Here is a 69890-nt window from a genome sequence, read left to right as displayed (position 1 = left end):
ACCCTAATCCACACCCTTAACCTAACCCACACCCTCCCCCACCACCCTACTCACACCCTCAACCCTAGACTTAACCTGCTTCATCTTCAATTTCAGCACTTCTCATGCATCACAAAAGACAAGGGAGTCATATTTCAAATGTGAATCCAAGACCCATTAACCGCATTACAGGAATATAAACACTGTGAACACATCATTTAAATCACTTGCACCACCAAATACCTCTCCACCACATATCCTATCAATAACAGTGGAACTCATGTATGTCATACATATTGTAACATAGCAATCTAATACCCAACAGTAATCTGGATAATTATATACACAAGATATATTTAAACCAAAAATGTTTAAACAAATTCCAGTTTTTACGATGGTTTCAATCCTCACAAAAGTAGGATTAACAGCATGTTTTTCCACTAGGATTCAAAGCATTGAGCAAAATTGCCGAGGTCCAGCCCCAGCAGGACCAGGAATACCCAAGGGATGAGTGGCGTCAGCGAGGAAGAAGACAGACACACACACACACAGACATTGTGTAGAAGAGATAGCTTTTTTTTTTTTTTATTTTTAGGATAACTCAGTTTTTATAGAATGAATGTTACCTCCACCTTAAGTCACCACATATTACATCAGATATTGGTTTGTGCTTCCATCAATATTTTTTTTTTCCACATGTTTTTCCCCTAAGCATTCATCTAGAACGTTTCTGATTACAGGGTTTATACTTAAATGTCCCGTACATAGTCTTCTTGCCTCAATGGCCTAACATTTTCACTCTAACAAAAACAATGTTTTACAAATCTCAGGTATAGTGTAAATTCTTTAGACAATAAAACAATACATGGGAAGGGTTACAGTAACATGTTTGACATTTCTGAAAATAGTACCATGAGAAAAACCTGATATTTTTCTTTACCTGAAACCACAAAATCTCAATTTACAACGATTAATTATTAAACAGCAAAAACACCTCTAAAGCAGCAAAACACCTCTATTAATAGTAAGATAATGGCAGTAAAGCTGGTTAATATAAATCTTCTATTAAAATCCTATATACCCCATTTTCTAATTTTACAAAAATACCCATAATATCCCATGTTGTTTAAAGAAAGGGAAGCAACGAACAAATAACAGCAAGGAAATAGCAATAGTGAAAACCCTTTCAACCAAGGAGCAAGTAAACTAAAGCAGTATATCTACTTCTAAATCTAAATACCTCTACTCTTTTCTATTCTAGAACGTTATAATCTTTTAGGCAAGCAGCCAAACTATACCCGTGGCCTTTTCTTTTATGACTTGATGTTTATGGTCGTGTCCTGAGCCAGAGCAATCTTAAACATTTCCAAAAAGGCTTGGACTTTTCCAGCGAGGCCTTATTACTATATATTATCATTTCCAAAAATTAATAGAAAGCCCAGCAACAGTAAGACAGAAGGAAGACGGAGACATGCTGGGCCCCTGGGAAAACCTCGAGGGGAAGAGCTGCCTTGCAGGTTCCTTTCTCGTCCCAGTGGCTCCAGAGGGGACATATTGGGCCCCCGGGGCAGCCCCATGTAAGGAAGAGCTGCCTTGCAGGTTCCTCTCTCGTCCCATGACCTTGTCATGGACTGGGTGCATCCCAGCGGCTCCCAACACAAAATGACAGTACAAATGTCATACTCACCATTGACAATGAAAATCTTAATTATGACCATCAGAAAAAAGGTCAATATGGTTGCTCTAACAGATTTTTCAGTGTTCCAATACAAGCTCTACCCAAATCCATAAAGAAAGACATACGCATAGGAAACTACAAATTGAAAGCAAGTCTATTCAGATAAATATTGGACATCATCTGTATTAATGTTTAAGGCATAAACAACTTCAGACATTTTTCAAATTCACAGAATGACAATAAGAAAGTATGGCTACACACAATCCATTCAGTTTTATAAACTACCAATGAATAACCTCACAAGGAATTTAAAAACAGATGAAAAATAAAGACCATTTCAAGTGTCATTTTCAATATTTAATAGCTTTGATCTATGAACAAGACTGTAAGACAGAAAATTAAACAAGTATGACCAAAATAAATGAAGTAAATCCTCAATAGGTATGAAAACATCCCATGGTACTTTTACTTTTAAAATGATCCTGCACGATAATCAAACAAAACACTGGATTAACACCTAAACAGTGTTTGAGTTCTGTACTAAATAATTTTAAAGCTAGTAGATGGAGTGAGCTGATGAGGAAGACTACGAACGAGCCATGTTCTTCAACTTGGTCAAACTGCTGATGGTCATACAAATTAATGAAAAATTAAGCCTGTTGTCATTAAATCAGTTTAAAAGAAATAGAATAATAAAATGAATTAGTAAATCTTGTTTTCTTAATAAACATTATATTATTTCTGTACAGCTTTTTTACTGGTATTAATAGAATACCTTAAATAATAACGTCACAGTGAAAAAGATTCACATTCTATATCTATTCACATCTATAATTGATGCCATAGCTGTTTGATACTATTGCTTGAATGAATACAACTTATGTGACTTCACAAACTACAAACACTAATAACATAATAGGTATTAAAATACCTTGAGTGACATGAGCATTAAGAATTAGTAGAGTTGCTCTCATGAATAATGATAGCATTATTCACTCTAGCCATGGTACTGGAATCTGTACATTAACACCCCTGCAAAAGAAACTGAAAGGATAGAATAATACTAAAGGAACTTCATATCTATAAATTTAATCCTACTGTAATCATTCAACATTGTATATTTTCTTTTAAACTAACTTTCATATTTGGTCTACTCTAACCTCTTCTGTGTTCACATTATGCTATACTTAGTGCTAACAGTAAAACTACCACTGCAGCTCTAATTAATTTTTTTTTACTTGCAATGCTTGTGATAGAACCAAAGGCCGATATCTACATCAAACAGGAGAAACATAATGGAAACTAAACAATTTAATAACATTGCCATGCTCCTATACAGTCAAATGAACATTCAAAAGGACATGATTTTTCTGAGTGTTTATTTCAGAAAGTTAGAGTTGGATGACTGCAAATAAAACTAATAATATATTAATACATAATGTTAAAAATATACAGTTGGTCATTCTTTTTCCTATTCTACCACAGCTAACTGATTGGAAGTCAGTCTTAGTAACTACTACTAACATAAGACCCTCATTAATAAGTGAAGATATATAGGAAAATCCATAATATATCTAAAAAACATCAAAGATAAAATGATGATTAATAAAAATACAGTGACATCTTAGTTCGTATAAGAAACAGGATGACTATGAAAGCAAAGCCCACGATCATGTACAGGCCATGGAAGCCTGTGGCTGTCACGAGTGTTGACTTCTCCTTCATCTGAGGTTGTAAAAAGTGCTTTGTATAATCCTGAGGTTTGCAGCTATTGTAACCTCCTGAAGAGACTGCAATAAAAACACTTTCTAGAATATCCTGACGATTTCCATCTACCAGGCTATGGTGAGCTCAAGCAATACATACTTCAGAGGACAGAAGACAGGCATGTTGGGAAGTGGGAATGACTTCTACTGCACTTAGGGAGAAAGGGCATGTTGCTACTCAGCCTAGTACAAGTGTAGAAGCAACACCTCAGTGATTAAACCTTAAAGACTCTATAAAAATGATAACAACTGGTAGGAATAAACCTTCAGAAGTGCCTTCTCAGACCTCCCATCATAAGCACAAGCATAATAAAAACACTGAGCTTTCACGGTCTCACACAAAATTATGACAATGGCCGGAGAGGCTCCTAAAAGACATCAGGGCTGGGATTTACTGTAGGATGCACATCGGTTGAGTGCATCGCTATGTGTTATGAAATATGTGTTATTGACAGGGTGAAGGCATATTCTTGAATAACACAGCCAATAACACTACAAATTCAAGGAACAAGGCTACAATGACAATACCTAATTTCATGATGGTTACTACTTGGTAGGGCTAGGATTGCTTCTCCCATTAAGTACTTAAATGGCCAGCTGTGATATTAGCCATTAGTTTCTCACTGTAATTCTCACTTAGAAACCGAACCTAATACTTTCCATGTTCACTAGCACAAGAATAGTGAAGATCCTTGTAGAGGACAGTCAGACAGTCATGCTTCTGTTTTATCACAGAAGCTGCTTATGACCAGTCCTGCTCACAGACAGATTGCTAATTCCAAATTTATAGACAGTTATGCAGATATTCTTTACCAACTGAACCACCAGGGAAGCCCTAATAGCTCAGTTGGTAAAGAACCTGCCTGCAATGCAGGAGACCCTGGTTTGATTCCTGGGTCAGGAAGATCCCCTGGGGAAGGGATAGGCTACTCACTCCAGTATTCTGGCCTAGAGAATTCCATGGACTGTATAGTCCATGGGGTCACAAAGAGTCAGGCATGACTGAGCTACTTGCACTGTCACATGCAGATATTATTTTTTTAAAAATGTGGTAACAGATCTAGTACCTTTGTCAAGCTAATGAATGAGTAATATAAATATGAATAATCAACTTCGTCCTTCATAGTTATTACCATCCGATATTTGCTTTGAGAGGAGCTGAACTACTCATTGTTAAAGAGAAATGATCCTTTCCTCTCTGAAACATTGGTGAATCATTCAGTTGGGTGTGGTGAATAAAATACTTAAGGATCTAATACATAAAAATGCAATAGGCAAAGCGATAGATTTTTCGCTCCCGTTCTCAAAGGATGGAATATTTTGTATTTGCCCTGATTTTATGTCTTGACTTCATGTACAATTGTATATTGATATTTTTAGTTGAAATACAATGCTGCTAAGTTGCTTCAGTCGTGTTCGACTCTGTGTGACCCCATAGAAGACAGCCCACTAGGCTCTTCTGTCCCTGGGATTCTCCACGCAAGAACACTGGAGTGGGTTGCCATTTCCTTCTCCAATGCATGAAAGTGAAAAGCAAAAGTGAAGTAACTCAGTCGTGCCCGACTCTTAGCGACCCCATGGACTGCAGCCTACCAGGCTCCTCTGTCCATGGGATTTTCCAGGCAAGAATATTGGAGTGGGGTTCCATTGCCTTCTCCATGAAATAGGACTAAAAATATTGATATAATACTAATAAATCATGTTGGTATGTGTGGTTGTCACACATGATTCACAGGAGATTTAAATTCACAGTTGTCAATGTAAAGGAGTAATGCTATTTAGCTTCTTCATGAATCTATACCATGAATGAAGAGCTTTCTCAACGTATTTCACTGAGGAAACTACAAGGATGATAGGCATAATACTATGCTTCAACTCATGGATTTCTAAGCATTGCTCACAACGCAGATCTGATTTTCAACATTAGGGTTCTTTCAGTGTCCTTGAACAGCATTTGTTTTTCTGTTCAGTTCAGTTCAGTTGCTCAGTCGTGTCCAACTCTTTGCGACCCCATGAACCGCAGCATGCCAGGCCTCCCTGTCCATCACCAACTCCCAGAGTTTACCCAAACTCGTGTCCATTGAGTTGGTGATGCCATCCAACCATCTCATCCTCTGTCGTCCCCTTCTCCTCCTGCATTCAATCTTTCCCAATATCAGGGTCTTTTCAAATGAGTCAGCTCTTCACATTAGGTGGCCAAAATATTGGAGTTTCAGCTTCAACATCAGTCCTTCCAATGAACACCCAGAACTGATTTCCTTTAGGATAGACTGGTTGGATTTCCTTGCAGTCCAAGGGACTCTCAAGAGTCTTCTCCAACACCACAGTTCAAAAGCATCCATTCTTCTGCGCTCAGCTTTCTTTATGGTCCAACTATATATTCTGTATACAGAAGAAAAAAACTCATGAGTATAAAACTTAATCACATAAAACGAGTATATGAATTGTTATCTTCCCGACCCAGGGATCAAACCCACATCACTTCCATCTCCTGCACTGGTAGGCAGATTATTTACCGACTGTGCCACCTAGGAATCAATATACATTTCAAGAACCACTGCCATCCGCTTCTCCTGTTCATGACCAAAGTAGGAGAAAGAACATTGGAAGAAGTACTCGTAAGCGTATTGTTTAGTCAAGGAACTGTTATGTTGGGTACTCCAGTTATTACTGGGACAAATCAGTTCCTCCAATGATGATGGGTATAACTGAAAAATTATTACAAATTCATGGGATGTGATGTCTACATGATAAATGTATTCCTCTTATGCTATTGCTTCAGGTATGCCTACTTCAACATGAAGGACTGCACTTAAAGGGATGCCTACTATTCCAGCTCAAGCAACAGATAGTGAAGTGTAGATCATTGTCCTTTGTTGAAAATAATCAGCAGTTTGTTAACATATGTAACATGCCAGAGCAAGCCTTGGGATGGAACTCTAAAAACAGGTTAGGCCCTCTTTTTGCCAAGCCCTGCAATAAAATACAAATCAAAAAAAGAAAAATAGCAATGCTTTTGTCAGGACTTCCTCACCTTTTCTTTCTGGATGGCAGGAAGCAGACATTGAGGCCAGGTGACTGCAGGATTTAATTGTGAGCTAACATTGGGTGGGGTGGAAGCTCATCACTCTAGTAAGAATGTGGCTCAATTAAACCATTGGACTTTCATTCACTTCATGTACATAGAGTTCTATAATCCTTCATTAAGGAATTAAATAAGTTATACTTCCTTATACCTTCACAATCTCTTGGTTTACACGAATGTAAATTCCTAGTCCAGCACTTATACAATGAGTATTACAGGTAGTAATAGTGCATAAGTGATGATGATCAATGACGGGAAGTTTATTTATTCTCTGTTTGAATTCTCTATTTTTACATAATCAAGCAGTGAAATATACTTACAGATGTGAATATTTTAGTGGCATGTATAAATACATGTTGACTAGTGTTATGATAACTCATAGTGTTGGCACAATAATTATCATGGTATTATGTCTTTTTCATATATTCCTTTTGAGATTCTGTTCCATTATATGTTATCATAAGATATTCAATACAGTTTTCTAAACTATACAGTAGGTCCTTGTGGTTTCTTTCATATATAGTACTATGTATTTGTTAATAATTCAAATACAAACTGATACGCAAATATTCATAACGACATTATTCACAATAGCCCAAAGGTAGAACCCATTCAAGTGTCCATCGGTGGGTGAATGAATATGCAACACAAGGTATATTCAAAAGCTTGAACAGTATTCTACCATACTGAAATGGTATGAAATGGTCTTAAATGGTTCTGCCACTGTGTAAGACATTACAGAAATTACTCCAAAACTAACACATGGAATGAACATATATTTCAATTCTAAATCATGCTATGTACCCAAAAGGTTTGAAAAAAGGGGCTGAAAAACTGCATATTTCTGCAGTCATATTCATAATAGCATGAGTCACACTGGCCAACAAACAGAAGCAATCTAAGTGTCCACGGACAGCCAATTCCATAAACAAACTGTGGTATACACACAATGGAATATGATTCAGCCCTTCAAAGATGGTAATTCTGACAATGCTACAATCTGGATTAACCTTAGGGTCATTATATTAAGTGAAATACACCAGACCAAAAAAGGACAAACGTTCTGTGATTCCGCTAGTATGAGATATCCAAACAAGTCAAATCCAAAGCCAGAAAAAGCAGAAAGTGATTCCCAGGGAACAAAGACAGTTCATGTTTCATGGAACACACCCAGTTTCCTTTAGGGAAACTGACTTCCCATGATATCTCCAAAACCAACTATACAAATAATTGGAAGCCATATCTAATCAAATGAATGTAGACATAATTTTACAATTTACACCAACCTCACTCAAACTTCTCAATGGACAAAAGGCAAAACTGTATCTATGGTACCTCAGCTTTGCTTAAAACTGTATCTACAGTACCTCAGTTTTGCTTATGAAATTTAACCAAAAAAAAAACCAAAACACTAAAGTCTATCCAAAAAAAGATATAAAATTTATGACATGAACTTTAAAAAATTATGAATTTAAACTGTGAAAAACCTTATTCACAAAACTTACACACAAGCCACAGAAAAATACATTTACAAAATACATATTTGATAAAGGATTGTACTCCAACTATACCAAAAAATCTGGAACAAACAACCTCATTAAAAATGTATAAATCTGAATGCCTGGCCAAAGAAAATATACAGATAGTAAATAAGCATATCAAAAATACTCAAAATCATATATCATTAGGAAATTACAAACTAAAACAACAGTGAAGTAGCACTGCACACCTATTAGATCCAGTAAACTGAAAAAAAGCGGAGGGGGCGGGGCTTCTCTGGTGGCTCGGTGGTAAAGACTCTGCCTGACAATGCAAGACACTCAAGTTCGATACCTTACTCAGGAAGATCCCACATGCCAGAGAAACTTAGCTGGATTTTTCCACAGCTAAACAAGGCTCACCAGTGACCTGAACACTACATGTTTAGCACTTAGTAAACAGCTTTGAAAAAGTATCCAGACAAAAACTATCACACAACAGCAGCTCTACTTGTAACAGCTAAATATCAGGATGTCTTTGGTAGATGACTGTGTAAGCAAATTGGGATACATCCAAAGTGAAGGGAAGAAAATGCTACTGCAAAATATACCTCTTAAGCGTGAGAATTAGTTGGACCTAATTAACTTTTTTTTTTTAAAGAGGACACATGATCATCTCTGAAACCCAAGTTCAAGACGGCTCTTCTGTGAGTCACATTTACAAGAGAAATCTCATTTCAAAGGAATCCTTGGTATATACCAGATAGAAGGATGACAGTCTTGTGAAACTCCTTTTTTTTTTTAATCAGTAGGGAAAGCTAAGATGTAAATCTGTACAACAACCATACCCTTCCTTTCCTTTGGTTTTATTTTTTTTTTATTTGGCTGCGCCAGGTCGACCTTCATTGAGGCAAGCCAGATATTTAGCTACAGCATGCAAACTCTTCATTGCGGCATGGGAAATCTAGCTCTTGGATCAGGGATTGAACTTGGGCCTCCTTCTTTGGGAGTGTCCAGTCTTAGCCACTGGACCACCAGGAAGCCCGGGTTCTGTTTTTAGATGAAGATGCTATCTAAGGTGCTATCTTGGGCCATTTCAGTCACTGACTCAGTTTCCTGAGTTTCTCCAAAGCATGCACAAGGTACACATTATTAAACTGGTTTGCAAAAGAAGTAAAGGTAGTTCATACTACAACACTCTATGCTTACAAATATCTAAATGGTAAATGGCATGTTATTTATTTTTAATTACTATGGGGAAAAAAAGAATGCAGGAGTCATGCATATTACAACATGAATAAACATTAAAACCCTCTTTAGAGAAAAAAATCCATATAAAAAAGCCCACCCAGATCCCATATTCACCGGGTCTGCTTTAAATCCATCAAGTTGGTCCAAATAACTGAAAATCTCAATAACACTCTAAAGCCCTTTCCTCTCGAAGTAGGCCCCAGGTCCCCTTGGGGAGGGGGTTGGGCCCTCTTCCCTCCACACTGCCAAAGGGTGGAGCAAAGCTAGCTCTTTCAGAGGTACAAAAAGAGCAATTGGATGGATTTTCAAGCTCTTGTTGGGCTGCAACAATTCAGGGCCCACTCGAGTGAAACAGGCACCCTGTGGCCCCTAGGTAGGATATGCAGGTTCACACCCAGGATGTGTTCCCATCAAAGCCAAGAATTTTCTGACAGACCTAGGCTTACTAGAGCTGTCCTACAGAGCAAAGGGGACGGAAGAGATGTGTGGAGGTGGGTCTGCCTTTCCCTGTGAATGTGGGGCTACTACTCCCCATGGTCCCAAGTTCAGGGATAACTGCCCTAAGAAAGGAACTACAAGAAGCACTTTGCCAGGAGGCTGGCACTAGAGCTTTATTATTGCTTAATAATTGCTTTAGATTTCTTGTTGGTTAGTCATGATCTGTGCCATTCCTAACACCATACTTGTGTCATTGAAACAGGGAAGCTGAGACGGACAATACATGCCTTCTGGCAAAGCTACTTCACTCTGTAATAAATTTGATTCTCATGGTCTATATGGGTGCCGGGCCAGCCGGAAGATTTCAGCGAGCAACACGACGCGTTCCTTTAGGCTAAGAAATAAGGAGACAGAACAGATGGGGTCGAGAGGATCGCTGCAGTCAACGATGATTCTTTATTTCTCAGGGTTACATATATACTAAACCAAGAAGAGAGGCATCCCAAAGAAAATTCTTCCCCATGTACATCATCTTTAAGATAACAATCACCAGAGCTCTCTCCTGGCGCCAAAGGCATCCTACTTATCTTTAGGGCAGTCGTGCAAAGCCATCTATCTGCACCTTGTGTGCATTCAAGGCTCACTAATGGTCTGTTAGGAGTTAACTTGGATAGTAAATTTCAGAGGGGTGGCGGGACAGAGAGCTATGTCTGCGAACAGACCCTCGACAATCAATCAAGGCAGCTCCCAGAGTCAGCTCTTTCAAGCCGCTCCCCGCATATGGGATTTGTGCTTGGCTTGGGTTGGAATTCTTGGTTCAATAAACCTTAGAGGGTTTATTAACTGTTCATGTTTTTGTCCTAGTGGTCATGATGCTGGTTCTTTGCATCTATCTGGGACCCAAATGCTTCTGAACAGCCACTTTCTTGTCAGGTGATCAACATGATGATACAACAGGAAGGTAAGGGAAAATCAAGTCCAAACAACCATGGCATATTACCTCACATTTGTTAGAATGACTCTTATTAAAAAAAAAGACAATCAACAGGAACTTCCCTGGTGGTCCAGTGGTTAAGACTCCATGCTTCCAGAATGCAAGGGATATGAGATTGGTCACTGGTCTGGGAATTAAGATTCCACATACTCCCTCAGCATGACCAAATAAATAAACACTGAAAGTAAATAAATATAATCCACCCATTAAAAAAAATACCTCACAATATAGTTAGCCATGGAGATGACTGAACAATCAGCCTCTAAGCGGTGAAGGCCGGAATTTCTAAAGTTCCTTGTATTCATCAACTTTCAAGCAAAAAAATGAACAAAAGAGAGGAACTGAGAGACTGAATATGCAAACAGACAACGGCCAGCCCATGAATAACCAAAGAACTGGAGTTCCCGTAACCTCTGCAGTCACCAGCCCAAAATGGTTAGGATTTTGTCAATGACTGCCAGCTTCCCTGTTTTATTTTGCCCCAATTTCCAACTTGAAACTGCCCAAAGAAAGCCAAATATATTCTCCAAGTGAATCACCCAAGATGCTGTTTCTAGTTACTTTAGTGCCTTCAGCCTCCTCATGCCAATAGCCTCCACAGTATACCTGAAGCCTCCCCCACTATTTTTTTTCCTGTAAAGCTTTCTACCTCCTCTGCCTGCTTGAGTCTCTGCCATAAGCAAGAAGATGGTGGCCTCTTCCTTTGCAATAGCAAGTGCAGAATAAATAAACCCTGCATGTTCTCTTTTGGGTGGTCTTATTTCTACAAAGCTATATGGATGATTCAGCTCTCTTAAAAAGTACAATTTTCCATGGTGGTCCAGTGTTTATGACTCCATGCTTCTATTGCAGGGGGCATGGGTTCAATCCCTGGTTGGGGAACTAAGATCCTGCAAACAGCGCAGACAAAAAAAAATTCTATTTTTTGCCATAACACTTCTTTTAATTTCTTTCAATGACTGTCCTTTGAGAAACTGCAATCTTTCCCTCTTCTGTGTCATTCCTGACATTAAAAATTGTTTCCTATGGGCACTTTCCTGTTGGTCCAGTGGCTAAGACTCCACACTAAATAAACCCATACATACACACACACACACACACACACACACACACACACACATATATATATATATATATATATATATTTGTTTCCTGTAATCTTCTTTATTAATATGTTCATGAAGTCCTCCAACTGCTTTACCCTGGAGTTCTGAAAAATCCAAGAACTTTGGCTTCTCACGTCCTGTGGCCAGAGAGTCTCAAGGAAAAATTTCAATTTTTAAAATTGAAGTTTTAAAAATTTTTTAGTTTAAAAATTTTAAAAAAGTTTTAAAAATTTCAAGTTTAAAAAATTTTTTTAAAACTCCCAGAAAAAAAAGGTACAAGACATGGAGCAAGTCACTTGCTTTTTTTGAGAGGAGCTCCTAAGGGCAGAGTCTGTGACAAGGCATATATGGGCTCCCTGAAGTCCTTCAAAGTCCCTTGCCTCCGGTAGCAAGAGGCAGCCTTATGTTCTTTTCTTCTGGGCTATGTGTGTGCAGTTGCTCAGTCGTGTCCAACTCTCTGCACCCCCATGGAGCCCGCCAGGCTCCTCTGTCCATGGGATTTCCCAGGCAAGAACACTGGAGACCCAACCCAGGGATCGAACCCATCTCTTGCACCTTCTGCATTGGCAGGCGGATTCTTTTCCACTGTGCCACCTGGGGCTAGATCCTTCCCAACCCACAAGAATGACCTTCCTCTATGGGAAAATGAAAAGTGCAGAAAAGGACTGGACCACAGGTGAAAACCAAGTGCAGCCTGAAAGAGTACCATTGACAAAACTGACATCAATAAAAATAGGGATATAAAAAATGAACTTTGCATTTTTATTCAAAAAACTGATGGTCTGCATGATAAATACAGTCTGTGTCTGAAGCATCAAAAATTTTTTTTCTTGAAAAATGATTTTTTCCCTCTTAGTTTTAGAATGCACTTACCTCGACTCCCCACACCAATTTTGAACTTGAACTGCGCAGTGTCATCTGAAAGGATGCAGGATCATGGTCTCTCCTGGGGTGATACATAAGTGCTGTGGTCACACTGATTGGTGGTCTCTGGTCACGGCTCCCTCCATGTGCCTGGCCCAGTTCCTGTGACACTGATGTCCCTGAAGCTGACACAGTGAGACAACCTCCCAGTCACGGCCCCCCTGAGAGATTACCATTCACCAGGTCCTGTGACTTAGCACATTCCAGAAACTTCTGAAAAAATATCTTGTCACTTGATACAGCAATTGAAATCTGAGTTGCACAGATTAACAGATTTCTTTCAAGCATTCACATACATCCCTCTTTAATTCTGGGAGTGAAGCTTATCCTCCCAGCTGTTAGTTAACACAGCCACCCAGCCAGCCTCTTCTGCAGGCACAGCACCATACTCCACAGTGAAAAACTCTCTACATACAGGTTCTGGTTTCTCCTGATCTCAGCCAAGAATTATTCATGTGAATCCCAACTCCCTAAAGATGTGGGAAACTCTACAAAGTTCTTTTAATTATTAAAAAAAAAAAAACTTTGGCTGTGCTGGGTGGCATGTGGGGGATCTTAGTTCCCTGACCAGGGATCGAACTAATGACCCCTGCTGTGGAAGCACAGAGTCTTAACTACCAGACTGCCAGGGAAGTTCCTATAAAGTTCTAGTGAGCCTGCCAAGGTTGTTTCCGTGGAGAAGGGATGGAGTGGGGCAGGCAACCTGAGTGGATGGTGCTTTCTGGATGTATAGGCCCACCCAGAGGGTAAGCACCACGTGCAAATTCACGTGGAAGGGAGGGTGTGCCCCACTGTGGCACATGCCCTTCAGAGCATGTCTTTCCAGGGACACAGAGATAAGGATTTCTTCTGCACTTTCTAGAATCACCCTAAATACCACCATCCAAATACCCCACATATAAACATGCTCAAAGGAGAAGAAGGAAATATCCACTCCTCTGCCTGGGAAAATGCTCTGTTTCTAGTGGGGGAAACTCTGCTTTCCCTTTTATGTTAAGCGTTTGTCCGAGACATGTTCTCAGATATTATATTCAAATACCTGCTCAGTTGCTCAGTCGTGTGTCTGACTTTTGTGATGCCATGGACTGTAGCCCACCAGGCTCCTCTGTCCATGGAATTTTCCAGGCAAGAATACTGGAACAGGTAACCATTCCCTCCTCCAATATTCAACTACATTTCTAGCCAAATAAGCTGACCTTGTGGCTAAGCAATCCTGTGTGGAGCTTGGTGGAGAATGTGCCTTTTCAGAAAAATAAACCACACATACACACACACACTACTAATGGAAGGTTTCTCCTCTTGAAAAAGGAGTTTTTCATATTTTAGTATTAGCTTTTTTCAACACGGGTTTCTAAACATTCAGAGGCAAACAACTGAGTCTAGAAATTACATTCATTTCCCATCCCTGAGGTCTAGATTGAAGGAGGCACTAAGGGCTAGGAGCTGGAGCACTATGGGCCTGGGGCAGCCCCTGGGTGACTTACGCACCTGACTATGTGTACACGTGTGCACCCAAGGCCCTCAGTATCCAGTGCACAATGTAACCACAAATCAGACTTACGTTGCTAATAACTTGTGTTTCCCTACTGACCCACCATCTGCTCCTTGCCAGATTTCTGAGGAGCTCATAGCATCCCTGCATAACCCAACAGGAAGTCATAAACAGAAGCATTTAGTATTTTAGATTTCATAGTGGTTCAGAGCAAAGTTTTTCCTCCAATGGACCTTCAGTCATGACAATGCATTTTACAGTCTCTCTCACAACTGTCCAACTCCAGCTTCAAGAAACAAACAGCAAATTACTAGACAAGAGCAAATACCTGCTCTGTTTTAGGGAAGGAATCCTTTGAGTGGCAGAACGAGCTTAGTTTTCACAATTACTATAAATGTGGCTGTTCATGTACATATTATACAAGACAAGTCAATAACATCACCAAGAGCCCCCACGGTCCTTCGATCAGTCTTACTTCCCCAGTGGTCACCACAATAGATCCCCTTGTGATGTCTTACTCTTTATATGGAAACTTTAAAATCAGAAACCTAATGTTTCCAACCAGAAGGTTAAAAAGAGAAAAGAAGTTTACACATTGTATGATACATGATTTTATTTACATAACTGAAATGATTTTCTTAGTCACCTTGACTACAAAAGCAAATTGACACAGTATGATTTAATAACCTTTCATAAACAGATTTAACAAATTTTAAAACAGTAATACTCAGTAATACTTAAATACTTAGTAACTTCTGTGTATATGCATATGAAAATTGTCTGATAGACTAACAAGTATGAGTACCTGGATAACTCAGGAACAGACAATTAGGTTATGAGTCAAGGGTTAACTCCCTAGCACTGGGTCAGCCAGTTAGACTTGGAGTTCTCCCCCTGCTGAGGACAAATCTGCTACAGCCTCTCACACTGAGTAGGCATTTTTAATAACTTGAGAAAGTTTCTCCCTACTTCTGCATTTAACAAGACTATCATCAAGTACATCTGAAACCCACAAGTTTACTACCATGACCAGATATCTGTAAAAGAACTTATCACAGTGTGTCTGAACAATGGCCCAAACTAAAGCCATGTTACATCTGCACTTAAGTGTTTCTCCAGTGCTCTCCCTGGGTGTGTACACACACACATGTGTGCACACACAGATGCGCATGCACACACACACACACACACACACACACACACACACACACAGCTCTTCCACAAAACTCATCCAATTCTTCTTGGCCACAAAAATGCCATAATTTTTACCACTTTACCACTTTGGTGAAATGGCTATAAAAGCCAGCATTCTCATGAGACATCGTTAGGTTCTTTCACAGTGCTTTAAGTATGAAGACCAGGCAGTATTTTGGTAACTGACCTTCTCCTGCAAAGTGACAGCATTGGGACAGAAAGAAGAGCCACCAGGACTTCCCGAAAGCCACCCTCACAGGATGGGAGGAGTGCTGAGTGTCTGTGACCACAAACAAGCAGTGAAGAATGACAAGAAGCTTATGAGTCATGGTCAGAACCTAAGAACAAAAATGTCTGGCCATAGCAGCATTACGTTACAGACACAGCAAGAGTGGACACATGTACCTTTTCACACAAGCTCTGTAAGAGCCAAAACCCTGTCATTTCCCCATCAGAACTGTCATCAGAGGTGTCACAGTCCTTGGTCATTTGTCGACACTACTTCTAACCTAACTAGCTGAGACTGAGCACAAGTCCAAACCATGAATGTGTGAGATGAGCCCCTGCCACTTTGGGGCACTGGATGGGTGGGTACTGAAGGCTGTGGTGGGGTAGGCTGGGGAGTTCACGGCAGCCAAGTCTCTGTGGTCAGCAATACTTGGATATGAGTCCACTCCACTCCAAGGCCCCCTCCTCCATACACTTCTCATCACAGGGGTGTGATCTCTCAGCCAGGTGGACAGATGTATCCTAGAAGCCCCCTCCCCTCACACCACCTACCTACATACCAAATGTGGCATCACGTCTCTCCATTGTGCTAAACCTAAGGATCATTTTAATCATAATAAGAATCAAATGCTTCCTAAGAAGAGGTTACATGATTTAAAAAGAAACAAAACAGGATATTGAAGGTTGCAGCGAGGCCTGTCCAGAAGTCCCCTCTTCCCCTCCAGCCTTGGTCGGGCTTTGACATCCCTATGCAGCCTGGCCGGGCTCTTGTTTTGAACAAGGACATGTTTAAATCATGTGACCTTGTTTGGAGGCAACCAGAAAAAAGTCAAACAGTTCAGGTAGTGAGTGAGGGACCGATACGTGTGAGCGCGGAGTGCGTGGTGCTCACGGATGCACCGGTTGGGTGCTGCGGAGGGCTGAAGAAGGAACACCTACACCGTCCAGTGTGCTACATCTGCTGGGTGGCAAGACCGCCAGCCAGTGTGAAATGTGCAAATAGGGGCCGGCAGATCTGTTCTCAGCATGTTTCTTCCCCTCCAAAGTCCATTACTTTTCACAAAGAAATGTTAACTATCAAACGCGTCCATTAATTGTGCCGCTGAGGGTGAAACCATCCAGTTAGCATATACACTATCATTTGCATATCTCGGACACCCAGTGTTGGTGCCAGCGGCTCTTGTGGGTGGTACAGGACTCTCTTCAGGCCAGTTTGGGTCTGACATGCCTAAAAATGAAAACAGATCATTTGTTCTGTGCTGAAGAACCCAAACTTCATGTCCAGACAGTAAGGCCTTGGCAAAACTCCCTTTGAGGTTCAAACCAAACTTCTGGTTTCTGGGCCAACTGCCTGCAGGGTTTCATGCTCCAGGTTTCCAAAACATGTTTGGGAGAAGGGGGGAACATCACATGTTCTCTTGGTAACTGTAGCTTACCAGAAACTACCAATTTTGACTTTTATAAGCTTCAGACTCTCAAATCTGATCAATCTCTGGTGACCTGTTTAACTCTTTCTGTAAGGCAGCATAATGCAACAGCACCTTGTTGTACTGCCTGGATATACAGTGCTCTAACGTAAAGGAGCCTACTTGTCTTCCATCCCAGCCTACTACGGAGGAGGGGATCTTTCCAAATCAAGGGTGCACGCAGCCCAGTCCCACAGCGTTGACGGGACAAATGGCAAGGAACACTAGCCAGCAAGGCATCAATGACCCAGGAGGCATGCGAAAGGAACAACCTCGGCTGAAAAAGGCTTGAGACTCCAAGAGTTCAAAACACTCCATGATGAAGTTAGGAAACAGGAAAAAAATTTCAAGTATTAAAGACAGAAGGAGTTTTGGCAAGAACCATATTTACTGTCCATTGCAAGACCACAGCACCACAGACTACGTTCTTTCAAAAAGCATTTTGCTCCAGCTTTTAGCACTGACTTCATAAGTGACAACTGTCATGACAGTGTGTGATACAAAGGATGTGAAAACAGTACTCTGTGTGTGTCCCTCCCGCCGATGGTGGTCCCCAGCACCAGGTGGCCTCCAAGCCGCCCCCCTCCACTCACCCAGACAGAGCCTGGGGGGCTGCTGGCTGTGTTCTCAGTGCAGGCAGGGTAGTTCTGGTTCTGCCTTTCTAGATTAAATGCCTCCCCAGGTCAGGAAAATGTACCCCAGTAGTTAAATTAGAAGTACTATGACTAAATCCCCACCCGGGAAATGACTGAGTCATCATTTCTCAATATCCCCTGAGAGTTCTGCCCCGCCCTCTCCTCTATCATCTTAAGCTGCTGGGCAATGTGATCATCACACATATTTTCACATCCTTTAAAAAAAACATAGTTTTAAAAAAAATGCCTGAATGTAAATGGATGCAAAGTCAGACATTTACAAACAAAAAGGTTCAGAGCAGACTTTGGTTTCATTCAAACCAGAAACACTCTTAAAAAGCATTACAGAGAGTAAGGACAGTGCAGAGAGCAGGAACAACGTGGCTAGAATCTAGTAAATGCATGTGAAATTCTACCATAGAGTTTGTTTTCAATCCACGTGGAGGGGAGGGTGCGAGGGAGGGGAACATTATTACAGTCCCCCAGGGGTGTCTCCTCCTCTGACAGGCCATCATCATACAGCAGTGAGTCAGATGGGGTGGACACGGCCAGGTCCAAGTAGTCCTGGAAGGGAGAGAGAGCTGGTCACTCCTGGAGCAGGCCATTGCTGGACATGCCCACCCCTCCCCACCCCCGCCCTGCCTGATAGCAGAAGCCCCAGCCGAGTCCCACCCCGCACCTATCAACCTCTCGCCAGATCTGAGCCCCTGGCCAGGTCTGTCAGCATGAGTTCCCCCAGCCTCTGGTCCTCATCACAGAAAATCACCTCTTGGAGGCAGAAATGTGTTCCCTCATTGTTCTGGTCCTCTCTCTGCAGCGCTAGGGGCACCAGGCCCAGCACTGGAGAACAGGCCTGTTTATAAAACCTGAGGCTCCGGGATTGCAGTCCCGTGATTCATGTGGGAAGGCCAAGACACATTCCCCATCTGCTCCACACTTTCTGGCTTCCCTCCAGGCACTCCTGCCATCTCCAATATCAAGTCAGGACCAAGAAATCTGAGTCATCGGTGTGGGTTTTGCATAAGATGCTGCTAGAGGCTTCAGCTCCCAAGCAGGATGATTTGTGAGGACCGGCTACTTCCACTGCCCTGGTTAAAGGTGTCAAGAATGCTTCCAGTGTGTTTCTGGCTGGTTCTCAGCACTGTTCTAGGAAAGCTGTCTGTAGGCATCAGCTATTACCTCTGTTTAGGGCAAATCATAGGATGTGCCCAAACGATACACCAAGGTTGGGTTTTATTCCAAGGGGCCCAGTCCATGCATCTTGCCTTCCATGTTTGGAGAAATGACAACTTTCAGTAACTGTGTCAATTTAAGGATGAAACCACCAGAGGGCAAGCAAGGTCTGTGTCTATTTTCTTTACTTGCATCCCCAGCATCTAAGGCAGAATACAGGAGGCAGCCCATTGCCCAATCAATATTAGTGAAAACTGTGTTGATTTCCTCTATCACCTAGAGTTGTAAACTGGAGGCACACAGATATGTTGTTTGGCCCACACTGAGCTTTTGGAAATTGCTATAAAAACTGGGAAACATAAACATCCCTTAAAAAGCCCTGGCATGCTGGCACTCTTATTCCTACAGGTTACATTGTCTATGGTAAGAGGTCCTTCAGAGCCAGCTGGGAGGCTACTATTTGTCACAGTTTCCACTGCTCCCTTCACTTCCCACCCCTAGCCGGACCCTTCATAGAATCTGAATTTAGGACACATTCATTCCAACTTTACTTCCTCAAGTTCCATTATTGAAAATAATTTTGTTTGGCTTTGGCATATCTTCTTCCCACCCCTGTCTGTGGAGGGCTCTTCCTAAGTGTCAAGGTAAAAATCCTGGTTTCTCCCTAATTTCAAGAAGTCCAAGAGGCCTGGATTAAGGATAAAGGTTCGTGCCCGTGCCCCCCCCCCCCCCCCGCCGCCCCCAATCTGCCCTGCCCCCTACCAGGAGATGACATGACCATCTCACTCTGCACAGCCGCACTCTGCCTTTGTATTGGGAATTCCATGAACTGGGGTGAGGGAAGTGGCACCAGGGATTGGCCCCGGGTACTCACTCTGCTCTTAACCATCATCTTATCTAGGTCTTTGCTGATGTCGGCAAACACTGGCCTCTTGTCTGGTTCCCGCTTCCAGCACTGCAGCATTAGACTGTACCTGGTGAGACAAACAGGTGGGTGGTGACAATCCAGCAAGGATTGCCCAGTCACAACCACCACACCCAGTACAGTGCACCTGGGCCCCAGAGGCTCTGGTCCAAAATCCCAAAGCTGTTCCTGTGTCACTGACATCCTTCTCTGAGTTGGGCCAGGGTATGATGGGTCAGCAGGGGCTCACAGTGTCTGGCGCTGTGGTCCAGCCATGCTTGTTATGGCAGCTAACGCAGAAATGCCAGTCCTTAAAACTCTTATGAAGGATGAACTGTGTATGAACACAAAAACCTGCCAAGCACACTCTGTCTTGCACCTCCCTCCCTCCCTCCCCTGGGGCTCTGGCAGGGCTGCAGGGGCCACCTTGTGGGTGAGTGCTGGGCCTGTGCCTGCCAGTCTAGGGTGCCCAGGGAGGCAGCACCTACTCACCCTTGCACTCCCACAGCCCTGAGCCAGGCACATGGCAGGTGCATGACAGACTTTGTAGAATGAATGGACCAGTGTGTGTCTAACTATGGACGACCCCCCTCTCATGTGTTCTCAACCTGTTCTCCAAGGATCATCTGATGGAACCACCATTTGATGAGAAGATTCTGGTGCCCTCGAGCTGAAGTCCAGGTGCCATCTGCCTGCTCTTTGCCTGCCTTGGTGTCTCCACTTGGGCGCTCCCCTGTATGTACCCCTGGGGCCATTCTGAATTACCTGCCCCTCCCCAAGCATCCTGGGACAGGTCTCTAGCCTTAGATTGAAGCTGCTCCCTCATCCTTCCACCACCTCTCCTGGGGTCCTGCTCCCCCTCAGCTTGTAAGTCCCCCCAGGAGGCCCACCCAGCCCCCAGTGGAATCTGGGTCCCCAGCATCTGCCATCATGCCCAAGGGTGGTTCTCTGTCATCTGTGCCTTTGTCTTAGCCCGTCGCTTCCAGCTGCCCAGCTCGCCTGGGGCTGGCACCCAGGGCTGCCCAGCAGTGGGAAAGGATGAGTGTGCATGACCCCACCCCTCCAAAACCTGGAGTGTCAGTGTCTGGGGAGGCTGGACCAGAGAAAGCATGCTCACATCTCCTCGCTGCAGTTGTCTGGCCTCTCCATCCGATAGCCTGTCTTCAGAAGGTTGAAGAGCCGCTCTGGAGGAATCCCAGGGTAGGGGTTGCCGCCCAGGGTCACAATCTCCCACAGCAGGACACCAAAGGACCACCTGCAGAACCAGAGGGCCAATGAGCGACTGCACTGAGTCTGTGGCATCCTCAGCGCCCCAGATATCCTCCCCCTGAGCAGCAACAGGACCCGAGTTCCCTGTACAGAGAGTGGTCCAAGTGCCCACAGTTTCAGCCTAGGCTGACCAGACAGATGGAAGTGGAATGGAGGCGGGACCAGGTGTCTGCCTGCCCTGCCCCAACCCCCTGGCAAGCTGCTGCCCAAGCTCAGCCCCCATATCCAAAAAGGGCAGGTGGCTGACCCCTGAGGTGGAGCTCTGTAGCATCAGAGACGGCACAGGGAATGCAAATGAGCACAGTGAAAAGCAGGTCGAACTGAGGCCACAGGGCACCAGGGCACTCTGCAAAACCCCTTCACCTTTTGTGTGTGCCTGGAAATTTTCATAAGATGTTAAAAGGAAAAAACACTCCAATGGGAAAATATCAACTGTGAGGGAAAATTTACTGTCAAGTGGGGACAAAATCATCACAAAACAGCATTATCACACAAGCCCGTTTACAGTAATAAAGAATGCCTGCATGCCACGGACAACTCTAGGCAAGGCCTGTGAGTGCTGGCCGTAGTTATTTAGGGATGGTGGGGCCCCATTGACTTTTAGTCTCTTCATTATGCTTTCCCCTGCATTTCCAGTTGTTTTACAGTCAACTTGGTAATCAGAACACAGCTGTTAAAACTGTTTAAGAATTGCCTTTTCACAGCCTACCTTATTTAAAACATGCAAGGCTGTTTACAGCAGAACATTTGGAAACAAGTCTGTTGTGGTTTTGAAAACAATTGAGAATGCAGTTGGACTTGGAAGACTGAGTTTTGGTCTTGGAGCAGTTTGGGTACCGGAAACCCATTCAAGGTCACTCCACCCTAAACCTGTCTCTGGGTGGGGACCAGTCTCCAGGGACCTGCTTGAAGCCCGCTCACACTCAGGCTCACAGAGAGGGAACTGTTCAGCTGGGACTGTGTGTCACTGAGATGTCTAAAGAGAGGGCAGGGGAGGTGGGGGAGGTAAGGGGGGCTGCAGCTATGGCTCACATCCTCATGCATTCCACCGTGGCACTCAGAACTACTGCCTGGGCCTTTGCCATTTGCTGTGTGAGTACACAAAGCTCCCCCATCCGCAGCCCCCCAGTTTGGGGAGGTCACTCTGGACGGCTGGAATGAGCTGACAGGGACTCAGGGCAACTCTGTTCCCCAGCGGAGCTGCCCAGACAGGTGCATACATGTAACCTCCACCCCAGGAAGGCAACACCCAGACTCACACATCACTCTGGGTGGTGTAGATATGATCAAAGAGGGACTCAATGGCCATCCACTTGACTGGGATCCGACCCTAAGGAAGGAGTGAAAGAAAGGCATTAACGTTGCTCTGAGATTCTAGGAACTGGTGTGTGTGGGGGACACATCTCAGGCTCTTTCAGCTCTTAGGGAACACTGAGTAATGACTCCAGTGTGTTCCTGGGTAGAGGCCAGCAGCCCAGCCTCACAGGTGCTGGAGTCCTAGCCCCGCCTTCCTAGGCTTGGCTGAGACCCGTGAGGGAGTCAGTCGGCCTGCCCACAGCTATACAAGGTGTGCTGGTCATGCACCACATCGCAAGGAATTGATGCTAAGTGCAAGCCAGGCCCCACTGTAGTCACTTCTCGGGAGATCAGGGGCACTGCACCCTGGGTGCTGCCCAGTGGGTAGGCTGGAAGCACTTCCATCAAGATCTCCCCTGATTTCTGAGGGTGAAGGGGTCTGGGAAGCCAACATCCAGTGTTTCCATCTTGGGAATTTCTGACACAAACGAACACACTAAAGGCCTTTCTAAGAAGCTCTGAGCGAAGAAATCAATGTGAGTGTCTTGAGTCTGATTTTTCCCTCTTATTTTATCCCAGGGCCCTTTTAGCATCCTCTGAAAGACTGTCCTCCACCATGGAGAGGCTGGAGTTCAACCTAACAAATCCTTTCTAATGCAACTTAAGAAATAGCTTTTTGGTACAAATAGATCAGCGGGCTTTCCTGGTGGCTCAGTGGTAAAGAATCCACCTGCAGTGCAGGAGATGCGGGTTTGATCCATGGGTCAGGAAGATACCCTGGAGGAGGAAATGGCAACCCACTCCAGTATTCTTGCCTGGGGAATTCCATAGACAGAGGATCCTGCTGGGCTACAGTCCATGGGTCGCAAAGAGTCAGACACGACTGATCGATTAAACAACAACAAACAGGTCAGCATCAAGGCACAATCAATTTAAAAAAAGGCATTTGCTTTGGATTTTAATGCATTTATTGTACTTCTTTTTTTTTTTTTAAACTACTATTTAGGATTCATACCCTACATGAAGTGTGACTGCTTCGAGGGTGTGTGTTTCTAACAATGCAACCTGCAGGCTGTGCTCTCAGGGGCCGAGCTTGGGCACCTTGTGCTTCCTTGCTGGGTGACACAGGGCCTTCCTGAGGACCAGTGCATCAACAGGAAGTTCCATCCAGCCCCCTCCATGGGGTAGGGAGCACCCCTCTCCACTTCCCCTTCAGCACTTCTAAGACGTGCTGTCACAACAGAAACCCCACAAGAAATCAAATGTCATCCTCACAGCCCCAGGAGCACCTGGGCTTCACTCGCCCCTCAGAGCAAAGCTGAAGTGTATGTCGTGGCTTTCTGTGTTTTTCTTTTTGAGCAGCGTCTGTTCTGAATGCCAGCTTAGCTGTGTGTCTTGAGGGGGCCTGTGATCTTCCCTGTCTAGTCTGTCACAGGGAGGCTACTAGAAAGGGGTTGGGAGGATAGCAGCACCAAGAAAGTCAAGACCAATGTCACAGGGAAGGGGACCATACCAGGGAACCAGGTTTCCCAAGAAGGTCCCCGAACCACCTGTTTTAGTGACTTGGAAAAAGCTTCCCAAATCTCTACACTGCAACTCTGGACTTTGTCTCCAGGATCCTCCTGATTGCCTTCCAAACTCACTTAGTCAGCCGTTCCTAGGCCCTTGGACCAGGAGCATACCCTGCTGTAAAGTGGTTCAATCCTTTCTGTAAAGAATGACTAGCAAGCTTGAGTTTAATTCATTTCTTTTCCCCAAGCAAAGGACTAAAGTTACACAGAAAGTAAAACAGTGACCTTCACTCTGCAGCAGTGAGAGGAGCAACTGCAGACAAGAAGATTGTTATTTCTGCAGTGGTGGGTGACCTTTAGAAGTGATAGTGATGAAAAGTGAGAGAAGCTGCAGGAACCCCACTCCCAGCAGGGAGCTCCAAAACAGCACGTGTGGCTGTGAGGAAGAGAAGGAACAGGCTCAAGACTGAGTCCTGCTCTGGGTCTCTGGGGACCCAGGACTAGGAAAGAGTTCGGGGATGAGGACTGGAAGTTTGCACTCTAAAAACCCGCTTTATCTTCCTCAGATCAAAATCTGTCCCCACCCTGTGGGCTCCCTGACCATGCCCTCTGCCCTCAGGCCATCACACCCCAGAGCCTGGTACCTCGCTCCTCTTCACGTAGGAATCCTCTTCATAAACATCTCGGGACAGACCAAAATCTGAGATTTTCATCCTGTGGCCTTCGGCTACCAGGACGTTTCTGGCTGCCAAGTCCCGATGGACAAGCTGTGGAAAAGACAACAGCAGGGACCCCTGAACCCCGGGCCAATCGCTGGCGGAGGGGGCGCGGGGCTGGGGCGGCACGCACCTTCATCTCAGCCAGGTACTGCATCCCTTGTGAGATCTGCCAGGCAAAGGAGACAAGGTTGCCCATGGTCAGGGCCTGCTCCTCCAGGTTGTCCAGGTAACTGGAGTTGCGGCTGCCCCCGCTGCCCACGTAGCCAGGTCCCGCCTTGCGGCTCTCTCGGAGGAAGCCCCGCAGGGAGCCGTACTTGGCATACTCCAAGATGAGGAGCAGTGGCCCTAGGGGCAGAGCAGTAGGTACGTGGGCTGGCTGCTTAGGTGACCCTGGGCAGGCAGAAGTTGGGCCAGCACGGGGCAATCGTTTCCAGCAGCCTGAGGACTCAAGCCTCAGCTCACTCTCACATCACTCTGCTCTCCACCTTGCAGCACTATGTTACTTCAGTCATGTCTGACTCTTTGTGACCCTATAGACTGTAGCCTGCCAAGCTCCTCTGTCCATGGGATTTTCCAGGCAAGAAGAGTGGAGTAGGTTGTCATGTCCCCCTCCAAGGGATCTTCCTGACTCAGGGATTGAACCCAAGTCTTTTACATCTCCTGCATTGGCAGGCAGGTTCTTTATCACTAGTGCCACTTGGGAAGCTCCTGCATCTTGCAGGGGCTTTGGATTCCAAAGCCAGCTGCCTGGACAGTTGACCACAACCTCTTTCCTGGGTGTCCAGGGCAAGCAGTCACTCCATTTGAAGCTGCCCTGGGAGATAACCACTGCTGCTCGGATGTCAGGAACTTTCTGTACCCCTGGTCTTGCCACAGTATGGCCTGGGGACAGCTGATGGAGGCAGAGGTTTTGGACTGCCCCTGGCCACCCTCTCCCTGCCCTGCCTGCTCTCAGGCCACAGTCCTCCCCGAGGCCCGGCCCTGAGTGCTACTGGTGCCCCTGCTGCTCTCTCCCTGTCGGCCTCCCATCTCCCTCACACCCCAAATACACATGCACCCACACGCACATGCACACACACACACACACACACACACACACACACACACACACAAAGTGGGAGGCCCCCAGGGTGGCAAAGCAGTTTTGGAACACCAATAGAGCAAAATGCTCTTATGTGAAAAACGATCTGCCATTGCCTTTGCCACCCCAGGCTGGGGTGGGGTTGAGATCACCTGGAGGTTATGGCATATCTAGTAGGTGCCCAGGAGACACTGCTCATCTCTGGACTTCCCTGTCTTAAGGGCTCGGCCTGGGGCAGGGTGCTGACAACCAGGATGTCGCCAGAGACCCCAGGGAACACTCCTGTGGCAGCCCTCATGGTCCACTGACACACAAGTTTCAGGCAAGGGCCAGAGAAACCATGCTTCCAGGAAGAGAGAGGACAGGTGCCAGAGAAGAAAAGGATGGGGATGAGGGAGAATGCAGAATGGAGCAGCCCAGAGCCCCTGGCTTGTGCCCAGCAGCTGCTAGTCCCCGGCTGGTCTTACCATCCTGGCTGCAGGCCCCGTACAGCTTGATGACTTGTGGGTGGTTGAGCTGCTTCAGGAGGTTGAACTCTGATAGCAGGTCCCACAGCTCGCTTGGGGAGGCATTCTCTGAAATGCACAGAAACAAAGCAGGTCACAAAGTCCCTGCTACCACCGTGCTGGGTCACAGGCGCACACGAGGGGTCTACACAGACTTGTCTCCTTCCCAGACATCCTACTCAGGTTCAGACTAAGGCCTGCCAGGACCTCACTGCTTGGAGCTACTCTCAGCCCATGGGAGGGTCAACAGCGGCCTCAATTGCCTACAGGGAGTAAGAACCAGAGGAGCGCACTTCCAAGTGAGCAGAGTCTTTCCACGGAAAGCCTTCTGGGCTGGGCTATGCATGCAAATGGCATTATTTCCCTGCAATCACCATCTCTCAAAGACAGTGGCGTTAACCCTTCATTAACCCTTCTGGGGAGGTAAAGGGACTCCCTGGTGTCCCCAAACACCTGCCAACCAAGCACTTGGCAAAGGGGGGTGAGGCCCTGGAGAAAGGTGAAGGCCATGAGACTTCACGGAAGTCGTCTTGCCATGCTGAGTGTGTGTTTTCCAAGGGCAGAGACAGTTGTGCTCAGGAGCTTGGGTGTGGAGGTCTCCTGGCCAACTGTCCTCCTGGGTCATGGCCCCACATCCCACTGCCCAGTTGTGCCACTGCCTCTGGCTGTAGACTTGTCTGGAAATGAGAAGACAGCTGCAAGATGGGGCATTGGAACCCTTTGGACCACACATGAGTGACCCAGGGCCAGTCTCACTGTGCCCTCTTAGGGCCTGGGGTCTCATAGACAAGGGGCAACCCTAGTCTGAGGGCCTGGGTAAGTACACAAAAGTACCCGGCACTGCATGGCTCCCCGACTGCTGAACATCGGAGTGCATCAGCCTAAAATGTGCCCATCACATGGCCACTGGGCCCTCAGTTGGTCAAGCTGAGGCAGAACTCAGCCATGGCAGAGGACTGTCTACCCAGTCCCTGCTGAGAAGCAGCAGTGAGGATACCCAGCATGTGCTAAGACTGGGGCAGTGCTGGCCCACTAAGGGCTGGGGGGGATGGGGACTGGGAAAGGCAGGGACCTGGGGGACAGGGGCCAGTCCTTACAGGTGGTCTCTTCACCAGGACCTCAGTGGACGCTTGGCGAAAGAAATTAATGGGGCAGACTGAGGTGGGGAGAGTTGTCGGTTTTGAACTTAAGGGCTTTTAATTTAAACTCGGATCTTTACCCAACATTGATACACAAGCAACATGGCTCTGAAAGCTTTCAAGGGAGGAATGTCTTACCCTGCTTCTCCAGGGACCACACCAACCCACATCATCCATGGTGGAGGTCCCTAGACTGCAGCCACTCAAGAAGAGCAGGGGAGGCGTATTGGTTCTTCAGGAGGCAGCAGGCTGATTGCCAGAGTCCTGGCTGTCATAAGGGCTTCATCCACCCACTGGGGCCCCCGCAGGTGTGAGTGGCAGAGCCCCCTGTGTACTGCCTGGGCACGTACCTTTCAGCATCTTCACAGCCACAGTCGTGTACCCTGCTTTGCCTTTCAGCCGAAAGGCTGTGGCCTTGACCACTTTTCCAAATTCACCTTCTCCCAGAGTTTGTCCAAGCACCAAGTTCTTCCGTGGGAATTCCCACTTGGGATCCTCCTACATTGGGTTTGAAGGAAAAAGAGAGGGAAGAGAGATGGCGAAGGTAAGAAGAAAGGAAGAAGGCAAGAGCCGGCGGACAAGCTCCGTGTGCAGACGGCCGACTGTCACCTGAAGTGACAGGTGACAGTCACCATGTCCAAGGGCAAGACCCCACAGTCAGGCCCTGAGGTGCCATGACAAGATGCGTCCCCCCACAGGAAGGCAGGTGTTGCCAGAGACTGGCTGGACTCCGTATGCTCATACCCTCACTGGCCTCCATCTACTGTAGATGCCCTGGGCCACCTCAGGCCCAGGGCCTGGTATCTCCAGTGAGGGAGTCAGGGTTTACTCAGCACCCACAGGTGCTCACAGGGGGACCACAGCCTCTTCCCTGGGACTCAGGCCCAAGCCTCATGGCACCACCTCTGTTTTGGACACCAGGCACTGACAGTGGCCCAGGCTCCAGGACTTCCAAGAGAACTCAAGTGGCAGCTGTGGCCCCAGTTGCCTATCAGCCCTGCACTCCCAGCTACAGGAGGGGGTGTCAAGAACACCTTCCTGGTGTGGCAGCCTCTAGAAAGTTACCACTGTGCCCCTCAGGTACGCCCCCATCCCTCCCTGACAATGTGTGGAAGAGTCTGCTCCTCCCACAGCCCAGCCACTGGCCAGAACTTGCACACACCGGCCTTCCCAACACACCATGCCCACTGAAGACCCCTCTGGGGTGGGGTCTTCCCAGACCCCAAGACTGGCTCGAAGACCTGAACTCTGGGGATGCTGAAGCCTGTCTGGAACCTGCCTTCCCGTCAGCACTGGATGCCCAGGTCCCCAAGTCTTGCTGTGGCTGGGTGTGGGCATGGCTCCAGGGGCTGCTTATGATGTGCCTGGCAGGCTCGCCTAACCCACAGACACACACTGGTGACCCACTGCCCCCCACCCAGGGACCAGAACCCTGTGTTCTTACGTCTGGGAGCAGAGGCAGGCTCCTCTAAGCACCACGGCCAGGGGCGCCTTCCAGCCAGCTCCCCAGGTGTCCTGGTGTCTCAGCTTCCCCAATAACCCATGTTGTTTGTTCTTTAAGTTGCAAAAGAGGCAGTCGTGTCTGACTCCCATGGACTGTAGCCAGGCTCCTCTGTCCATGAGATTCTCCAGTCAAGAATACTGGAGTGGGTTGCCATTTCCTCCTCTACCAAGAATCCATAGTCAGGCTCAAAGGTGACAACAGAGTCACCACCACCCTGGTGTCCACACTGCACTGGATAACAGCTGACTGCACACAAAGACTGGGCTAAGAGGGGATATCTCTCATTTGTTTCTCTTTAAAAGTGCTAAAACCCCAAAGTGTCCTCCCCACTTTATGTAAGACAGAACTAAGGCCAAAGGGTCAAATAATGTGTCTAAGACCTCAGAGCTGGTCAGTGTGGTCCTGGGCCTCCGGCCCAGCTCTGGCTTCTCTGCACTCTGGGCTAGAGGCTGAAAGTGGTCCGTGGCCCCCCCCACAGAAGAACCTCTCTCATTGTGTGTCTCAGCACAAACCGCCAGGGCATATAAGGGAATCAAATGGCTCGTCCCTGGGCCACGAGGGCCATTCCCAGATGTGGTGGCCACAGGGGCCTCCTTCCTGACTTTGCTGGTTCCAAACACTCAGCAGGTGGGAGGTCTCCAGCCCCCAGTCCCCATAGTATTTCAGTCTCCTCAGCAAAAACACTGGAGGGCAGACAGGCGGAGGAGCAGCCTGGCTGGGCAGGAGGTGGTGTCTGAGCCTCCCACACTAACTGCTGGCCCAGACCATGCCATGGAGGAGGAGGCTTGGGCTGATTCTCCCCTCTTGGCAGGCCAGTCACAGAGTCCTGGGGCCAGGCTCCCCTGATGGTGCCTGAGAGGCCTCTCAGCAACCCCACTCTCCAAGCCACAGGCAGAATCCCCTCCTGGCTGCGGCCAGGCCCCCCACCTGCCAGTCTCTCTCGCCTGGATGGGGACAGTGTTTCATCATGGGGCTCCTACCCAACAGACTCCCCAGCAGAGCGACCCGTGGAAATGAAGGCAGAACATCAGCCTCCAGCCCTAGGGTGGTCCTACCTTCTGAGAATAAAACCCACACACTCCTCCTCAGGGCCTCCCCCAAGGCTGCATCCTCCAGCGCTTGGGGCCTCCGTAGGAGATATCTTAGGCGGGTACAGCATGGCCTGCCCTCTCCTTGGATCTTAATGGCCCAGATCTCAGTCATTTAAATCCGCACCCATCCTTTTCCACACTGATTCACGCTCTCTGCCCCACCCCTGCCTTCTGCCCTCCCTGAAAGACAGCTCGGTGGAGGTTAGAAGACAGCTGGAAGCTCACGAGGTCCTCCTGGCAGGCAAGGATGCAACAACCCCAAGGGCCCTGCCCCTTCTGTATCCCCCTTCTTCACCAGCTGCCCTAGACCAGAGGCTACCCACAGGGCTACCTGGAAGGGCTGCCTCCCTGGCCCTGCTGCCACATGGAGAACCTCACCGGGATCTTGAAGGTGTCCACTAAGACCTGGTTCTCCATGGAGTCCAGAGAGGGCCGGCAGGCACCAGATGAGGAGTAGCTGACCGGAAAAGCTTGGGCGGGTCGACGGAAGGTCATCTCAGCCGAGGCAATGGGCGGCTTGTGGGCATTCTTGCGGTAGTGGTGGATGCAGAAGGTGGACAGCAGCACAGACAGCATGAAATTAAAAGATGCTTGCTACTGCTGCTGCTAAGTCACTTCAGTCATGTCTGACTCTGTGCGACCCCACAGGTGGCAGCCCACCTGGCTCCCCCATCCCTGGGATTCTCCAGGCAAGAAGACTGGAGTGGGTTGCCATTTCCTTCTCCACTGCAGGAAGGTGAAAAGTGAAAGGGAAGTTGGTCAGTCGTGTCCGACTCTTAGCGACCCCATGGACTGCAACCTACCAGGCTAGTCTCTCCATGGGATTTTCCAGGCAAGAGTACTGGAGTGGGTTGGCATTGCCCTCTCCGAAAAGATGCTTTACGGCTTGTGCCTTAGCCAGACTACTTTGGGTTAGAGGGCGTTTTTGAGGAGATCGAGTGGGGAGCAAATCAGAAGGCTGTTGTAGGTGTCCTGGTATACGATCTCAGGACCGGAACAAGGATGGCCGTGGGGATGGAGAGAAGGAGCTGCAACGGAGAAAGATTTTAGTGGATATGACTTCACAGCTCAGTAGTTCATTACAGACAGGGGAAATATGAGCAAGAGGCAAAGAATGACGGCAGGCTTCTAGTCTAAGGAACTGACAGCAAAGCCTGGAACCCATACTTGCGTGGTTGAGATTCAATCAATGAGTAACTTGTGCTCAAGCAACTTTCTCCAAGGGGAGTAATTCCACCATTAAACTGTAGAAATACTGTTCCTGGGCCCTCATACGTGCAAGTCCCTGAGCACTTGGCATTTCATGAGAATGACGATCGCTCTTTATCTGGTCATCCAGGAAGGCTGTGGGTTTAGGAGCGAGGATGGGCGTGTTTTAAGTAGAGGGTGTTGAGAGCCTTGCAGGATCTTGGGCAGTCAAATAGCTTCCTGAGCACTGACATTTCTTTCTTAATTTTTAAATTTACAATTCATCCAAATCTTGCAGTCCAAAACAAACAAACAAACCAACAAACAAAAAATGTGAAAACATCACAGAAAAATAATATCTGAAAATATCTGATCGCCCTGTGATTCGTAGGGGATAAGCCTAAACTGCCCTTGAAATTGAGGGACTAGTGAATATTGGCCCTCAGATCTCATCATAATCAACGATGAGCAACTTTTGAAGAATTGCCAGAAGTATTTTCAAGTTCGCTGACTTCTCCTGAAGTCAAGATTGCTAGCTGTGATGATTTAAAAATCACTAATTGGCTTTTCATGAAGATGGCGCCGAAGGCGAAGAAGGAAGCCCCTGCCCCTCCTAAAGCTGAAGCCAAAGCAAAGGCTTTGAAGGCCAAGAAAGCAGTGTTGAAAGGTGTCCACAGCCACAAGAAAAAGAAGATCCGGACGTCACCCACCTTCCGGCGGCCCAAAACACTGCGGCTCAGGAGGCAGCCCAAATATCCTCGGAAGAGCGCCCCCAGGAGAAACAAACTTGACCACTATGCCATCATCAAATTCCCCCTCACCACTGAGTCAGCCATGAAGAAAATAGAAGACAACAACACACTGGTATTCATTGTGGATGTCAAGGCCAACAAGCACCAAATTAAACAGGCTGTGAAGAAGCTCTATGACATTGACGTGGCTAAGGTCAATACTCTGATCAGGCCTGATGGAGAGAAGAAGGCATATGTTCGACTGGCTCCTGACTATGATGCTTTGGATGTTGCCAACAAAATTGGGATCATCTAAACTGAGTCCAGCTGGCTAATTCCAAATATAAGTTTTCTCTATGTAAAAAAAAAAAATAAATAAAAAAAAAATAAAAATCACTAATTGATAAACACCAATACAATTAATTAACATCCACATAGCCAATGTCTGCGGAGCCAGGCATAACAGAGTCTAAATTAATCAGATGGGATTCCTATTTTGCAGTGCAGTTGATGAGACAAGTTACACAAGATAGGAGATAATATAAGTCAAAAGTGAAGCTATATGAGCAGTGCTTTGGGGAATAAACACTGATATGTAAATCGTCACTTCTGTGAAGGATTATTTCATAGATCCAGCCTATGATTTCCTAATCTGTTCATAGACGTCAGTGTTTAAGTAAGGGACTTTACTCCAGATGGAGCAAAGTGTGAATTTTCCAGATCCGTCAAATTGAATCCTTCAAGAAACAAATAATTTTTTGAGTCAACTTCTCTTAGAGATCTCTGAAAATTGAATTCTACATTACAAACACTTCCAACATTTCTGCCTGGAAAAATCAGAGTAGATGGAGCTGTGGTAGCCATTAGGAATATTCATAAGTATCCAGCCCATGGAGGACTGCACTTCCCCACTCCCTTGGAAAGGAAGTGTGATCACTGACTATCTTTGGCCGGCGAAATGTGCATCTAAGTGTCTCTGTCACTTCTGTTAGACGCTTCAAGGGTCAGCGTGTAAGCCACACATTCCCCTCCTGGCCACTGTACTTATTATGCAAAATGTCTGTGCAAATAAAGCCTCCCTCAGACTGGCTCTCTGAGACAGGAAAGGGCAGAGGCCCCTGCTGACCCACACTGACCAAGTAGCATGAGCTAAAAGTTAGCTTTAATTGTTTTAAGCTCAGAGTGTTGGGGGTGGGGTGGATTCATTCCTGAAGGGATACCTAGCCTGCATTATATTGGAATTCTATCTAACCATTAACGGACAGAGCAAGGTCATTAACATCATGGCGTTGTTTGAAAGTGGACACTTCACATTAAAATCTAGATTTCTGGCGCCTGTTGGCAAAAACCCTGACATGTTTGTACATGGTTGATCCCTTGAGCACATCAACAAGCGGGTATATATTCTCCAGCTCATGACAGCCCTCGTGACTCACTATGACCATACCTGAGCAGTCTTCCTCCCTGAGGCGGGGTGTAGATATTTGACTTTCATCCTCTATCCTAAACGGTCTAAGCATCATACACGTACTGTGCTGACTGTGGTCCACTAGATTGCATCTCATTTCCAGTTACAAACTTCAGTGACACTTGTAGCAACACAAAAAAGTACAAATATCCTCAATACAGCACAACGAAATCTCTTAAGAAAAGAGATTTTGGAATTCAGTTTCCTAGGTTCAAATACCGGCTCTACCATTTTCTATCTGTATCTGGATGGCCTTGCCAGAAGAGCACTCAGCTTTCAGCAAGGTACTCAGCAAGGTACCACCTGCCCCAAACATCCACTTGTCCAGCAGACTAACAAAAACATGTTAGGAAGCACACATTCTTCCTTATTTATTTATTTATTTATTTATTTATTTATTTTTTACCTTTTGGATCCTAGCTCGCCAACCAAGGACGAAACCTGCGCCCCGCCAGCTGCATTGGAAGCATGGAGTCTTAACCCCTGAACTGCCCGCGAAGTCCGAGGAAGCACACATTCTAGAGGGACTAATTCAGCATTGAAAACAACCTTTATCCTGTGCTCCTGCTCAGTCGCTCAGTCGTGTCCAACTCTTTGTGACCCCCATGGACTCTAACCCACAAAGTTCCTCTGTCCATGGCATTTCACAGGCAAAAATACTGGAGTGGATTGCCAAGTCCTACTCCAGGGGATCTTCCCAAGCCAGGGATCGAACCTGGGTCTCCCGCACTGCAGGCAGACGCTTTCCCATCTGAGCCACCAGGGAAGCCCCTCGCTAGGTACCTGGAGAGGGGGCGGCGGGCGAGGCGCAAGGCACGCCCTGCGGGCCACCGGCCGGATTTCGACCACCACCACCGCCGCCGCGTCCCCGCCCGCGGGCCTCGACCCTGCCGGGCCCGTGACGCATGGGGGCCCCCAGTGCGCCGGTCGACCGCCGCCCGGAGGTCCCCGCCGACGCCAAAAGACCACCCCCACATCCCCCCGAAACGGGCAGAGCCCTCCCCCACCACCTCCTACACCGGTACGGCCGCCCCCCAGGGACCCCGTCCTCTCCCCTCAACCACCGGGGCCCCCTACCCGCGCCCGCGGCCCAGGCACCCTCCTCCCTCCACCACCAAGGGCAGAGAGGACGGGAAGCGTGGCGCCAAGCGGGCAGGGACACGACAGAGGTGACAGGGCGAGAGACAAGACAGCCGCGCGAGGCGTGGGGAGGGGTGGCCGGGAGCAAGCCCGGAGGCTCGGAGGGCGTGAGGAGGCGTCTGGCGACCGCGCGGCAGGCCCAGAGCAGCGGACGACGACCGGCTGAGGCAAACAGGTCCAGGGCCAGCGGCGGGACGCGTCGGGCAGGCAAGCGGCCCAGCGACGGGGAGCCGCCAGCCGTCACGCCGCACAGCCCGCAAGACGCGACCGGAGGATCCGCGCTGTGCGGTCTGCGGCTGGGGGGAAGGCAGCCATGGCCGGTGCCGCGGGCAAGGCGCCTGCGGTGGGGTGGGGGCGCGCTGAGCACATCCCACCACCCCCCCCCCCACCCCAACCCTCGGACCCAACCTCGAGGGAACTTGGCGGGGAGGTCGGGCGGAAGAGGGACACCGGAGACGCCGCCACCGGGCGCGGGGCAAGGGTGGCGGGGGCGCCCGGCCGAGGATGGAGGGGCGGGCGGGAAGGCGGAGGAGAGCCGTCTTTCCCACCCGACCCGCACTCTCCACGCCGCCCCCCGCCCCCCGCCCCCCGCCACAGTCTCCCGCGGGGCCCCTCCTCCCAGACGGCTTTCCCTCCCTTACCTTCCAATCCAGCCACATTAATGATCCTTCCCCAGGTTCAACTATGGAAAATTTGTCAGCTGATCTGTCTATAATCCAGGGATAAAACTATGACTACAGAAAGGAACGATGACCTGACCTAGGATGGCCATGATGTTCTATAGAACCAGAGAAAACTGGTTAAAATAAAAATTAAAAAAAAAAAACAAACAAACTTTTTTTCTTGGAAACTGTAAAGCTGGTTCTTTTGCATATCAATTAAAAACAGAGCTTGTTACAAAGGCCTGCCTAGGGCAAAGCTTGAAGTTAACCATTTCCTTAGAAAACAATGCCCACTTTGCCTGAGACCTCAGCCTTGGGCAAATGAGAACTTCAACACCCCCGTCCCCCCAAAAAACGGGGAGTCAAAGAGATATTTTCAATCTTAGGCGGAAAACTAGAAGATCTCTGTGTGGATTTCTGTATGTCTCAGTGTGAGTCTTCTGTTTTTTGATAATATTGCTGAAGCTGTGAGTGAGTTCTTATTTAAATAATCTAAAGAAAAGGAAGCCCTCAAGAAATGCAAAGAAATACTCTAATATTTCTAAATACAAGGGAAAAAAAGCTCTAAATACAAGAAAAAAATGGACCTAAATGAATTTTGGATTCATGTGAATTGGGAACTAGTCAATAGTAAATATCTAGTATTTTATTTTTTTCACTACTCTAATATAGACATGTTTAAGAGTCATTAACATTAAGCATAAACTTTTCACAGTGCCTAGGTTTACTATAACTTAAATATTGCTATATTGTTATCTCTCTCACAGACTGGTCAACAAAGAAAGTACCTCTAAAAACAAACCAAAAACACTCCTAAAAAATGGAAATGCGATATGAGCTTTTAGGTAAGCTATTAAAAATAATTATACTTTAAAATATCTGTCTATAGTAGTCTCGATTGAAGGCAGAGGAGAAGGGGACAACAGAGGATAAGATGGTTGGATGGCATCGCTGACTCGATGGACAGGAGGTTGAGCAAGCCCCGGGAGTTGGTGATGGACAGGGAAGCCTGGCAGCCTGCAGTCCATGGGGTCGCAAAGAGTCAGACGCAACTGAACTGAGCTGAATTTACAATAGTTTCTCCAGATCTTGGCTACCTGAATGTCTATGGTTGTGCTAAACTAAGTGATGACAGTGTATTGAATAGCTAGGTCATTTCATAAATTAAGGTTCTGAAACATTCACCACTTGACAGGGCCTTCGTCTTACACAGCAACTAAAGAGATTTTGGCTATCCATGAATAGTGTCTGGTGCCATGCTGAGATGTGCAGTGTAAGAAAGCTTTTTTTTTTTTTTTTTAGATAGTATCACTGATACGTATGTTCACCAATCTGTAAAATGCCAATATAAAAGTCAGCTCTCGGTTGCTTAAGGAAAAATGTATGACTTGTAATTAAAGAAGGTACGAGGAATGAAATCGCATTTGATGAAGGAAAAAGAAGTAGTTCTGACTTACAGGTGGCAGTTTCAGGATGGGGGAAGCAAAGGAATGGGTACAGAATGGCATAGGGAGGTTTTATGGAAAGTGGACCCCCAGAAAAGAGTTTTGTGCCTAGTACAAGGTTTCTTGAGATGTTGAACTGCCTTTGCTAGTGGATTTTAAGTTTCTTTACCTCTTAAATGATCCGTCCTAGGTTTACCTTTGAAATCTTTTGTTAACTTTGGCTAAGTGGATAAGTATTCTTTCACAGCCTACCTGACTGTCATAAACCCTTTTGATATTTGTGAACAAACCTTCCTAAATAACTGACTTCTAGCTAACTTTGGGATGCTTCAGAGGGCCCCTGAGACCTCCCAAAGAGAGATATTTATTAAACAACCTGAGTTCATTTGGCATGTTAAACTACATGGGAAGTGTTGTTCAGAAGGAGTGATTGAATCTTCTCAAGTTATATTGTATGGTTGATGCTACTAATATAGATATCCTAGAAGTTATGTGACATTCATGAAAATCTGATATGTTCTGATAAAATGCTGTCAGTTATAATTTGAGTTATCATATTAAAGTGTTTCAAATCACAGCAATGACCAGATTTACTTTGTCAATTTCAATTTAATCAGATTTTCAACATGCCTTCTGTGGTTTCACACTGATGCCTTTGCAAAAATACTGCTACTTCAAGATATACGGAAAAGACTTTTCTAAGCTTACCCATAAACAATTTTTTTGTTTGTTTGTTATCTGGTAAGCTGGTACCAGATTGGAATTTAGTCTCCTCTCTAGGTTAAGAGAACACACTTTTCTTAGAATGCAGCTTTCAATCACAGATTATTAATTTCTTTACCTTTCAGTGATTTATCTTTGTTTTTATAATTTTTTTTTTTTTTTTAACTTCGGTAAAGTAAATAACCATTGTTTAAGATTATGGTACATGTAGGATGGACCAAGCTTTCCCCGCTCCTACAAATTCTCTTAACCCCTCCTATTCTTCTGATGGGACCAAGGTCTCACTTCCCTCCAGAGGGACAATCCAAGCTTTTTTATCAGCTGATCTGCCCCTGATATCACAGTCAATTTGAGCACTGTTTGGTCTATAATTTAGGCATGAAACTATGACTACCTAAAGGAAAGATGACTTTTTGATGCAGGATGGCCATGATAGTCCTTGGACTTCAGAGAAAATTGGTTAAAATGAAACTTTTCTCCCCCCCCCCCCCCCTTGGAAACTGCAAAGCTGGTTCTTTTAGCATATGCAATTGAAAACATCTAGGTCGTTAGGTCAGTTTTCATTCCAGTCCCAAAGAAAGGCAATGACAAAGAATGTTCAAACTGCTGCACAGTTGCACTCATCTCACACACTAGTAAAGTAATGCTCAAAATTCTCCAAGCCAGGCTTCAACAATACATGTGCTGTGAGCTTCCAGATGTTCAAGCTGGATTTAGAAAAGGCAGGGGAACCAGAGATCAAATTGCCAACATCCACTGGACCAAGGAAAAAGCAAGAGAGTACCAGAGAAACACCTATTTCTGCTTTATTGACTGTGCCAAAGCCTTTGACTGTAGGTATCACAATAAACTGGGGAAAATTCTGAAAGAGATGGGAATACCAGCCCACCTGACCTGCCTCTTGAGAAACCTGTATGCAGCTCAGGAAGAAACAGAACTGGACCTGGAACAACAGACTGGTTCCAAACAGGAAAAGGAGTATGTCAAGGCTGCATACTGTCACCTTGCTTATTTAACTTATATGCAGAGTACATCGCGAGAAATGCCGGGCTGGATGAAGCACAAGCTGGAATCAAAACTGCCAGGAGAAATATCAATAACGTCAGATAGGCAGATGACACCACCCTTATGGCAGAAAGGGAAGAAGAACTATAGAGCCTCTTGACGAGAGGGAAAGCGGAGAGTGTAAAAGCTACCTTAAAGCTCAACATTCAGAAAACGAAGATCATTGTATCTGGCCTCATCACTTCATGGCAAATAGATGGGCAAGCAGTGGAAACAGTGGCAGACCTTATTTTGGGGGGGGCTCGGACATCACTGCAGATGGTGACTGCAGGCATGAAATTAAAAGATGCTTGCTACTGCTGCTGCTAAGTCACTTCAGTCATGTCTGACTCTGTGCGACCCCACAGGTGGCAGCCCACCTGGCTCCCCCATCCCTGGGATTCTCCAGGCAAGAAGACTGGAGTGGGTTGCCATTTCCTTCTCAGATGCAGGAAGGTGAAAAGTGAAAGTGAAGTTGGTCAGTCGTGTCCGACTCTTAGCGACCCCATGGACTGCAACCTACCAGGCTAGTCTCTCCATGGGATTTTCCAGGCAAGAGTACTGGAGTGGGTTGGCATTGCCCTCTCCGAAAAGATGCTTTACGGCTTGTGCCTTAGCCAGACTACTTTGGGTTAGAGGGCGTTTTTGAGGAGATCGAGTGGGGAGCAAATCAGAAGGCTGTTGTAGGTGTCCTGGTATACGATCTCAGGACCGGAACAAGGATGGCCGTGGGGATGGAGAGAAGGAGCTGCAACGGAGAAAGATTTTAGTGGATATGACTTCACAGCTCAGTAGTTCATTACAGACAGGGGAAATATGAGCAAGAGGCAAAGAATGACGGCAGGCTTCTAGTCTAAGGAACTGACAGCAAAGCCTGGAACCCATACTTGCGTGGTTGAGATTCAATCAATGAGTAACTTGTGCTCAAGCAACTTTCTCCAAGGGGAGTAATTCCACCATTAAACTGTAGAAATACTGTTCCTGGGCCCTCATACGTGCAAGTCCCTGAGCACTTGGCATTTCATGAGAATGACGATCGCTCTTTATCTGGTCATCCAGGAAGGCTGTGGGTTTAGGAGCGAGGATGGGCGTGTTTTAAGTAGAGGGTGTTGAGAGCCTTGCAGGATCTTGGGCAGTCAAATAGCTTCCTGAGCACTGACATTTCTTTCTTAATTTTTAAATTTACAATTCATCCAAATCTTGCAGTCCAAAACAAACAAACAAACCAACAAACAAAAAATGTGAAAACATCACAGAAAAATAATATCTGAAAATATCTGATCGCCCTGTGATTCGTAGGGGATAAGCCTAAACTGCCCTTGAAATTGAGGGACTAGTGAATATTGGCCCTCAGATCTCATCATAATCAACGATGAGCAACTTTTGAAGAATTGCCAGAAGTATTTTCAAGTTCGCTGACTTCTCCTGAAGTCAAGATTGCTAGCTGTGATGATTTAAAAATCACTAATTGGCTTTTCATGAAGATGGCGCCGAAGGCGAAGAAGGAAGCCCCTGCCCCTCCTAAAGCTGAAGCCAAAGCAAAGGCTTTGAAGGCCAAGAAAGCAGTGTTGAAAGGTGTCCACAGCCACAAGAAAAAGAAGATCCGGACGTCACCCACCTTCCGGCGGCCCAAAACACTGCGGCTCAGGAGGCAGCCCAAATATCCTCGGAAGAGCGCCCCCAGGAGAAACAAACTTGACCACTATGCCATCATCAAATTCCCCCTCACCACTGAGTCAGCCATGAAGAAAATAGAAGACAACAACACACTGGTATTCATTGTGGATGTCAAGGCCAACAAGCACCAAATTAAACAGGCTGTGAAGAAGCTCTATGACATTGACGTGGCTAAGGTCAATACTCTGATCAGGCCTGATGGAGAGAAGAAGGCATATGTTCGACTGGCTCCTGACTATGATGCTTTGGATGTTGCCAACAAAATTGGGATCATCTAAACTGAGTCCAGCTGGCTAATTCCAAATATAAGTTTTCTCTATGTAAAAAAAAAAATAAATAAAAAAAAAATAAAAATCACTAATTGATAAACACCAATACAATTAATTAACATCCACATAGCCAATGTCTGCGGAGCCAGGCATAACAGAGTCTAAATTAATCAGATGGGATTCCTATTTTGCAGTGCAGTTGATGAGACAAGTTACACAAGATAGGAGATAATATAAGTCAAAAGTGAAGCTATATGAGCAGTGCTTTGGGGAATAAACACTGATATGTAAATCGTCACTTCTGTGAAGGATTATTTCATAGATCCAGCCTATGATTTCCTAATCTGTTCATAGACGTCAGTGTTTAAGTAAGGGACTTTACTCCAGATGGAGCAAAGTGTGAATTTTCCAGATCCGTCAAATTGAATCCTTCAAGAAACAAATAATTTTTTGAGTCAACTTCTCTTAGAGATCTCTGAAAATTGAATTCTACATTACAAACACTTCCAACATTTCTGCCTGGAAAAATCAGAGTAGATGGAGCTGTGGTAGCCATTAGGAATATTCATAAGTATCCAGCCCATGGAGGACTGCACTTCCCCACTCCCTTGGAAAGGAAGTGTGATCACTGACTATCTTTGGCCGGCGAAATGTGCATCTAAGTGTCTCTGTCACTTCTGTTAGACGCTTCAAGGGTCAGCGTGTAAGCCACACATTCCCCTCCTGGCCACTGTACTTATTATGCAAAATGTCTGTGCAAATAAAGCCTCCCTCAGACTGGCTCTCTGAGACAGGAAAGGGCAGAGGCCCCTGCTGACCCACACTGACCAAGTAGCATGAGCTAAAAGTTAGCTTTAATTGTTTTAAGCTCAGAGTGTTGGGGGTGGGGTGGATTCATTCCTGAAGGGATACCTAGCCTGTATTATATTGGAATTCTATCTAACCATTAACGGACAGAGCAAGGTCATTAACATCATGGCGTTGTTTGAAAGTGGACACTTCACATTAAAATCTAGATTTCTGGCGCCTGTTGGCAAAAACCCTGACATGTTTGTACATGGTTGATCCCTTGAGCACATCAACAAGCGGGTATATATTCTCCAGCTCATGACAGCCCTCGTGACTCACTATGACCATACCTGAGCAGTCTTCCTCCCTGAGGCGGGGTGTAGATATTTGACTTTCATCCTCTATCCTAAACGGTCTAAGCATCATACACGTACTGTGCTGACTGTGGTCCACTAGATTGCATCTCATTTCCAGTTACAAACTTCAGTGACACTTGTAGCAACACAAAAAAGTACAAATATCCTCAATACAGCACAACGAAATCTCTTAAGAAAAGAGATTTTGGAATTCAGTTTCCTAGGTTCAAATACCGGCTCTACCATTTTCTATCTGTATCTGGATGGCCTTGCCAGAAGAGCACTCAGCTTTCAGCAAGGTACCACCTGCCCCAAACATCCACTTGTCCAGCAGACTAACAAAAACATGTTAGGAAGCACACATTCTTCCTTATTTATTTATTTATTTATTTATTTTTTACCTTTTGGATCCTAGCTCGCCAACCAAGGACGAAACCTGCGCCCCGCCAGCTGCATTGGAAGCATGGAGTCTTAACCCCTGAACTGCCCGCGAAGTCCGAGGAAGCACACATTCTAGAGGGACTAATTCAGCATTGAAAACAACCTTTATCCTGTGCTCCTGCTCAGTCGCTCAGTCGTGTCCAACTCTTTGTGACCCCCATGGACTCTAACCCACAAAGTTCCTCTGTCCATGGCATTTCACAGGCAAAAATACTGGAGTGGATTGCCAAGTCCTACTCCAGGGGATCTTCCCAAGCCAGGGATCGAACCTGGGTCTCCCGCACTGCAGGCAGACGCTTTCCCATCTGAGCCACCAGGGAAGCCCCTCGCTAGGTACCTGGAGAGGGGGCGGCGGGCGAGGCGCAAGGCACGCCCTGCGGGCCACCGGCCGGATTTCGACCACCACCACCGCCGCCGCGTCCCCGCCCGCGGGCCTCGACCCTGCCGGGCCCGTGACGCATGGGGGCCCCCAGTGCGCCGGTCGACCGCCGCCCGGAGGTCCCCGCCGACGCCAAAAGACCACCCCCACACCCCCCCGAAACGGGCAGAGCCCTCCCCCACCACCTCCTACACCGGTACGGCCGCCCCCCAGGGACCCCGTCCTCTCCCCTCAACCACCGGGGCCCCCTACCCGCGCCCGCGGCCCAGGCACCCTCCTCCCTCCACCACCAAGGGCAGAGAGGACGGGAAGCGTGGCGCCAAGCGGGCAGGGACACGACAGAGGTGACAGGGCGAGAGACAAGACAGCCGCGCGAGGCGTGGGGAGGGGTGGCCGGGAGCAAGCCCGGAGGCTCGGAGGGCGTGAGGAGGCGTCTGGCGACCGCGCGGCAGGCCCAGAGCAGCGGACGACGACCGGCTGAGGCAAACAGGTCCAGGGCCAGCGGCGGGACGCGTCGGGCAGGCAAGCGGCCCAGCGACGGGGAGCCGCCAGCCGTCACGCCGCACAGCCCGCAAGACGCGACCGGAGGATCCGCGCTGTGCGGTCTGCGGCTGGGGGGAAGGCAGCCATGGCCGGTGCCGCGGGCAAGGCGCCTGCGGTGGGGTGGGGGCGCGCTGAGCACATCCCACCACCCCCCCCCACCCCACCCCAACCCTCGGACCCAACCTCGAGGGAACTTGGCGGGGAGGTCGGGCGGAAGAGGGACACCGGAGACGCCGCCACCGGGCGCGGGGCAAGGGTGGCGGGGGCGCCCGGCCGAGGATGGAGGGGCGGGCGGGAAGGCGGAGGAGAGCCGTCTTTCCCACCCGACCCGCACTCTCCACGCCGCCCCCCGCCCCCCGCCCCCCGCCACAGTCTCCCGCGGGGCCCCTCCTCCCAGACGGCTTTCCCTCCCTTACCTTCCAATCCAGCCACATTAATGATCCTTCCCCAGGTTCAACTATGGAAAATTTGTCAGCTGATCTGTCTATAATTCAGGGATAAAACTATGACTACAGAAAGGAACGATGACCTGACCTAGGATGGCCATGATGTTCTATAGAACCAGAGAAAACTGGTTAAAATAAAAATTAAAAAAAAAAAAACAAACAAACTTTTTTTCTTGGAAACTGTAAAGCTGGTTCTTTTGCATATCAATTAAAAACAGAGCTTGTTACAAAGGCCTGCCTAGGGCAAAGCTTGAAGTTAACCATTTCCTTAGAAAACAATGCCCACTTTGCCTGAGACCTCAGCCTTGGGCAAATGAGAACTTCAACACCCCCGTCCCCCCAAAAAACGGGGAGTCAAAGAGATATTTTCAATCTTAGGCGGAAAACTAGAAGATCTCTGTGTGGATTTCTGTATGTCTCAGTGTGAGTCTTCTGTTTTTTGATAATATTGCTGAAGCTGTGAGTGAGTTCTTATTTAAATAATCTAAAGAAAAGGAAGCCCTCAAGAAATGCAAAGAAATACTCTAATATTTCTAAATACAAGGGAAAAAAAGCTCTAAATACAAGAAAAAAATGGACCTAAATGAATTTTGGATTCATGTGAATTGGGAACTAGTCAATAGTAAATATCTAGTATTTTATTTTTTTCACTACTCTAATATAGACATGTTTAAGAGTCATTAACATTAAGCATAAACTTTTCACAGTGCCTAGGTTTACTATAACTTAAATATTGCTATATTGTTATCTCTCTCACAGACTGGTCAACAAAGAAAGTACCTCTAAAAACAAACCAAAAACACTCCTAAAAAATGGAAATGCGATATGAGCTTTTAGGTAAGCTATTAAAAATAATTATACTTTAAAATATCTGTCTATAGTAGTCTCGATTGAAGGCAGAGGAGAAGGGGACAACAGAGGATAAGATGGTTGGATGGCATCGCTGACTCGATGGACAGGAGGTTGAGCAAGCCCCGGGAGTTGGTGATGGACAGGGAAGCCTGGCAGCCTGCAGTCCATGGGGTCGCAAAGAGTCAGACGCAACTGAACTGAGCTGAATTTACAATAGTTTCTCCAGATCTTGGCTACCTGAATGTCTATGGTTGTGCTAAACTAAGTGATGACAGTGTATTGAATAGCTAGGTCATTTCATAAATTAAGGTTCTGAAACATTCACCACTTGACAGGGCCTTCGTCTTACACAGCAACTAAAGAGATTTTGGCTATCCATGAATAGTGTCTGGTGCCATGCTGAGATGTGCAGTGTAAGAAAGCTTTTTTTTTTTTTTTTTTTAGATAGTATCACTGATACGTATGTTCACCAATCTGTAAAATGCCAATATAAAAGTCAGCTCTCGGTTGCTTAAGGAAAAATGTATGACTTGTAATTAAAGAAGGTACGAGGAATGAAATCGCATTTGATGAAGGAAAAAGAAGTAGTTCTGACTTACAGGTGGCAGTTTCAGGATGGGGGAAGCAAAGGAATGGGTACAGAATGGCATAGGGAGGTTTTATGGAAAGTGGACCCCCAGAAAAGAGTTTTGTGCCTAGTACAAGGTTTCTTGAGATGTTGAACTGCCTTTGCTAGTGGATTTTAAGTTTCTTTACCTCTTAAATGATCCGTCCTAGGTTTACCTTTGAAATCTTTTGTTAACTTTGGCTAAGTGGATAAGTATTCTTTCACAGCCTACCTGACTGTCATAAACCCTTTTGATATTTGTGAACAAACCTTCCTAAATAACTGACTTCTAGCTAACTTTGGGATGCTTCAGAGGGCCCCTGAGACCTCCCAAAGAGAGATATTTATTAAACAACCTGAGTTCATTTGGCATGTTAAACTACATGGGAAGTGTTGTTCAGAAGGAGTGATTGAATCTTCTCAAGTTATATTGTATGGTTGATGCTACTAATATAGATATCCTAGAAGTTATGTGACATTCATGAAAATCTGATATGTTCTGATAAAATGCTGTCAGTTATAATTTGAGTTATCATATTAAAGTGTTTCAAATCACAGCAATGACCAGATTTACTTTGTCAATTTCAATTTAATCAGATTTTCAACATGCCTTCTGTGGTTTCACACTGATGCCTTTGCAAAAATACTGCTACTTCCAGATATACGGAAAAGCCGCAGCCGCCGATTCCGGAGCTGGGGTAGCTGCCGCCGCCGCCACCTCTGCAGCCGCCGCCGCCGCCGCCGGAGGAGTGGGCTTGGGAAGGAGGTGGTCACCACGCCCGGAGCTCCGCTCGCAAGGTTCTCTGCTCCCTGCAGTCCTCCCACGGGAATGACTGAGAGGGTAACAGGCAGGAAGGCCAGGGGTCTCCAAATGGAGGAAAGAGGCTGTAAGTGCCAGACATTTTTATCTCTCTTAAATGGCAAGAAGAAACAAACCAGCGATCTGTTTTTCATTCTCTATACAAATTTAAAAGGAGGTTTCTCTTAACATTCTGTGTTGCCATGACACCTGGTCTCACCTAAAGCTAACCACTCTCAAACTTTGAGTTAACCAATACATGCCTTTTTCGTATGGAAATGTGGTCTTAAGCTATGTTAATGAACCCCAGACTCAATCTTCAAGTTGGTTCCGCTAAACGGCCTAACTTACTTCCTCAGGTATTGTTCTCCTAATCTATGTAAACGGAACTATTTGTTGGTATTCTGCCCTTCTAAAAGATTCAAGTCAATCGTTTTATGGCCTGGGATGAATTATCTGATGCCATTCTAAATTTTATGACATTCCTTTCATTTCATTAACAGACTGTGAGTGACTATATAACATACAGCTAAAGACTAGGAGGGGGGTACTCTTTTGCCCCCTTTTGATGCCTATGTCAGAAGCTTTCTCTATACTTTAATAAAACTTTATAACACAAAAGCTCTGAGCGATCCAGCCTCGTCTCTGGCCCCGGATTGAATTCGTCTCCTCCGGAGGCCAAGAATCCCGCGTCTTATCGTTCAGCAACAACCTTTCATCTTGGGGGCTCGTCCGGGATCCTTCAGGGCAAGGTAAGGATGCTTGGAGCTCTAGTTCTTTGTTCTCCTAGCGAACACGTTTTCCGCTGTACTTTACTAACTCTATGGTGTGCTTGTGTAAATGAATGAAATGCCCTGCGCGAAGCAAGTGAGGAGCCCTGCTCTGTGGTCCCGCGGTGACCTCATAAGGCTATGGCAAAAACCTGTCGGGGGTTTACACCGACCTGCCAATGCCAAGAGGCAACCAATGTCTCCTTCGGGAACTGACCAGAAACGGGCAAAGCGTGTGGACCGAACTCTCCTTTCTCGGTCAAACTTTTCGGTCTCTTTGACCATTTCATAGCTCCTTGGGAATTAGAAGTACTAACCTTATCTATCGGATCATAGACTTTCAAGGGGCTTGTGGCCTATGTTGCTACTCTACTGTGGTATAGGTCTCAAACTTGGATTGGTGGTCAGGAAGCGCCTAGCCTCGCTAGGCATGGAAAGTTCGGAAGCTAGATGGAGCTCTAACTCCCAGAGCATCTCTGAGGTTAAAGGTTACTCGGATTGGAACTGCAATGGTTTTTTCCTTTGGTAACACTGGCTCTTAGTGGACCAGAGGAGGCTCTTATACCGGTGTGGTGACGCTTGGAAGGAACATCTCAGTTTCATGTTTGTATCGGTCTTATTGCGGTCAGGAATGTACTCAGGGTCGTGCACAGGTACTCAGGTGATGAATGTGTCCCCCAGAGGTCTTAGCTTGGGAAGCATTCCGGAAGGTTACTCTGATTGCGCCCCGGGTGGCATCAGAGGCAAGCAAGGTGAAGGGCTGGACGTCAGTCAGGGATGCCATCAGGTCTACTCCTGGTGCATCCCCACCCCGTCTCGGTGGTAGAACCGGGAGGGACGAATGTGACGCCTGCGTCGGTAAGAGACAGACTAAGTCCGACCAGAAAGGAAAAGCTTTTGGTGTAACGTCTGTCTACACCCCCATCTAGAGCAGGGAGGGACGCCTCCGGTAGAAAAAATGGCGCTGGTCGCTTTTTTTCTCTCTTACAGATGGGAGCTAACAATTCCAGCCTCACTCCTTTGAACTGTATCCTGAAAAACTGGGATAGATTTGATCCCCAGGGCTTAAAGAAGACACACCTGGTCTTCCTATGTGATACTGCATGGCCGCGGTACCCACTGGAGGACGGCGAACGGTGGCCAGTTGGAGGGTCTCTTAAGTATAACACTGTTTTACAATTAGACCGGTTCTGTAAAAAGCAAGGGAAATGGGTAGAAGTAGCGTATGTGTTGCCCTTTTTCTCTCTGCGAAATATGCCAGACTTATGTCCTAAGGGTGTAGATTTGGGTGTGAAACCTTCCGCTCCCCCCTGTCCTCCTACTTTGCCCCCGTATCCGGGTCTCCAAGATGAGGTTCAAACTGCTTTGGTCTCAGTAGAAACACAAACTGAGATTCAAACTGCCTCGGTCTCAGTGGGAACCCAAATTGAGATTCGAATTGCTCATGTAGAGGTCCAAACAACTCCTGTCTCAGTACGACTTCAGACTACTCTGGTTTCAGTAGAAACTCAGACCATCGAAGTAAGAGATGAGATAGAGAACAGGAGGCAAAGAGACAAAGAAAAGCAGGTTTTTCCAATCTATCCCTGGGATATGTGCAGAGCAGCCAGAGAGACTGAGGGACAGCCACTCATGCTGTTGCCTCTTCACGAAGTACCCACCGGGAGAAATTATCAGTCTATGAGAGTTAATAAGCCTTTTTCTTATCAAGAGATACAAAGAATTAAAGAGGACCTGGGAGACTATTTAGAGGACCCAGAAAAATATATTAGAGCTTTTAAAGGTGTTACTCTGCATTATGACCTCACTTGGAAGGATGTGATGTATATCTTGGGACAAACGCTGACTCCCGACTCAAAGGCTCGAGTTTTGGGGAAAGCGGTTGCTTATGGTGATGAGTGGCTTGGTAATGAATCAGTGGGAAAGAGGGAGGACGAGATAACTGCCCTCCCCACTGGGAGTCAGGCGGTCCCAGCTACAGAACCAGACTGGGACTATAACACTGCTAAAGGAAGATGGGATCAGAGTCATTTTGTCAGATGTATTCTTGAAGGACTCAGACAGGCGCGTTCTAAGCCTTTAAACTATGGCAAACTGGCAGACATAGAACAGGAGGAGAAGGAAGCTCCTGGTAAATTCCTAGATAGATTGAGAGAAGCCCTTCGCAGATTCACTGAAATTGATCCTGAAAGTGAAGAAGGGAAAGTGATCTTAAAAGATAAATTTCTCACTCAGTCGGCTCCAGATATTCGCCGTAAGTTATCAAAATGGGCGTATGGACCAAATCAGTCTTTAGATAATCTGTTACAACTGGCTCAGACAGTCTATTATGGTAGGGAATATGAGGAAAAAAAAGAAAGGCAGAGAAAGACGAAGGAAAAGGCGGAAGCCCTCGCAATGGCTATGAAAACCGTTCTTAAGCAGCCTGAGAAAAATGCCCAGAGGGACCCAGGTGAAAAGGGATGGGCTTGCTATTGCTGTGGAAAGGAGGGGCATCTCAAGCGGGATTGCCCTCAGGCATCTAAGCCGCCCCTGGCTCCATGTCCGGTCTGCAAGGGACCACACTGGAGGAGAGACTGCCCCCAGAGGCGTAGGTCTCAGGGGTCTGACTCTCAAGACAATCAGGACTGAAGGTGCCCGGGGGTCCCCACACAAGCTCCCGTCCTAATTACACCTGAGGAACCCCGGGTATTAATAACAGTGGGAGGCCAATCCGTCAATTTCCTTTTAGATACTGGGGCAACTTACTCCGTGCTTACTGAAGCCCCTGGCCCACTTTCTTCCCGATCCGCTTCCGTAATGGGACTGTCTGGACGAGCCAAAAGGTATTACTTCAGTTATTCTCTATCATGCAACTGGGATTCTGTGCTATTTTCACACGAGTTTCTTATCGTGCCAGAATCACCCTCACCCCTTTTGGGGAGGGATATACTGAGCAAAGTCCATGCCTCTGTTTTCATGAATATGGAGCCTTCCCTTTCTCTCCCTTTAGTTGAACAAAATGTGAATCCTAGAGTATGGGCTGATGGAAAATCTGTGCAGGTCGTGCTATTCCTGTAGTTGTCAAGCTCAAGGACCCACACTTATTCCCACATAAGAAGCAGTATCCACTGAAACCTGAGGTTAAGGAAGGGTTAAAACCCATCATTGAGAATTTAAAGGAACAGGGACTATTAGTTCCCTGTAACAGTCCATGCAACACTCCTATTTTGGGTGTAAAAAAATCAAATGATAAATGGAGATTAGTTCAAGATTTACGAATAATAAATGAGGCTGTGGTTCCTTTACACCCTGTGGTGCCTAATCCTTATACTCTATTGTCTGAAATTCCTGAACGAGCCAAATATTTTTCAGTAATTGATTTGAAAGATGCCTTCTATTCAGTGCCTTTGGCAGAGGAAAGTCAATTTCTATTTGCCTTTGAAGACCCCACACAGCCAGCTTCCCAGTTAACCTGGACAGTTTTGCCCCAGGGATTTCGTGACAGTCCTCACTTATTTGGACAAAGTTTGTCACGAGATCTACAAAACTTTAATAGCTCTGAAGCGGTAATGTTACAATATGTAGATGATATTTTGCTCTGTGCTGAGACAGAGGAAGCTTGTTCACGAGCCTCAGAAGATTTCTTAAACTTTCTGGCAGGCTGCGGTTACAAGGCATCAAGAGAAAAGGCTCAGCTTTGTCAACAATCTGTTAGATATCTGGGCCTAATCATCTCAGAAGGGACTAGGGCCATAGGCCCTGAGAGAATTAAACCTATACTAAACCATCCCCTACCTATGACTTTAAGACAATTGAGAGGATTTTTGGGAATCACAGGCTACTGTCGTATTTGGATTCCGAGCTATGGGGAACTTGCCCGGCCTTTATATAAACTTATAGCTGAAACTCAGCAGGCCCAAACCGACAAACTGGTTTGGTCTCCAGATACTCAAAAGGCTTTTAAGGTTCTTCAGACTGCTCTCCTGCAAGCTCCGCCTTTGAGTTTGCCCACAGGGTCAGAATTTAACCTGTTTGTCACTGAAAGAAAAGGTATGGCCTTGGGAGTTTTGACACAACCCCGGGGACCTCACCAGCAACCTATTGCTTATCTAAGCAAAGAATTAGATGTAATTGCACGTGGGTGGCCCCACTGCCTAAGAGTAATTGGGGCAACGGTTTTATTAGCACCTGAACCTTTAAAAATAATGGGCGAAACCTTACCGTACTGACTTCTCATGATGTGAGTGGAATCTTAAATTCTAAGGTTAATATTTGGATGACAGACAGTAGACTTCTTAAATATCAGTCACTGTTGTTAGAAGGACCAGTAACTAAGCTTAAAGTTTGTGGAAATTTAAATCCTGCCACTTTCCTTCCTAAGAAGGAAGATGAAACACCTGATCACGATTGTTCCCAATTCCTAACCTTAAACTATGCAGCTCGGGAGGATCTAATGGATACCCCATTAGACAATCCTGACATGGAAATATTTACAGACGGCAGTTCTTTTGTTCGGGATGGAAAGCGCAAAGCAGGTTATGCGGTGGTGACTGCTGAACAGGTTTTAGAAGCAAAATCTCTTCCCCAGGGAACCAGTGCCCAGTTAGCGGAGCTTGTGGCTCTGACCCGAGCTCTAGAGTTAAGCAAAGGGCAGCGAGTGAATATCTACACTGATTCTAAGTATGCTTATTTGATTTTACATGCTCATGCTGCAATATGGAAAGAAAGACAGTTTAAAACAGCAACAGGAGAACCTATTAAGCATTTCAGAGAGATTGAGAGACTTTTAACTGCTATCTATTGTCCTAAAGAAGTAGCGGTTATGCATTGCAAAGGGCACAACAGGGATGGGAGTAAAGTAGCTGCCGGTAACCTGCTGGCTGATTCTCAAGCCAAAAAAGCGGCACTTTACGAAACCCCCTCCCTACAGACGCCTTTGATCTGGACAGGTCCTGTGGAACAGGAAAAACCACAATATACTGAGGAAGAATTAGAAAGATATGAGAAAAGAGGAGCAAAGATTACTGATAAAGGATGGTTACAGTCCGAGGATGGACGATTAATAATTCCTGAAAATGCTCAGTGGAAAATTCTTAAGGGTTTTCATTTGGGTGTAGAAAGTACTTACCAGATGGCTTCTCGTTTGTTTGAAGGTAAAAATATAATGAAAACTTTAAAGAACATTATCAAACGGTGTGAGGTATGTCAGAAAAATAACCCAAAGACTGAAAAGCTAGCAAAATCTGGATTATAACGAAAGGGAAAGTATCCTGGAGAAGACTGGGAAATTGATTTTACTCATATGCCAAAAGCTAATGGATATTCTTGCTTACAAGTTTGGGTGGATACTTTTACTGGATGGATTGAGGCGTTCCCCTGTCGTAGTGAACAGGCTAAGGAGGTTATAAAGATTTTAATCCATGAAATTATCCCCAGGTTTGGGCTGCCACGGAGCCTTCAGAGCGACAATGGTTCTGCCTTTAAAGCTGCTGTAACTCAGGGGGTGTCTAAAGCTCTAGGAATAGAGTATCACTTACACTGTTCCTGGAGACCCCAATCCTCAGGAAAGGTTGAAAAAGCTAATGACATTATCAAAAGACATCTGCGCAAATTAACTCAAGAAACGCAAGACAACTGGATTAAAGTCCTACCCATAGCTTTAATGAGGGCTCGAACTGCCCCAAAAAAGGAGGGACTGCCCCCCTTTGAATGTATTTATGGAAGGCCTTTCTTACGCACAGACATTGTTATAGATCCTGAGGCCGTAGAGTTAACTAATTATGTAACTCAACTCTCAGCTTTTCAACAGGCATTAAAAGAACTCCGGGAGACGACTCCTGACCCAGCCTCTGAATCCAGCAAGCCTCTATTTGAGCCAGGAACCGAGGTCCTCATAAAAACATTGGGATCTGGGGGCTCATCCCTCGAGCCCCTCTGGGAAGGCCCTTACCAGGTTATTCTTTCTTCTCCCACAGCTGTCAAAGTCCCAGGAATTGATTCGTGGGTACATCACACTCGAGTCAAGAGGTGGCACCCTGACCAGAACTAAGTGATGTCATTTTATGTTTTTACTTTCTATGCTCTGACTTTGTATGTTTCAGATGGGCCTGATAATCTATGTGAGCCTACTTCTGCTGACTCCAGAAATCCTGAGTCTGCCCTTTGATCCTCAAGACAATGCCTTCCTGTCCTGGGCTCACTCCTATGCTGCATTCCACAATCGGTCTAACTGCTGGGTCTGCGGAGCACTCCCCTCTTCATCAGTGGAAGGCTTCCCGTGGTGGACATCTCCACTTCAAGGAAAAGACTTTCTCCAAGTCTGCGAATACCTTCGACAACAATCACATGTGATGCCTCTTCTTCGTCTGATGACATCTAACAACCCTAGAATAGACTGGTGCAATACTTTGTACCTTAACTATGGACATAACGTGACTTTTAATACAGATTGTTTTGTTTTTGCTGTTTGCTCCCTGCATCTGTAACTGTGTAACTGGATTTGTTTCTAGTCGCGTGAAAGCTTTTAAGTTACAAATGGTTGTTCAAACTCCTGCTATCACTGCAGCTTCTTCCGACTACTATTTGGGGCCCCTGGATCAGACATCCTCATTATGAGGATTAGGAGAATATGTTGCCTCACCAATTTAGGGACAACGCCCCTTGTCAGCTCGGAAGCAGTTATGAAATGGAAACGACGCCCCTTTTCCCTAGGCAACATAATTCTCCTAAAAGAAAAGGGGAGAATGAGAGGGTAACAGGCAGGAAGGCCAGGGGTCTCCAAATGGAGGAAAGAGGCTGTAAGTGCCAGACATTTTTATCTCTCTTAAATGGCAAGAAGAAACAAACCAGCGATCTGTTTTTCATTCTCTATACAAATTTAAAAGGAGGTTTCTCTTAACATTCTGTGTTGCCATGACACCTGGTCTCACCTAAAGCTAACCACTCTCAAACTTTGAGTTAACCAATACATGCCTTTTTCGTATGGAAATGTGGTCTTAAGCTATGTTAATGAACCCCAGACTCAATCTTCAAGTTGGTTCCGCTAAACGGCCTAACTTACTTCCTCAGGTATTGTTCTCCTAATCTATGTAAACGGAACTATTTGTTGGTATTCTGCCCTTCTAAAAGATTCAAGTCAATCGTTTTATGGCCTGGGATGAATTATCTGATGCCATTCTAAATTTTATGACATTCCTTTCATTTCATTAACAGACTGTGAGTGACTATATAACATACAGCTAAAGACTAGGAGGGGGGTACTCTTTTGCCCCCTTCTGATGCCTATGTCAGAAGCTTTCTCTATACTTTAATAAAACTTTATAACACAAAAGCTCTGAGCGATCCAGCCTCGTCTCTGGCCCCGGATTGAATTCGTCTCCTCCGGAGGCCAAGAATCCCGCGTCTTATCGTTCAGCAACAACCTTTCATGACCATGGATAAAAGTGAACTGGTACAGAAAGCCAAGCTCGCCGAGCAGGCCGAGCGCTACGATGACATGGCTGCGGCCATGAAGGCGGTCACGGAGCAGGGGCATGAGCTTTCCAACGAGGAGAGAAACCTGCTGTCGGTCGCCTACAAGAATGTGGTCGGTGCCCGCCGTTCGTCCTGGCGTGTCATCTCCAGCATCGAACAGAAAACTGAGCGGAACGAGAAGAAGCAGCAGATGGGCAAAGAGTACCGCGAGAAGATCGAGGCCGAGCTGCAGGACATCTGCAACGACGTGCTGGAGCTGTTGGATAAATACCTTATTCCCAATGCTACACAGCCAGAAAGTAAGGTGTTCTACTTGAAAATGAAAGGCGATTATTTTAGATATCTTTCTGAGGTGGCATCTGGAGACAATAAACAAACCACTGGGCGGAGCGGCTGTAGCCTGTGAGCTGCGAGATCCAGGGACAGAGTCTCAGCCTCGCCGTTGCCGCCCAGAGACTGCTGATCCCCGTCCGTCCGTCGCCACCTACTCCGGACACAGAACATCCAGTCATGGATAAAAACGAGCTGGTACAGAAGGCCAAACTGGCTGAGCAGGCTGAGCGATATGATGACATGGCAGCCTGCATGAAGTCTGTAACTGAGCAAGGAGCTGAATTATCCAATGAGGAGAGGAATCTTCTCTCAGTTGCTTATAAAAATGTTGTAGGAGCCCGTAGGTCATCTTGGAAGGTCGTCTCCAGTATTGAGCAAAAGACGGAAGGTGCTGAGAAAAAACAGCAGATGGCTCGAGAATACAGAGAGAAAATAGAGACCGAGCTAAGAGATATCTGCAATGATGTACTGTCTCTTTTGGAAAAGTTCTTGATCCCCAATGCTTCACAAGCAGAGAGCAAAGTCTTCTACTTGAAAATGAAAGGAGACTACTACCGCTACTTGGCTGAGGTTGCGGCTGGTGATGACAAGAAAGGGATTGTGGATCAGTCACAGCAAGCATACCAAGAAGCTTTTGAAATCAGCAAAAAGGAAATGCAACCAACACATCCTATCAGACTGGGTCTGGCCCTTAACTTCTCTGTGTTCTATTATGAGATTCTGAACTCCCCTGAGAAAGCCTGCTCTCTTGCAAAGACAGCATTTGATGAAGCCATTGCTGAACTTGATACATTAAGTGAAGAGTCATACAAAGACAGCACGCTAATAATGCAGTTACTGAGAGATAATTTGACATTGTGGACATCGGATACCCAAGGAGACGAAGCTGAAGCAGGAGAAGGAGGGGAAAATTAACCGGCCTTCCAACTTTTGTCTGCCTCATTCTAAAATTTACACAGTAGACCATTTGTCATCCATGCTGTCCCACAAATAGTTTTTTGTTTACGATTTATGACAGGTTTATGTTACTTCTATTTGAATTTCTATATTTCCCATGTGGTTTTTATGTTTAATATTAGGGGAGTAGAGCCAGTTAACATTTAGGGAGTTATCTGTTTTCATCTTGAGGTGGCCAATATGGGGATGTGGAATTTTTATACAAGTTATAAAGGTTTGGCATAGTACTTTTGGTACATTGTGGCTTCACAAGGGCCAGTGTTAAAACTGCTTCCATGTCTAAGCAAAGAAAACTGCCTGCATATTGGTATGTCCTGGTGGGGAATAAAAGGGATAATTGGTTCCAGTCACAGGTGGTGTTGTGGGTACTTCTTAGGTTTGGAGCACTTACAAAGCTGTAGTAGAAATGGATATCCCATGGATATTGCATGTTAAACCATGTGTTATCTGTGGAATACTCAGACGCAGTGTGCACACTGTTGACTGCAGCTACAGAAGTGTTCCTTTAGTTGTGACCCAATTTACTCTGGATAAGGGCAGAAACGGTTCACATTCCATTATTTGTAAAGTTACCTGCTGTTTGCTTTCATTATTTTTGCTACACTCATTTTATTTGTATTTAAATGTTTTAGGCAACCTAAGAACAAATGTACAAGTAAAGATGCAGTAAAAATGAATTGCTTGATATTCATTACTTCATGTATATCAAGCACAGCAGTAAAACAAAAACCCATGTATTTAACTTTTTTTAGTTTTTTTTTTGCTTTTGTGATTTTTTTTTTTTTGATACTTGCCTAACATGCATGTGCTGTAAAAAATAGTTAACAGGGAAATAACTTGAGATGATGGCTAGCTTTGTTTAATGTCTTATGAGATTTTCATGAACAATCCAAGCATAATTGTTAAGAACACGTGTATTAAGTTCATGTAAGTGGAATAAAAGTTTTATGAATGGACTTTTCAAAAAATAAAAATAAACAAACCACTGTGTCCCAGCAGGCTTACCAAGAAGCATTTGAAATTAATAAGAAAGAAATGCAGCCTACACACCCCATTCGACTGGGCCTGGCACTTAATTTCTCCGTCTTTTATTATGAGATTCTAAACTCTCCTGAAAAGGCTTGCAGCCTGGCAAAAATGGCGTTTGATGAGGCGATTGCTGAGTTGGACACGCTGAATGAAGAGTCCTACAAAGACAGCACCCTGATCATGCAGCTGCTGAGGGACAATCTCACTCTGTGGACGTCGGAAAACCAGGGAGACGAAGGAGATGCTGGGGAGGGAGAGAACTAATGTCTACCATGCTTCGTGATCTCTTCAGTGTCACTCTGTACCCTCCACATATATCCCTTTGTGCGATAAAAAAAAAAAAAAAAGAAACGTACGTCGACTTTCAATTTTTCACAGCCTCAGCCTAGCAAAAATGGTCCATGGGATGAACAGCTGGTATTTGTATCTAAAATTCAGATTGGTCACATAAATGCCACGGCATTCTGAAGTTTTGATTTTGATTAACATTGACAGGATTACTATGTGTTTCATTTTTAAAAAAAAATAACAAAACTGAACACTGTGATTATGGGGTTTTGTAATTCAGCAGAACTCTTACTGCTAGAAAAAAAAATAGACCTGAATTATGTGTAACTTTTTGGAAAGTTAAATTTGATTCAAAACAGTTGTCCCTGAAATACAGTTCCATTGTAAAGTTGTACAGAAAGTTATAGATTCTATTGTGACACTGGGACTTGGAGTGGGTCACCTCTCGTTTGGCATTCGAGTTTTACAGTAATTTCTAGTGATTCTGCCCATTCTGATCAGGGCTTTTAGACACTTGGTATGTTGGGGCTTGTTGCCACTGAAAAGTTCGTGACCACAGATGGCCACAGTGTCTTCCTCCATGGAAACTCGAAGCCAGAAATGAACATTCCTGGCGGCAGATAACTGGGTTATGACAGCATGCAAAGGTCCAGTGCTCATAGACCACCTGTGACTCCAGCCCCTTCCCCTATATAGCAGCATGTTTGCTGATTGGCAGCTTGTGCTTAGGTAGTGGAATCTGTTTTCCCTGTAACCATGAGCTCAAGATGGGAAAAAAAAAAAGCCGTGTATCTTATGAATGGCCTTATCTGTTTCCTGGGTAATACCTTTAAGAATAATGTTCTGCAGAGATTGTCTTTCACTTGAGGAGTTAAGTACTCAGTGTTTGGGTTCTTCCTAGCTCGGGGCTTTAAAATTTTGAAATCTAAACATTCTTTCCCACAGTCCTTTTTGACTGTTAACTTTAGTCTTCTCTAAATTTCTGTCCTGCTTCCGTACATTTTTTTCTTTGTGCATTCTCTCTCTTTGCCTTTTGTTCATGATTTAGTACTAGATGGGCAGGGACAGGGGGCCCATAGGGGGGGTGAGGGATGTTGGCGAGCACTTTGGTGAGCCAGCCTTGCTTCAGAGAGTTGAAAAGAGCTTCCCACGTTTCAGCTCTGTCTTCTTCCAGTTCTCAGCACGGTGGTTGCTCTTCAGTCACACCAAGATCTGACTCCAAAAAGTATTTTTAAATACCCATGGTTTCTCTTTATATTGCAGCCAACCCTGATAATGCTTGTTAGCACCTGTCACCAGCTCTCCCAAGGGTACCCATCCCGTCAAGTTCACAGACAAATGTCAGGGAAGTTGCATGAACACAGCGATGGGGAGAGTCAGGAATAGCCCGGCCTACCAGTCTCAGTCTCCACCTTCCTCCCCGAACATTCCACGTAGCCGTAGTGTCCCATCTGTTTGTCCATCTGCTGAAATAAGAAAAGAAACATTCATGCACTGATTTCAAACAAACCAAAAGGAAAAAAAGAAAAAAAAAAAAAAAACCTCTCTCCTTTCTAGCTGAACAAAAATGTGCAGTTAATACTTGCCGCTTGAAAATGCAGTAGTGAATGTGGAACGAGCCTGTCTGTATATCTGGTAGCTCTCTTGCTTTGTTTTTCCTCACCAGTATTCTGCCTCACGTTTGCTTCTGTGATGGTTATATTGCCTAGCAAGCACACCCGTGGTTGTGAAAATAGTATAGCAAAAAAGAAAAAAACCCGGTTATTGATGTACTAGATTTGTGTATGTCTTTTAAACAGTTCTAGTTTCCACCTTACACGGAATAATCAGGAAAAGTGTAAAAACTTAAAAGTGAAATAAAAATTTTATCAGTTAGTTGGCTGATGCAAAAAAAAAAAAAAAAAAAAGATAAACGGAAAAGACTTTTCTAAGCTTACCCATAAACAATTTTTTTGTTTGTTTGTTATCTGGTAAGCTGGTACCAGATTGGAATTTAGTCTCCTCTCTAGGTTAAGAGAACACACTTTTCTTAGAATGCAGCTTTCAATCACAGATTATTAATTTCTTTACCTTTCAGTGATTTATCTTTGTTTTTATAATTTTCTTTTTTTTTTTTTTACTTCGGTAAAGTAAATAACCATTGTTTAAGATTATGGTACATGTAGGATGGACCAAGCTTTCCCCACTCCTACAAATTCTCTTAACCCCTCCTATTCTTCTGATGGGACCAAGGTCTCACTTCCCTCCAGAGGGACAATCCAAGCTTTTTTATAAGCTGATCTGCCCCTGGTATCAGAGTCAATTTGAGCACTGTTTGGTCTATAATTTAGGCATGAAACTATGACTACCTAAAGGAAAGATGACTTTTTGATGCAGGATGGCCATGATAGTCCTTGGACTTCAGAGAAAATTGGTTAAAATGAAACTTTTCTTCCCCCCCCCCCCCTTGGAAACTGCAAAGCTGGTTCTTTTAGCATATGCAATTGAAAATATCTAGGTTGTTAGGTCAGTTTTCATTCCAGTCCCAAAGAAAGGCAATGACAAAGAATGTTCAAACTGCTGCACAGTTGCACTCATCTCACACACTAGTAAAGTAATGCTCAAAATTCTCCAAGCCAGGCTTCAACAATACATGTGCTGTGAGCTTCCAGATGTTCAAGCTGGATTTAGAAAAGGCAGGGGAACCAGAGATCAAATTGCCAACATCCACTGGATCAAGGAAAAAGCAAGAGAGTACCAGAGAAACACCTATTTCTGCTTTATTGACTGTGCCAAAGCCTTTGACTGCATGTATCACAATAAACTGGGGAAAATTCTGAAAGAGATGGGAATACCAGCCCACCTGACCTGCCTCTTGAGAAACCTGTATGCAGCTCAGGAAGAAACAGAACTGGACCTGGAACAACAGACTGGTTCCAAACAGGAAAAGGAGTATGTCAAGGCTGCATACTGTCACCTTGCTTATTTAACTTATATGCAGAGTACATCGTGAGAAATGCCGGGCTGGATGAAGCACAAGCTGGAATCAAAACTGCCAGGAGAAATATCAATAACGTCAGATAGGCAGATGACACCACCCTTATGGCAGAAAGGGAAGAAGAACTATAGAGCCTCTTGACGAGAGGGAAAGCGGAGAGTGTAAAAGCTACCTTAAAGCTCAACATTCAGAAAACGAAGATCATTGTATCTGGCCTCATCACTTCATGGCAAATAGATGGGCAAGCAGTGGAAACAGTGGCAGACTTTATTTTGGGGGGGCTCGGACATCACTGCAGATGGTGACTGCAGGCATGAAATTAAAAGATGCTTGCTACTGCTGCTGCTAAGTCACTTCAGTCATGTCTGACTCTGTGCGACCCCACAGGTGGCAGCCCACCTGGCTCCCCCATCCCTGGGATTCTCCAGGCAAGAAGACTGGAGTGGGTTGCCATTTCCTTCTCCACTGCAGGAAGGTGAAAAGTGAAAGTGAAGTTGGTCAGTCGTGTCCGACTCTTAGCGACCCCATGGACTGCAACCTACCAGGCTAGTCTCTCCATGGGATTTTCCAGGCAAGAGTACTGGAGTGGGTTGGCATTGCCCTCTCCGAAAAGATGCTTTACGGCTTGTGCCTTAGCCAGACTACTTTGGGTTAGAGGGCATTTTTGAGGAGATCGAGTGGGGAGCAAATCAGAAGGCTGTTGTAGGTGTCCTGGTATACGATCTCAGGACCTGAACAAGGATGGCCGTGGGGATGGAGAGAAGGAGCTGCAACGGAGAAAGATTTTAGTGGATATGACTTCACAGCTCAGTAGTTAATTACAGACAGGGGAAATATGAGCAAGAGGCAAAGAATGACGGCAGGCTTCTAGTCTAAGGAACTGACAGCAAAGCCTGGAACCATACTTGCGTGGTTGAGATTCAATCAATGAGTAACTTGTGCTCAAGCAACTTTCTCCAAGGGGAGTAATTCCACCATTAAACTGTAGAAATACTGTTCCTGGGCCCTCACACGTGCAAGTCCCTGAGCACTTGGCATTTCATGAGAATGACGATCGCTCTTTATCTGGTCATCCACGAAGGCTGTGGGCTTAGGAGCGAGGATGGGCTTGTTTTAAATAAAGGGTGTTGAGAGCCTTGCAGGATCTTGGGCAGTCAAATAGCTTCCTGAGCACTGACATTTATTTCTTAATTTTTAAATTTACAATTCATCCAAATCTTGCAGTCCAAAACAAACAAACAAAACATGTGAAAACATCACAGAAAAATAATATCTGAAAATATCTGATCGCCCTGTGATTCGTAGGGGATAAGCCTAAACTGCCCTTGAAATTGAGGGACTAGTGAATATTGGCCCTCAGATCTCATCATAATCAACGATGAGCAACTTTTTAAGAATTGCCAGAAGTATTTTCAAGTTCGCTGACTTCTCTTGAAGTCAAGATTGCTAGCTGTGATGATTTAAAAATCACTAATTGATAAACACCAATACAATTAATTAACATCCACATAGCCAATGTCTACGGAGCCAGGCATAACAGAGTCTAAATTAATCAGATGGGATTCCTATTTTGCAGTGCAGTTGATGAGACAAGTTACACAAGATAGGAGATAATATAAATGAAAAGTGAAGCTATATGAGCAGTGCTTTGGGGAATAAACACTGATATGTAAATCGTCACTTCTGTGAAGGATTATTTCATAGATCCAGCCTATGATTTCCTAATCTGTTCATAGACGTCAGTGTTTAAGTAAGGGATTTTACTCCAGATGGAGCAAAGTGTGAATTTTCCAGATCAGTCAAATTGAATCCTTCAAGAAACAAATAATTTTTTGAGTCAACTTCTCTTAGAGATCTCTGAAAATTGAATTCTACATTACAAACACTTCCAACATTTCTGCCTGGAAAAATCAGAGTAGATGGAGCTGTGGTAGCCATTAGGAATATTCATAAGTATCCAGCCCATGGAGGACTGCACTTCCCCACTCCCTTGGAAAGGAAGTGTGATCACTGACTATCTTTGGCCGGCGAAATGTGCATCTAAGTGTCTCTGTCACTTCTGTTAGACGCTTCAAGGGTCAGCATGTAAGCCACACATTCCCCTCCTGGCCACTGTACTTATTATGCAAAATGTCTGTGCAAATAAAGCCTCCCTCAGACTGGGTCTCTGAGACAGGAAAGGGCAGAGACCCCTGCTGTCCCACACTGACCACGTAAGTAGCATGAGCTAAAAGTTAGCTTTAATTGTTTTAAGCTCAGAGTGTTGGGGGTGGGGGGTTGGGGGGGTGGATTCATTCCTGAAGGGATACCTAGCCTGTATTACATTGGAATTCTATCTAACCATTAACGGACAGAGCAAGGTCATTAACATCATGGCGTTGTTTGAAAGTGGACACTTCACATTAAAATCTAGATTTCTGGCGCCTGTTGGCAAAAACCCCGACATGTTTGTACATGGTTGATCCCTTGAGCACATCAACAAGCGGGTATATATTCTCCAGCTCATGACAGCCCTCGTGACTCACTATGACCATACCTGAGCAGTCTTCCTCCCTGAGGCGGGGTGTAGATATTTGACTTTCATCCTCTATCCTAAACGGTCTAAGCATCATACACGTACTGTGCTGACTGTGGTCCACTAGATTGCATCTCATTTCCAGTTACAAACTTCAGTGACACTTGTAGCAACACAAAAAAGTACAAATATCCTCAATACAGCACAACGAAATCTCTTAAGAAAAGAGATTTTGGAATTCAGTTTCCTAGGTTCAAATACCGGCTCTACCATTTTCTATCTGTATCTGGATGGCCTTGCCAGAAGAGCACTCAGCTTTCAGCAAGGTACCACCTGCCCCAAACATCCACTTGTCCAGCAGACTAACAAAAACATGTTAGGAAGCACACATTCTTCCTTTTATTTATTTATTTATTTTTTTACCTTTTGGATCCTAGCTCGCCAACCAAGAACGAAACCTGCGCCCCGCCCTCTGCATTGGAAGCATGGAGTCTTAACCCCTGAACTGCCCGCGAAGTCCAAGGAAGCACACATTCTAGAGGGACAAATTCAGCATTGAAAACAACCTTTATCCTGTGCTCCTGCTCAGTCGCTCAGTCGTGTCCAACTCTTTGTGACCCCCATGGACTGTAACCCACAAAGTTCCTCTGTCCATGGCATTTCACAGGCAAAAATACTGGAGTGGATTGCCAAGTCCTACTCCAGGGGATCTTCCCAAGCCAGGGATCGAACCTGGGTCTCCCGCACTGCAGGCAGACGCTTTCCCATCTGAGCCACCAGGGAAGCCCCTCGCTAGGTACCTGGAGAGGGGGCGGCGGGCGAGGCGCAAGGCACGCCCTGCGGGCCACCGGCCGGATTTCGACCACCACCACCGCCGCCGCGTCCCCGCCCGCGGGCCTCGACCCTGCCGGGCCGTGACGCATGGGGGCCCCCAGTGCGCCGGTCGACCGCCGCCCGGAGGTCCCCGCCGACGCCAAAAGACCACCCCCACATCCCCCCGAAACGGGCAGAGCCCTCCCCCACCACCTCCTACACCGGTACGGCCGCCCCCCAGGGACCCCGTCCTCTCCCCTCAACCACCGGGGCCCCCTACCCGCGCCCGCGGCCCAGGCACCCTCCTCCCTCCACCACCAAGGGCAGAGAGGACGGGAAGCGTGGCGCCAAGCGGGCAGGGACACGACAGCGGTGACAGGGCGAGAGACAAGACAGCCGCGCGAGGCGTGGGGAGGGGTGGCCGGGAGCAAGCCCGGAGGCTCGGAGGGCGTGAGGAGGCGTCTGGCGACCGCGCGGCAGGCCCAGAGCAGCGGACGACGACCGGCTGAGGCAAACAGGTCCAGGGCCAGCGGCGGGACGCGTCGGGCAGGCAAGCGGCCCAGCGACGGGGAGCCGCCAGCCGTCACACCGCACAGCCCGCAAGACGCGACCGGAGGATCCGCGCCGTGCGGTCTGCGGCTGGGGGGAAGGCAGCCATGGCCGGCGCCGCGGGCATGGCGCCTGCGGTGGGGTGGCGGCGAGCTGAGCACCTCCCACCACCCCCCCACCCCACCCCACCCCACCCCAACCCTCGGACCCAACCTCGAGGGAACTTGGCGGGGAGGTCGGGCGGAAGAGGGACACCGGAGACGCCGCCACCGGGCGCGGGGCAAGGGTGGCGGGGCGCCCGGCCGAGGATGGAGGGGGGGGGCGGGAAGGCGGAGGAGAGCTGTCTTTCCCACCAGACCCGCACTCTGCACGCCGCCCCCCACCTTCTCCCGCGGCCCTTCTTCCCCTACCACCAGAAATGCCACCGGACCCGACCGCCCGCCCGGCGCGCGGCGCCTTCCAGACGTCTTTCCCTCCCTTACCTTCCCATCCGGCGCCTCTGGGGTGGAGGAGAGGCTCAGGAGCCAAGCAGGGCGAGGAGAGACCACCGCGCCGCTCTCAGAACCGACCACATTAATGATCCTTCCGCAAGTTCAACTACGGAAAACTTGTCAGCTGATCTGTCTATAATTCAGGGATAAAACTATGACTACAGAAAGGAAAGATGACCTGACCTAGGATGGCCATGATGTTCTATAGAACCAGAGAAAACTGGTTAAAATAAAAAAAAAATTATCTTGGAAACTGTAAAGCTGGTTCTTTTGCATATCAATTAAAAACAGAGCTTGTTAAAAAGGCCTGCCTAGGGCAAAGCTTGAAGTTAACCATTTTCTTAGAAAACAATGCCCACTTTGCCTGAGACCTCAGCCTTGGGCAAATGAGAACTTCAACACCCCCCTCCTCCCCAAATAAAGGGAAGTCAAAGAGATATTTTCAATCTTAGGCGGAAAACTAGAAGATCTCTGTGTGGATTTCTGTATGTCTCAGTGTGAGTCTTCTGTTTTTTGATAATATTGCTGAAGCTGTGAGTGAGTTCTTATTTAAATAATCTAAAGAAAAAGAAGCCCTCACAAGTCAAATAGCTCTAAATACAAGAAAAAAATTGACCTAAATGAATTTTGCATTCATGTGAATTGGGAAATAGTCAATATTAAATATCTAGTATTTTATTTTTTTCACTACTCTAATATAGACATGTCTAAGAGTCATTAACATTAAGCATAAACTTTTCATAGTGCCTAGGTTTATTATAAGTTAAATATTGCTATATTGTTATATCTCTCACAAACTGGTCAACAAAGAAAGTACCTCTAAAAACAAACAAACAAAAAAACTCCTAAAAAATGTAAATGAGATATGAGCTTTTAGATAAACTATTACAAATAATTATACTTTAAAATATCTGTCTATAGTAGTCTCGATTGAAGGCAGAGGAGAAGGGGACAACAGAGGATAAGATGGTTGGATATCATCACTGACTCGATGGACATGAGGTTGAGCAAGCCCCGGGAGTTGGTGATGGACAGGGAAGCCTGGCAGCCTGCAGTCCATGGGGTCGCAAAGAGTCAGACGCAACTGAACTGAACTGAACTTACAATAGTTTCTCCAGATTTTGGTTACCTGAATTTCTATGGTTGTGCTAAAAACAAGTGATGACAGTGTATTGAATAGCTAGGTCATTTCATAAATTAAGGTTCTGAAACATTCACTACTTGATAGGACCTTCCTCTTACACAGAAACTCTAAAGAGATTTTGACTATCCATGAATAGTGTCTGGTGCCATGCTGAGATGTGCAGTGTAAGAAAGCAATTTTTTTTTTTAGATAGTATCACTGATACCAATCAGTTCACCAATGTGTAAAATGCCAATATGAAAGTCAGTTCTTTGTTGCTTAAGGAAAAATGTATGACTTGTTATTAAAGAAGGTACAAGGAATGAAATCGCATTTTATGAAGGAAAAAGAAGTAGTTCTGACTTACAGGTGGCAGTTTCAGGATGGGAGAAGCAAAGGAATGGGTACAGAATGGGATAAGGAGGTTTTATGGAAAGTGGACCCCCAGAAAAGAGTTTGTGCCTAGTACAAGGTTTCTTGAGATGTTGAACTGCCTTTGCTAGTGGATTTTAAGTTTCTTTACCTCTTAAATGATCTGTCCTAGATTTACCTTTGAAATCTTTTGTTAACTTTGGCTAAGTGGATAAATATTCTTTCACAGCCTACCTGACTGTCATAAACCCTTTTGATATTTATGAACAAACCTTCCTAAATAATTGACTTCTAGCTAACTTTGGGATGCTTCAGAGGGCCCCTGAGACCTCCCAAAGAGAGATATTAAACAACCTGAGTTCGTTTGGCATGTTAAACTACATGGGAAGTGCTGTCAGAAGGAGTGATGAATCTTCCCAAGTTATATGGTGGATGTTACTGTAAGGTATAGTTTGGGCTCAGGCAGAAAAGAAGGAGAGAGAGATAGCATTTGTAGTTGGTCAGGGGGTGATAAGTCCCCTGGGCAGGGGGTAATAAGTTCCAGATAGATACAACTGGCCTGGAGCCTCAGGGTGGGACCTAAAGTTCGATTTTGTTTTCTCTGAAGTTAAATGATACAAGCAAGGGCCTTTGAGACTGTTGTTTTCTTTCCTTAGCCCAAAGACTCCTTCAGTTACTAATGTAGATATCCTAGAAACTATGTGACATCCATGAAAATCTGATATGTCCTGGTAAAATGCTGTCAGTTATAATTCTAGTTATCATATTAAAGTGTTTCAAGTCACAGCAGTGACCAGATTTACTTTGTCAATTTCTATCTAATCAGGTTTTAAACATGCCTTCCATGGTTTCACACTGATGCATTTGCAAAAATACTGCTACTTCAAGATACATGGAAAAGACTTTCCTAAGCTTACCCATAAACAACGGTTTTTGTTTGTTATCTGGTAAGCTGGTACCAGACTGGAATTTAGTCTCCTTACTAGGTTAAGAGAACAAATTTTTCTTAGAATGCAGCTTTCAATCACAGGTGATGAATTTATTTACCTTTCAGTGATTTATATTTGTTTTTATCATCTGTTTTTACTTCTGTAAAGTAAATAAGCATTATTTAAGATTATGGTACATGTAGGATGGACCAAGCTTTCCCCACTCCTGCAAATTCCCTTAAGCCCTCAGATTCTTCTCATGGGACCAAGGTCTCACTTTCCTCCAGAGGGGCAATCCAAGCTTTTTATCAGCTAGCTGATCTGCCCCTGATATCAGAGCCAATTTGAGCATGAGTTGGTCTATAATTTAGGCATGAAACTATGATTACATAAAAGAAAGATGACTTTTTGATGGAGGATGGCCATGATATTCCTTGGACTTCAGAAAAAATTGGTTAAAATGAAACTTTTTTCCTTGGAAACTGCAAAGGCAGTTCTTTTAGCATATGCAATTGAAAACATCTAGGTTGTTAGGTCAGTTTTCATTCCAGTCTCAAAGAAAGGCAATGACAAAGAATGTTCAAACTGTCACACAACTGGACTCATCTCACAGGCTAGTAAAGTAATGCTCAAAATTCTCCAAGCCAGGCTTCAGCAATACGTCAGCCGTGAAATTCCAAATGTTCAAGATGGATTTAGAAAAGGCAGAGGAACCAGAGATCAAATTGCCAACATCCACTGGATCATTGAAAAAGCAAGAGAGTTCCAGAAAAACACTTATTTCTGCTTTATTGATTATGCCAAAGCCTTTGACTACATGTATCACAATAAACTGGGGAAAATTCTGAAAGAGATGGGAATACCAGACCACCTGACCTGCCTCTTGAAAGACCTATATGCAGGTCAGGAAGAAACAGAACTGGACCTGGACCAACAGACTGGTTCTAAATAGGAAAAGGAATATGTCAAGGCTGTATATTGGCACCCTGCTTATTTAACTTATATGCAGAGTGCATTGTGAGAAATGCTGGGCTGGATGAAGCACAAACTGGAATCAAGATTGCTGGGAGAAATATCAATAACCTCAGATATGCAGATGACACCACCCTGATGGCAGAAAGTGAAGAACTAAAGAGTCTCTTGATGAAAGAGAAAGAGGAGAGTGAAAAAGTTAGCTTAACGCTCAGCATTCAGAAAACTAAGATCATTGCATCCAGTCTCATCACTTCTCGTCAAATAGATGGGAAAACAGTGGAAACAGCGGCAGACTTTATTTTTCGGGGCTCGGAAATCATTGCAGATGGTGACTGCAGCCATGAAATTAAAAGATGCTTACGATTTGGAAGGAACGTGATAACCAAGCTAGACAGCATATTAAAAAGCTGAGACGTTGCTTTGCCAACAAAGATCCGTCTAGTCAAGGCTAAGGTTTTTCCATGTCATGTATGGATGTGAAAGATGGACTATAAAGAAAGTTGACAGCCAAAGATATGATGCTTTTGCACTGTGGTGCTGAAGAGGATGCTTGAAGGTCGCTTAGACTATAAGAAGACCCAACCACTCCATCCTAAAGGAAATCAAGTCTGAATATACATTGGAAAGACTAATATTGAACCTGAAACTCCAATACTTTGGCCACTAGATGCGAAGAGCTGACTCTTTTGGAAGTTGCTTTGATTTGCCTGTGAGTGTGGGAGCCCTACCTGGGCACAGGGCCTCAGGGGCCATTGCCGCTGAATCATGACCTCCACGCAAGTGCATTCCAGCTGTGTGACACTCAGCACGCAGGAGACTGGGAAAGCTATCTTCCTTGGAGGAAGGAAAGGCATACACAGAGAGTGTGTTTTCAGGCCTCTATTTGCAGCAAGTGTTTTGCTTCTCAGATGTCAGACCTGCAGGCCTACCCCGAGGACCTCAATTCCAGAGTCAGGGCCGTGTGTCTCCCTGCACATTCCGAGCCTTGCAAACACATTCCTGGGTCAGAGAGGTGCTGCCCATGAGGAAGAAGGCTGCGGGAGTGTGTCTGAGGGGGCCAGGTGCCATGCTGGGGTCACCTGGTCGAGGGCACCTTGCACATCCATTGGGCCCCAGGCGAGCAGTTATGGACTTGCCCCTTGCTTGAGATATCCCAAAGCAAGGAGCAATGCTAGCTGTATCAGAAGGAGGAAAACAGCAATGGGATGGATTTTCAAGCAGTTGCTAGGTCACACTGTGTTAGGGCTCCCCAGGAGACATGTGAGAATTTTGGCCCCTAGGCCCGGTATCCAGGGGTGTGCACAGGGTGTTTTCCCCGCAGGACCCAAGAATGTTCCAGACAGACCTAGGCTCAACAGCTGTTGCTAGGCTGCACTGCTTCAGGCACACCGAGAGAAGCAGGCACACTGTGGCCCCGAGGTCCGGTATGCAGGTTCACATACGGGGTGTGTCCCCGTAGGAGCCAAGAATTTTCCTGACAGTCCTAGGCCCCCTAGAGCTCTCAGGTCTGCTCAGAGGACTGAAGTTCCAGAGGCAGGGTCATGTATCTCCCCTTCCCTTTGCGATCCTTGCAAAGACATTCCAAGCTGATAGTGGTACTGCCCATGAAGAAGCAAGCAGTGGGAGTATGTTTGACATGACTGGGTGCCTTGATGGGCTCAGCTCCTCAAGGGGCCTTTCCTTTCAAAGTAGGCCCCATGTCCGCTTGGGGAGGGGGTTGGGCCCTCTTCCCTCCACACTGCCAAAGGGTGGAGCAAAGCTAGCTGTCAGAGGTAAGAAAGGAGCAATTGGATGGATTTTCAAGCTCTCGCTAGGCTGTACTGCTTCAAGGCCCACTCGAGCAAAACAGGTGCTCTGTGGCCCCTAGGTCGGGTATGCAGGTTCACACACAGGGTGTGTTCCCGTCAAAGTCAAGAATTTTCTGACAGACCTAGGCTCACTAGAGTTGTCCTACAAAGCAAAGGGGACAGAAGAGATGTGTGGAGGTGGGTCTGCCTTTCCCTGTGAGTGTGGGGCTACTCCCTATGGCCCCAAGTTCAGGGATAACTGCCACTAAGAAAGGAACTCCAAGAAGGAACTCCAAGAAGCGCTTTTACAGGAGGCTGGGACAGGGAGTTCGCAGGCTGCAGGGAAAGGGAGCCTTCTTCCGGGAAGAAGAGGCAGCCACCCGGCGTGTGTTTGCAAGCCTCTTTGGAAGGCACAGTTTCACTGATACAATTGAATTCCAGTTCTGCTCAGAGGACTGAAGTTTCAGAGGCAGGGCCATGTATCTCTCCTTCCCTTTGCAATCCTTGCAAAGACATTCCTAGCTGATAGTGATACTGCCCATGAAGAAGCAAGCAGTGGGAGTATGTTTGACATGACTGGGTGCCTTCCTGGGCTCAGCTCCTCAAGGGGCCTTTCTACTCAAAGTAGGCCCATTGCCTACTTGGGAAGAGGGTATGAAGGGCTTGCTTCCAAATGGCGAAAAGGTGGAGCAAAACTAGCTTTGTCAGAGGTATGTAAAGTGCAATTTAATGGATTTTCAAGCTGTTGCCAGGCAACACCGCTTCAGGGTCCCCTCTCCCAGAAGGAAACAGGCGCCCTGTGGCCCCTAGGTCCGGTATGCAGATTCACACACAGGGTGTGTCCCCACAGGAGCCAAGAGTTTTCCTAACAGGCCTAGGCTTACTAGAGCTCTACTATAGAGCAAAGGGGATGGAACAGACTTGTGAATGTGACTCTGCCTTTACCTTTGACTGTGAGGCCCCTCCATAAGGTCCCAGGCGAAACTGCCTTCACCCTTGCCCTAACCCTAACCCCAACACGACACTCTAACCCTAACCAACACCATAACCCTATCCCAGAA

General features: G+C 46.0%; 5 protein-coding genes, 1 long non-coding RNA gene and 3 other non-coding genes across 9 annotated transcripts; 5 read left to right on the top strand and 4 right to left on the bottom strand.

Moving 5' to 3' along the window:
- Positions 1-17448: 17448 nt before the first annotated feature.
- LOC122691259 (proto-oncogene tyrosine-protein kinase receptor Ret-like) lies at positions 17449-30486 on the bottom strand (the record flags this gene model as incomplete). Its single annotated transcript, XM_043897913.1, has 9 exons — positions 17449-18278; positions 19762-19861; positions 20909-21046; positions 22320-22390; positions 24512-24634; positions 24717-24931; positions 26135-26242; positions 27663-27810; positions 30286-30486. Coding segments are annotated over 9 exons (1284 nt in total), but the record flags the coding sequence as incomplete, so codon positions are not given.
- A 1176-nt stretch (positions 30487-31662) lies between these two features.
- LOC122691262 (60S ribosomal protein L23a) lies at positions 31663-32219 on the top strand. Its single transcript, XM_043897915.1, has one exon. It carries the CDS (start codon positions 31666-31668, stop codon positions 32140-32142), a length of 477 nt encoding a protein of 158 aa, XP_043753850.1. The 5' UTR covers positions 31663-31665; the 3' UTR covers positions 32143-32219.
- A 1769-nt stretch (positions 32220-33988) lies between these two features.
- TRNAC-GCA lies at positions 33989-34060 on the bottom strand. Its single transcript has one exon. It is a non-coding gene; the product is annotated as a tRNA-Cys (tRNA).
- Positions 34061-34424: 364 nt separating this feature from the next.
- LOC122691265 lies at positions 34425-41900 on the top strand. Its single transcript, XR_006340372.1, has 3 exons — positions 34425-34463; positions 35864-35941; positions 41815-41900. It is a non-coding gene; the product is annotated as an uncharacterized LOC122691265 (long non-coding RNA).
- LOC122691260 (60S ribosomal protein L23a) lies at positions 39781-40287 on the top strand. The gene has a single exon (XM_043897914.1). The coding sequence runs from the start codon at positions 39787-39789 to the stop codon at positions 40261-40263; it is 477 nt and encodes a 158-aa protein (XP_043753849.1). The 5' UTR covers positions 39781-39786; the 3' UTR covers positions 40264-40287.
- A 188-nt stretch (positions 41901-42088) lies between the features above and the next one.
- TRNAC-GCA lies at positions 42089-42160 on the bottom strand. The gene has a single exon. It is a non-coding gene; the product is annotated as a tRNA-Cys (tRNA).
- An 11484-nt stretch (positions 42161-53644) lies between these two features.
- On the top strand, positions 53645-54097 carry LOC122691263 (14-3-3 protein beta/alpha-like). Its single transcript, XM_043897916.1, has one exon. It carries the CDS (start codon positions 53645-53647, stop codon positions 54095-54097), a length of 453 nt encoding a protein of 150 aa, XP_043753851.1.
- Positions 54098-54201: 104 nt separating this feature from the next.
- Positions 54202-58173, top strand: LOC122691257 (14-3-3 protein zeta/delta-like). Its single transcript, XM_043897911.1, has 2 exons — positions 54202-54795; positions 56134-58173. The coding sequence occupies exons 1-2, from the start codon at positions 54202-54204 to the stop codon at positions 56272-56274; spliced, it is 735 nt and encodes a 244-aa protein (XP_043753846.1). The 3' UTR covers positions 56275-58173.
- A 4328-nt stretch (positions 58174-62501) lies between these two features.
- On the bottom strand, positions 62502-62573 carry TRNAC-GCA. Its single transcript has one exon. It is a non-coding gene; the product is annotated as a tRNA-Cys (tRNA).
- Positions 62574-69890: the final 7317 nt, after the last annotated feature.

Source organism: Cervus elaphus, unplaced genomic scaffold (genome assembly GCF_910594005.1).
Source record: "Cervus elaphus unplaced genomic scaffold, mCerEla1.1, whole genome shotgun sequence".
Lineage (NCBI taxonomy): Eukaryota > Metazoa > Chordata > Mammalia > Artiodactyla > Cervidae > Cervus > Cervus elaphus.
Note: the sequence above shows the minus strand (reverse complement) of the source record. Positions and strands in the feature narration are given on the sequence as shown.

Coding starts and splice junctions, on each gene's coding strand:
- LOC122691262 (XM_043897915.1), top strand. CDS start 31,666: ATGAAGATGGCGCCGAAGGCGAAGAAGGAAGCCCCTGCCCCTCCTAAA.
- LOC122691260 (XM_043897914.1), top strand. CDS start 39,787: ATGAAGATGGCGCCGAAGGCGAAGAAGGAAGCCCCTGCCCCTCCTAAA.
- LOC122691263 (XM_043897916.1), top strand. CDS start 53,645: ATGACCATGGATAAAAGTGAACTGGTACAGAAAGCCAAGCTCGCCGAG.
- LOC122691257 (XM_043897911.1), top strand. CDS start 54,202: ATGGATAAAAACGAGCTGGTACAGAAGGCCAAACTGGCTGAGCAGGCT. Junction 54,796..56,133: donor CAAAGACAGCATTTGATGAA/GCCATTGCTGAA, acceptor GCGTTTGATGAG/GCGATTGCTGAGTTGGACAC.